We start from the raw sequence: 72,089 nt of genomic DNA, 5'->3' as shown, positions 1-72,089 counted from the left end.
ACACTCATTGCATAAGACATTACTGATGAAAATACCATTGTTTCAAAGAATCTGTACCACGAACAACATACTAGATCTCACACACAGTTAACTCTTTGCTCGATTCCCATGAGTTTTAGTTAAGCCAACTCTTCATTACAAAATTATACATATAAACATGGGAACAAGCAGATGAAAAAAAGAAGTTAAAATCACTAAATGCAAACGAACATGTAGAATGACAGATGTGCAACAAATATTAATCGTTTTCATTAAACGATTTCAATTCATTTATCAACCAAGGCAATCAAGTCATCTCACAAACACCTATTAAAAATCGCAATCGACCAACTTTATAATCACACAACCAAAACTCTCCATAAACATCTCACAGCAGTAACATGGACTCTTCTCCAAGAAGAAAATATAGTATGAAAAAAATAACTGAAAATGGCAAAAGAACCCCTTGAGTCAATAAACTATACAAAAAAAAATTCCTTCATAAATTCCTTGCAAAGAGTTCCCGATCTAATTGCAAGATAAATAAAATTACAAGATAAATAAAATCTGCACATTCATGAAACAAAAATAAAATTGCAAGATAAATAAAATATGTACATTCGTGAAACAAAAATACAATTGCAAGATAAATAAAATCTGCACATTCATGAAACAAAAATAAAATTGCAAGATAAATACAAAGAAAATAAGATCGTGAGAAAACTTACTAAGTTCTTGATCAAAGATCCAGTGATCCCAAACTCAGAATTGAAATCTGCTGATAAATGCCCCAAAAACCCTAGGGAGAGAATAAAAACTCGGAATACTCTTCCACGGATGGCTGTCAATCTGTAAAATCTAGAGAAATAAAGTGTGAGAGGTTTTAAAAAACGAGGCTTGAGAGAAGAAGAAGCAGACATTGAGAGAAGAACAAACAACTAGCCTTTGAGCAGAGAAGAAGAATGACAAATTGAGCGAGAAGAAGAAATAGGTTTTGAGAGAAGAAGAAACGACAATCCTTCGAGCAGAGAAGAAGAAACGGAGAGAAGAAGAAATGGCAAACCTGAGCAAGAAGAAGAAATCGGCGTTGGCGTTGTGAGAAACGGTAAACCTTGGAGAGAGAGAAAAAGAAACGACGAGAATAAATTGCAAACCTTGGAGAGACAGAAAAAGAAAAGAATAATATTTTAATATTTAGGGTAGCGTTCTCATTCCCTAAATTTAGGGAGTTACTGTTCATAAAATCTAAATTTAGGGAACCAGTAAAGTATCTGATGCAAGAGATTTTTTTATCTAAAATGTAAAATTTAAGGTAAAATGTATATTTAGAGTATCTGATGTAGATGCTCTAAGGCTAGGGTGACATTTGAAAATCCTAGCAACAAGTTACTGTAACAGAGTATCTCTTATAAAAAATTAATTTAATATTATACTTGATCTTAGTCAAAAAATTGAGAAAAGTATACTTTCTAACATTAGCTAGGCCCCTTATACAAGGTGGAGCAATGCAAGGAGAGATCTGAGAAAAAAGTATTGACCTATAAAAAATAGTTAGTGGAGTTGGTTTGAGCAAGCTTAGTCCGCTGACAATAAAGTTTTAGCAGCTACAAGAAGCGCCTGAATGTTACCATGACCCAACATTTGAGAGAAATTGCGAATATGATTCGAGAGCTAAGAATTGCTAGTCACGAGTTGACTCATGAACAACAGATTTATGCAGTAATTTGTTTCCTTCTTGATTCTCATAAAACAATGAAAAAAAATCTCACATACAATGAAGTATAGAAAGAAACCTAAAAGCAACCTAACTTACTATAACTATGACAAGAAAGGTCACTTTACTGGGGATTGTACTAAGTCAAAAAAACTAGATCCTATTAGGACACTCCGAATAGCTAGAGGGAGGGGGTGATTAGCTCCAATTGCTTCATTAAAGATTTGTTGCAGTGAAAAACTTGAATCAAATGCTAACACCCTTGATTTTATTTGGTATCCATCTCCTTGAGGTAATTAATCTAGGGGTCTACTCTCCTTACTCATAGTACATTATGAAAACGTTCTTCTAGAAGGCGAAGAAGCCTCATACAAGCCAATATGAGAAACATAACAAAAAATAGAACAGGAATAAGGAAATAAATACAACAATGAAGAACCTTTGCTCTTGATCTCTTGTTGCTATGGATTGCCTCTTGATGTTTAAAACCAGAGATGAAGTGAGGAGGAGAAGTGTTGATGGTTAGAATCTTTGAACACCTTTATATCTCATGGATTATGGTTGTCAATCAATTGACCTTACCCCCAATCGATTGCTACATCAAATTCGAGCATATCTAGTCATCCAATTCTTGCAACGGGTCTTTTCTGTTTCTCCCAATCAATTACCCAATCGATTATGAAGCCCACTGTTCACTCACAAGCTTCTCCTAATCGATTACCCAACTAATCATGCTCTCACAAGCAAGCTATTGTGCTTTGCAAAAAACTCCTCTTAATCAATCAACTAATTAATTAAGAAGCTCTTGTTTATCACGAAGAAACATGCCCAATAGATGCAGATCTTGATCCATTGCCCAATCGATCTAGCCGCCCTCTGTTTAGCGAGTTTTTTCTCCCAATCGATCACCTAATTAATTGGGTTTGGCCTTGATCGATTATGCAATTGATTCGAGGCCTTTTTGCTTCGCGAAGACAAACTCCCAATCGATCCACTGATCGATTGTATTTGGCACAATCGATTATCTAATTGATTTCTCAACCCTAACCTGCTCAATCCAAGTCTAGGATTCCCTTTCCCAACGTCCTGTCAATTCTACAAAAAATAGTTTCTGATAATGGAATACAATTTCAGGGCAAGAAAATTAAAAAATGATGTTCTGATTATGGCATCACACAAGCTTTTACTTCTATGGCATGCCCACAGAGTAATGGACAAGCCGAAGTAACCAACAGGGAAATTATCAGAGGACTCAAAACCAAATTAGATCATGTTGGTGGTAGCAAGGTAGATGAATTACCCAGTATATTATGGGCATATCATACCACTCCTAGAGAAGCCACAGGAATTACTCCATTTCACCTGGTTTATGGGGGTGAAGCAGTGATTTCGATTGAAGTTGTAGTGGAATCTGATCGAAAAAGACTTTATGATGATAGCAATGCGGATCGACGCCTCATGGAACTTGATTTAATAGAGGAAGCACGGGACAAAGCGGCAACCCGGCTCATTTCATATCGTCAAAGAATGAGACAAAATTATAACAAAAGAGTTATTCCAAGGTTTTTCAGGTAGGTGATCTTGTATGGAAGCGCATCAAGTCTGTTGGAGATGTTAACAAGTTGGAACCCCAATGGGGAGGACCTTATAAAATCATACAGAAACTTGTATTGGACTCCTATTACCTCCAAGATGCAGAAGGGAGAAAACTCGAACGGCCTTGGAGTGCTAATCATTTGCAACCATATAGAATTTAGCAAACATGCATGTAAGTCATTCATATATTTTGTACAAACATTGTTGATATGAGTAACAGAAAAGGTACATGCAATATTATTTGGATGGGTCATATACTTCTCTTTAAACCATCATCCAGTCGATCGGAAACCTTAAGAAGTGACCAGACATACTTCCTTAAGGAGAACCAGAGACTTTAAACCATCATCCAGTCGATCGAGAACCTTAAGGAGTGGCCGAACAGGCTTCCTTAAGGGGAACCAGAGACTTTAAACCTTCATCCAATCGATCGGGAACCTTAAGGAGTGACCGGATAGGCTTCCTTAAGGGGAACTGGAGACTTTAAACCTTCATCTAGTTGATTAGGGACCTTAAAGAGTGACCGGACAGGCTTCCTTAAGGGGAACCGGAGACTTTAAACCTTCATCTAGTTAATTAGTGACCTTAAGGAGTGACCAGACAGGCTTCCTTAAGGGGAACCAGAGACTTTAAACCTTCATCCAGTCGATCAGGAACCTTAAGGAGTGATTGGACAGGCTTCCTTAAGGGGGACCCGAGACTTTAAACCTTCATACAGTCTATCAAGGACCTTAAGGAGTGACCGGACATACTTTCTTAAGAGTGAACCGGAGACTTTAAACTTTCATCCAGTCAATCAGGGACCTTAAGGAGTGACCGGACAGGCTTTCTTAAGGGGAATCGGAGACTTTAAACCTTCATATAGTAGATCGGAGACCTTAAGGAGTGATCGGGCAGGCTTCCTTAAGGGGAATCAGATACTTTAAACCTTCATATAGTCGATCGGGGACTTTAAGGAGTGACCAGACATACTTCCTTAGGGGGAACCGGAGACTTTAAACACTCTTTGAGAATAACCATAAGCTTTAGCATCAACATTATTTATTCTGCAGGAATTTACTTTCGCTCAGGCATACAAATCCGACCAGTCCATTATACAGTCGGGGAAAGCCCAAATGAGCATTTATATGGCAGATGTTTAATTTCGCTCGGGCATACAAATCCAATTAGTCTATTATACAATCGGGGAAAGCCCAAAGGAGTATTTATATTGCAGATGTTTAATCTCGCCTAGGCATACAAATCCGACCGATCTATTGTACAGTAGGGAATAGTCCAAAGGAACATTTATATTGTATGGTTATTTCATCTAGAAATATAAGTCCGATCGGCCTATTAGACAGGTCAAGGATTCTTTATATATATATATATATATATATATATATATATATATATATATATATATATATATATATATATAGGCATCTAGCTTGTCATAAAAACCTGGAGATTATCAGAAAAAATTCATTCAATATTATATATCACTCAAAAGATAACTATGAGATCTACTTCCTTCGAGTATAATTTTTCTATGGGATTTCTCTACATGTGGCGAATATATTGAAAAAATTCATTTATATAAATACTTGGGTGGTTCTGAAGACAGAGGAGGCTACACAAGAAAATACAAGTAATTGTAAATTTTCATTAATAGTTGATAAATAACAAGTAGTATACAATATTGATGAAATGATAAGAAAATGTAGATTCAAGATCCCGAGTTCACTCAAATTTACTTAGAGAGTCCTTTGGAAGCTCCTGATTAAGTCGTCGACGATCTACAAACAAGGGAGGAGATTCTCTTGATAGATAACCCCTTCTCTTAACTGTTGAATTACCCCTTCAACAGAATGGGTAAGGGTTCCGATGATGCGCCGAGCTTACTCAAATATAAGCTTAAAGCATAGAGTTGAATAGAATAACAATATGGTTATATTTTATAGTTACCAAGTAAGAAAGTTTAATTAGAAACTTACCGCAGTAGCTTGACGACTATGATCATCAGCACGCTCAGATATTGTATTTCTTTTCATATGTGCTTACGACTTTAACCAGGACTCAGCTAGTGATCCTTCCAGTTGAATAGCCCATTTGAAATGGAAATAGAGGTTTGACCAAGTTGGGATGGTAGCCCATGAGATTGTTTGAAAAGAATAGAGGAACTGGCAGAAGTAGTAAATGGTGAAGTAGAAGAAGGAGGAAGTTCAAAAGCATGTGGAGATGGATCAGGAGATGAAAGGTTAGCTAATGAAGGATCTTATTCAATAGATGTTCTAATAGGCCCGGAGGTAATTGATCTCCTGCAAGAAGTTCTTTTGGCACGAGGCTTGGTGGAAGAAGAAGGTAGAGCCGGAAGAAGGGGCAATAGAGCCACAGGAATAGTTGATGCTTCCTTAAGTGAAGGAACAACTGGAGGAATATCAAGAGGCATAGGAATAAGAAGTCCTGGCATCATCATATTCAGAGCAAAATTAGAATGAGTATGTGTAGGAAGGGCAGGTTCCTTACCTCTACTGTGGGAAATTTTGGAAGAAGTAATAGGAATCTGTTCAAAAGTAGCTATAGTGGAAGCATGGACACGAGGAGGAAGCACGAGGCTTTTACGTTCACAACAAAGGGAGCTTCTTGATCTGATGTGCTAGATGATTCCTAAGGTTGCTCAGATGGAGTAGTAAACCAAGAGAGGACAAAGGGTGATTGAGACGATGATCCCTTAATAATTCTTCCCCCATTCTAGTCAAGACTACTCTTGTCAGTTGAGTATTCTTGTACATAAAAGCAGGGAGGATAGCATCAGCTAGAAAAAGAGAAAAATTCATGTTAAAAACAATATAAAAATGACCAAAAAACATACATAAGGAGAATAATCTTACCAAAGGAAACATCCAAGGTTGCGCCGGTTGGGCTAAGACCAAAGGCAAACAATAAACCTTCGGCGATTAAGGCAGGCAAGTTAAACTTTGCTCCTTTTAATTTTTCCAGGAAAGAGCAAAGAGTAGGATCTTCAAAAATATCACCCAATTGAGGAATGGAAGGAAGGTTTCGCTGCCAGGCTATTGAATATGGTGGGGGAAAAAGAAGTGCATAAAAAAGAAGTTGTCCCAACATTCTCCTTGAGGGGGAATTATATGGAATAGAGTGGTCTTAGGGGGTGATTGAAACTTAAACATACTATCCTCCACTTGATGAGGAATGAAAAAATGGTGGAATAGTTGAGGAGATAAAGGAAAGTCAAGTAGATGAGAAACAACAACAAACCCAACCATAATAAAGAATGATTGTGGAATAAGTTGATTTAGGGGAAGGTCAAACTATCTACTGACATCAACAAAAAAGGGATGAATAGGAAACCTGAAACCATATAGGGCATGTTCCCAGAAGATGACTAGGTTATCTGGAGGTGGACGATGAGGACGGCCCTTGGAAATAGGGGTGACTAGGTATAGAGGAAGCCATAGTTCCATTGAAGCTCATAGGCCTCCTGTAATGAAAATCGGGAAGAGCATTGAGTATACCACTCGCCGGGGGTCGATATCGAAGGATTAGTGAGAACAAGAAGAACAACTAGTGGAAGGCAGAGAGTAAGAAGTATGCACGCTGGAGGAAGAAGACGAAGTGTTAGGGATTTTTCTCTTTTTTCTCTTTAAAATCCTTAGCAAGGAAGATGTTTTAAGGGGGAATGTTAGATTAAGTTAAGGAGAAAAGCGGAGCCAAAGAAGAACTGTTGGGTGGATCGATGAGGCGGCAGACATAATGAGAGAGGTATAGTTCAGACATCATGGACATATGTGTCAGCAATAGGAAAATAGTGTGGATAACCAATACAAAAGGTCACGTTCCCAAGATATCAAAGCCATTATCAAAGGTTAAACTTAAAAGTTTCAAGATCCCGAGAAAGACTAAATATTTATATAAAATAAAAATTATATGCTTCTTGTATTGTAAACTCGGTCAGCCATTACCGACCGATCAAATCTTAAGGCTAATTCAAAATATGCGTATGTGTGTATAAACTCAGTCGGATAGTATCAACTGATCAGATCTTAAGATTACTGGTTGATCGAGTCCAAAGGTTAGTTAAGGATATACGTACCTATATATCTAAACTTAATCGGTCATTAAAGGTCGGTCGAGTATTAAGTTCAATTGAAATTAAATACAGAAGTGAACTTACTCGGCCAGTCAGTGGCGTAGCTAGGATTTTAGACTAGGAGGGGTGATTTTATAAAAATTCTAAATATTTGTGTAGATCAACTTTTATCCTCCAAAAGTCTAACTTTCAAATTTAAGGAGTTAAAAATGAACTTAAATTTAAAAATTTTTAGTTTAGCCCTTGCTTTTAGTTGAAACAATGATCTATGGATCCTCAGACCTTATCTATGACTTAAAGCCTATGAATCAATTTAGGTGGAAGAGAGAGAGAGAAGGGAGGATGTAGTGAAGGGGGGATGCCCTATTTGAAGTAAGTATATCTCATATTTTTTTAAATACTTCGACATTATTATTTCACCTAATTTATGATTAATATAATATTTTAGACACATAATCACTTAATTTAATGACTATTTTTTTAACCATTCAAAAATAATAATAAAATTGATAGTAAACAAATAAACATGAATATGAAAAATTGACACTACATATTTTTTTGACACTTATATCCGTAATGAAAAAGAAAAAATAAAAAAACTTTACTTCAATCAAAAGATGTTTGTTGTGGAGAATTGGTGTAGTGACAACGATGACACTGGTAGTAAACAATGGCGTCACTAGTAATAATATCGTGCGGTGATAATAATGTGTATGGTAGTGGTAACGACATGAGATGAAGAATTTTGAGGATAAAATTAAGGTTAGGAAAAAAAATAAGAAGGGGATTAGAGGAGAGAAAAAGAAAATATGGTGAGAGAGGAAAAAAATAAGAAAAATTAAGGAAAAAAAAATACAATATTGAAGAAAAATAAAAAAAAAATGGGAGAGATGGAGGGGGAATCATGGGAGAGAAAAAAAATATGATAGGTTTTCATTGGATTTTTTTATAAAAGTCTATAAAATTTAAAAATTTATAATTAAGTGTTTTTTTTATTTTTCTTCCTAATGTATATTTTTTTTTCCTCAAATTTCAGGGGGTGAGTCGCACCCCCAAAGCTTCACCTAGTTACACCCTTGCGGCCAGTAAAGGTTTAACAAAAAAATTGTTATCAAGAAATAATGTAGAGATTAAAATAAAGATAATCTGCTTATAAGAAGATTAATAAATGATAACCCCAAATGCAATAAAAGAAATCTGAGTGAATATTAAAACATACCAATTCTAATAAAAAGATAATAACTTAACCCTTAAATAATAAAACCAAACCAACTCAAATCAACATAACTTCATCCAAGTATGTAAATTTCTAGGTACTCAAGGGATCAGGATAGAGGCAAATTGTACTAAATCAAAATTAATTATTTAACAAACTAAATCAAAATTAAGATATAGTAATTATTAGAATAAATCAATTAATTATTTTCCGTTATTACTCTATCAATTGTTAAGTATATAATACCTCACTCTATATATATATATATATATATATATATATATATATATATATATATATATATATATATATTTTTTTTTTTTTTTTTTTTTTTTTTTGTATATCTCTGGGACAAACAAGAATCAAGAAGTTTATTTCTTATCACTTTTCTTTTTTCTTGTTCGGATGTTTTGTCTTACAACGGCAACTTCAAGTGACCTAGATGCCTATGCCTTACAAGCGCCAGGTGTCCGGAGCTCGGTCAAACTTATCCTTTGTCAATCTTTATTCGATCGCTTAGATCTGAACTTCGGATCACCATAAAGTAATTCGATCACCCAAATCGTTGTAGCTCAGATCATCAAATTGCTCAGAAGTCCGATCAGATTGGATCTCATGCTCGACTTGATCTGATCAACCTAATCACAACTTCAGGTCACCTGGATCTCTTTCGGTCATATATATATATACACACAATTGTTGTCCATCTTGGCTTCGAAATCTAAAGTGGTTTCTCCATCATGTTTGTGCCTAGCTATTAAGACTATCTTCGAATTGAAGCACTTCTCACTATCTTCTATGTTAAAAGTCTCTCATAGCTTACTTGTTGAGTATCTCTAGGACTTACCTTGTCAAGTGGAAGGTCCAACTACGTACTAACCTATCGGGCTTCCATTTCGTAAGACGATTGAGACATGCAGTTGAGTGAGTGAAAGCTTCTTCTCACCAGCTTTCACCTCTCTGATTACGTATACTCTCTTCTTTATACCAACACCTTCCTCTCTTACTTTTGCTTATTACACACGTCCCCCTTTGCTTTCCTCTTATCCTTGCCTTTCTCTTTTCTTTACTCCTTTTTTCTTGGGTCCAAATGCTTAGGTGGTTGTTTGTTCTCCCACCCTCCCTAATTGCCTCCCATACTTGACTCCCAAGTGATCACTTCCCCTGTCCCTTTCTTTCTCCTTGGCCTCACTCTGCATCACCCTCGTGCATCTCCTTTTTACTCCTTCCTCTCTCTCCAAGCCTTCGACCCGCTGCAGCTTTCTGAGCCAAAGTGGATGCCTCCTGCTCTTGCAATCTCAGGTGCGTGGGCCTTCCACATGATTGTCTTCTCTTGCGTTGCTAGTTACAGTACTCTCAGTTACTTGAGCATTGGCCTTTAATTAATTTGTTTATCTTTTCTGGATGCATCTCCATTGCTAAATTATTTTCATCCCTTTGTAACCTTTGCAAGCATTTTGATATATTCAGCTAATTCGACGGGTAACTATGCTTTTCAAGATTGTTTCAGCATGGAACAAAAGAAGAAGAAGAGGCAAATCTCAGGATCATTGTATGTGATCTAGTTCATATCTCATGCAACAGCAATGACTTTTTTGATAAGGAACTGTTTTGCAGGGATATACAAGCCTCTAGATCATTGGCAGCTTAAAGGACCAACACCCTCTTTCAAAATCCGCAACTGCTCATCTGTGTTCACTCTGAAGGAGATGGAGGATGCGACATGTATGTTTAGCGAAGAGAACTTGCTCGGCAAGGGAGGATTCGGCAGGGTATACAAAGGTACTCTCAAGAATGGGGAGGTTAGTGTTTTTCAGAAAAGATTGGGCATATAATTGTTTGCCATTCTGCTATTGCATTTGTTTGTCTCTCACGAAGATTGTAGCTATCAAGAAGATGGACTTACCTGCCTGTAAGGAAGCAGACGGCGAACGTGAGTTTCGCGTAGAAGTCGACATCTTGAGCAGGCTTGAACATCCAAACTTAGTTACACTGATTGGGTATTGTGCTGATGGAAGGGATAGGTTTCTGGTATATGAGTATATGCCAAATGGAAATCTTCAAGACTATTTAAATGGTTGGTAAGGTATATCAGTGAATTTCTTATAAACATAACTTCATGTGCCATGTTTATTGTGATTGATAATCCAGGAATTAGGGAAGCAAAGATGGATTGGCCTTTGAGGCTAAAAGTAGCACTTGGAGCAGCAAGGGCTCTGGCATACCTTCATTCCAGCTCTGCTGTTGGTACTCCTGTTTTACACAGAGACTTCAAATCTACCAATATTCTCTTGACTCAACACTTTGAGGCCAAGGTAATGAAAGAAACTGAACATCTGAGAATAAAGTTTCCATACACTGACTGGTGAATTGGTGATATAACTGGATACAGATTTCTGATTTTGGCCTGGCTAAACTAATGCCAAATGGTGAGGACATATATGCAACTACAAAGCTCCTTGGCACTTTCGGTTACTTCGATCCTGAGTATGCATTGGTAGGCATTGGTTCCAATATCTTAAAACTTCAGTCTCTTGATGGAGTAGGCTGCAAGTTTGAACTAGCCTTTTTCCCTTCTTTTATGGAATTTGCTCTCTAATTTTGGCAGACAGGAAAACTCACCCTTCAAAGTGATGTCTATGCATACGGTGTGGTTTTACTTGAGCTATTAACAGGTCGAAGAGCAATAGAATTGAACCAGGGCCCTGGAGATCAAAATCTTTTATTGCAGGTTAAAGACTTCACATTCATTCAAATAAATATCTTTTTTTGTTTTGCTGAAGTGCAGAGCCTTGAGCGAATCAAAGTTTCTATTTCAGGTTCGACATCTACTAAATGACCGTAAAAAGCTTCGTAAAGTTGTAGATCCTGATGTGGCTAAAGGCTCATGTACCATGGTTTCTGTTTCCATGTTTGCAAATCTTGCTTCACGCTGTGTTAGATTGGAAAGCAGTGGAAGGCCGTCAATGGCAGAGTGCGTGAAGGAACTTCAACTCATTATTTGTGCCAATATGAGAGTATAAAGTAATTGTCAAAGAACCCAGAGGAATTATTTGTATGATAAGCATCCGATGAAGCATTTCAAGTTTTTTCCCCAGTTACTACAAACAATAAAAAAGCCTATGCGAGCTTAATGTTTTGGATGCATGTCAATAATATCCTTCTGTGATTATGTAGATCCACAATATCAAAGTAGGCAAAATTCTTACAAATCTAAATAACAATGATGAGGTTTCATGCATTTGTTATACTCTCCTACGGAATGATATCTGTAGCATTTTTCACAATATGATAATTAACAATGGATATGGATGAATAAATAAATGGAAGGATTAAATTAGCTAGAAGTTTATTGTGAAGTGGTTTGGATTTTACCCTAAGAGATTATGTCGATAGTAAAAGCAACTAAGAAGGATTTGTTGTAACAACAAGAACAAGAACATAGTAATGAACGCAATATAGATGCATCAAAAATGAACTAAAGGATGCATCTATGGATCTAGTTATCATCATCCATAAGACTATATTTGATAGAAACCGAAACAACAGCAAATCAATGGTCTAACTTGAGTCCATCGTATTAGTCATTGATCTTTTTTGTCACGGAAGTTCTTGCAAGCGCACAATGATTTTCTATAGGAATAGGCGACAATCCGAATCTTGGTCTCAATGGGGAAAGAGTCAAGGAAGAAGAAGCTCTCAAAGCCTCTTGATTCAAGAAGATGCCCTAATTGGAAAAGTTTCTTTCCTTATATATCAAATCCATCCTATAGGAACCATCCACATAAAGTTCATACATCAGTGACGGTCCATTAATCTTAATGAACTGAGTTATTGAATCCATATCTAATAATCTAAACCCCCTTCATGTTACAAGTATTAGATCACTTAATTAAGGTTTAGTTCCTAATGACAATTAATTGTATGTGTTAATCAAGTAGGATTATTAATCTTTTGATATTTTTTTATTTTAGTTCGTCATTAAAATAGAAATTATCCCATCATACTCTATTAGATACATTAAAACTCAAATATTTAAAATCTTAATTGATCATCTTTAATTAGGTTTAACCGAACATGACAACCCATAATACATAATTATTTCACATATAAATCCAATGTTGGATTAATGATCCAACAGGCTTCTTTTGCCACTGTTGCCTTTCAAATTTGATATGCATGGCTCAAGTTTAAGAGTTGGCAAAACAATTCTGTGGGCATCCCTGAGCGTTTAACACAAAAATGATCGATAAAGAATTCAATGATCAGGATAAAGAATTCTTCATGAGAGTTGCTAGCAACACATCACTCCACATGTCAACAGGCCCCGGCAAGCACCAATGCAAGCAGTCATTCGCTCTTCCCTCAGCTCTCTTCGTCCAATGTCCCTCAGGATGACCATCAGCCCTCATCATGATAGCTTTTGTGATATCAAGCACCCCAAACTTGACCTTGCCTCCCCTGTGATTCTCTCTCACTCTTGCAATTTCTTCCCTTTGTATGTTCCTAATCTCCCATGCAACATCAGTCAGCCTTATCTGGCTCTCATCCAAGGGACTAGTCCTGTTGCAGTACCCTCCGTCGAACCATGACCCGTTCTGAAAGTGTGAAGGTGTGTAGGTCCTCAAGAAGGTGGTCAGCCCTTCACACTCCTTGCATGTGCTTATGAAGTGGAGCCCTGTTCTGACCACCCTTCTGATGGCATAAGTAACTTCATAACGAGTTAAGTTTTGCTCCCAGCAGTTTATACAGCCAATGAGCTTCCCTCCTTCATACAAGTGGACTGCTCTGAAGAACCAGTTGCCACCCGAGAGAATAGCATAGTCCACGCCAGGAAGCTTCTCTGTCCAATTCCTGCTCGCCTTGTCCAAGTGGATTTCATATGAAGCTACTGTTCCATTTTCGATCCTGGGTATCGTCTCCACAATGTACTCCGTCCACAACACCATGAGGGTGAAATTGTGCTCCGGGAAGTTCCACGTCACGCATTTGTCGATTTCATCCCTGAAAGCGATGCTTGGAATCTCTGCCTGCAATGGATTTGGATGAATTAGAATATGTTTGGAAATTCCGGAGATTAATTGCTCATTACCTGGGACAAGAGACACAGCAGAGATTCAACGTGATCTCGAGCCAGCGAATCGCCGATGACGGCCATCTTCTTCCCCCTGACCATGCCCAAAAATGTCTCCGGCTCGAACCGCGGTATGACGCAGCCCTTGGGTTGCCATCTCCAGTAGACGTAGCTCTGATCCTTGCCATACTTGCCGCAGTTTTTTATATCCGGCATCGTTGGGCATGTGGTGTTGGTGTATATTGAGCCTCGGGGCTCTTCCACCCACTTACCTTCCGATATGTCACACACCTCTCCGATGTCACCTTCACAGAGTAAACAGAGAACATCATCATCCATTATAATTCTGCAACATTCAATTCGATCACAAAGCGCCGTAAATCGGTTAATTAATTACCAGAAGAGAGCTCAGGGGAGGTGGCATCGGTGTCATTAGCAGGCAGAGATCTAGCACTGCCTTGTTTTAGGCCTCCGCTATGACTGACCGCAACACTACTGCTGAATCTAGTTGAGGAATCCATGACGAAGAGGACGAGGATGGTGGAGATCACCATGAGCCACAAGAAAGGGCCGACCTTCTTCTGGATCACACCCCATTCGAGGTTGCTGTAGGGGAGCTTCGGCATGTAGGAGGAGATCAGAGCAGGAACCATGCTAGGAAAATGTCACGAGAGCTAGCTAGCTAGCCAAGTTTTGCAGGGTGTCTATATAAAAAGAGAGGCCATGCACTGATCCACAACCACTCTTACCTCAGTTGCTTGATCGACGAGTTATCTTCCCTTGGTAGGTCAACAGATGTGGGAATTGCAGAAATTTGATTGACTTTGGGTTCGTGTCGAATCTTGGACAAAACAATTTACTACTTTGGTGGTAGGTAGTCTGGTTGTGGACTAGGCATTCGGCCACTAATGTCCCGGGCTATTGGCCATTATACAAAATACAGCAGTTCTTGCACCAGTTCACCAACCAACCGAGAGGTTTGTTTTAGTGCCTTTTGTATGGACTAAACAAAAAGAGTTGTTTCTGCATATGTTTCTTGATGTTGGAGTGTACTGTTATTATTAACTTAAAGAAAGGAAAATTGTTCATTACTTGTGACCAAACCTCATAGTCAGCTGCTCTACACAACCAAATTAAACCTTTGGTTCAACAAGATATTAGTGTATGAAAATACACTGATTAGTTGTTGCATAGCGTATGTAAATGCATCAAATAGTTGGGATATCTTTGACAGATCTGACAGAGAATAGAAAAGCATCAAGTTGTTATTGGTAGACATGAAATTGGAAAAATGACATAATAAATTCTAAGGACTATATATAGTTTACTTCATTTAATCATGAAAAAATAAATTACTTTGTCTTTATTGAATATAGCTTTGATTAATGAATTATCGTAAAAAAGTTGAATAAAATGTCCACCTAAAATTAAAAACTTTTCAATTCATTGGACCATTTTAAATTTTATGCATAAGAAGGCGCTTAAGATGATTTAATTCGAACCACTTTGATGTATCAAAACATATTAAAATATAAGCGAATCGTATATGATAGTTAGCTGATGTAGATTTTTATTATTATTATTTTTGGTAATTTTTACTTTTTTATATTTAAGGTATTTGTGGTATTTTCTATTTTATATTTTTTTATTTTTATTCGTTTAAAAATTTTAGGATTATGGGTCTATTAATATTTTTTTTAGTTTTTTTTTTAAATTTATTTTCCTTTCTTTACCAATAAGAATTATAGTCTATATATTTAAATTTATTTCCTTTATGTATTTAGCTATTTGAGGAAATAATCCTCTATTCTAAATGAAGTTTTTTTTATAATTATATTCTTGTCTTCTCCTCCAATCTTCCTTCTCATTAGCCTGCGGAATAATCGACGTCAATTAGTATCAGAGCGGATCAGAACCAATGGAAGGTTGTTGTGGTCGCGGTATGTAGATTCCGATGGAGGAAATCGAATACCGTGAAAGATGATTGAAGAATGAGGATTTACAGAGGTGAGTTATAGATTTATCCCAACACCTAGTGGAAATGGTGTGAATTCATAAAAATTGTGAGGCACATGATCAAGTTGATTTATATGGAGACCTCATACTTTGAGCTGGTCTACTCGAATTTTTTAATACATCATAGACAAAGAATTTTATTGATTGGATCAAAAAGTAGAACAGATCTTCAACTATAAGTAAGTTCTGGATCGGATAAAGGTGAAGCTGGTTATCTTCAAACTTAGAAGTCTAGCATTAGCATAGTGGGAGCACTTGTAATGTTTATGAGACTGACAAGACAAGGCCAAGATCAAAGATTGAGAGAAGATGAAGAAGAAAATGAAATGTCACTTTCTTCCCTTTGACTACACTCAAAATTTGTTCCAAGGACGATTTAGTTTTATCATGGAGGATGATAGCTTCCACAATCGAGATGACTTGGACGAATTTAAAGATGATTTAGAGCTTGTCGCCAGTTGGGAGCAGCCGAAATCAGTACAGGAGATCCACAGTTTTCTGGGACTAGCTGGATATTACAGACGATTCGTCGAGGGTTTCTCCCGGATTGCTATGCCGCTGACATGCCTGACCAGGAAAGGCATGAAGTTCACTTGGATAGAAGATTGTGAGACCAGCTTCCAGGAGCTGAAGCGGAGATTAGTGTCGGCTGGGTTTTGGTTTTACCCTCCAGAGAGGACGGATTTGTGCTCTACACCGACGCATCTCTTCAGGGTTTAGGCGCTGTCCTGATGCAGCACGGCAGGATATTTGCTCTCGTTAATTGAAGGAGCATGAGAAGAACTACCCAGTACATGATCTAGAGTTAGCCGCCATTGTATTTGCTCTGAAGATTTGGCGGCATCACTTGTACGGTATTACATTTGATATTCTCACTAATCATAAGAGTCTCAAATACCTGTTTACTCAGAAGGAACTCAATCTCCGACAGAGGAGATGGATGAAGTTCCTGAAGGATTATGACTGTACTATTAGCTACCATCCGAGGAAAGCTAATGTGGTTGCCGATGCACTCAGTAGGAAGTCCAGAGGGACTTTGGCTTGCCACCGAGCTTCAGTCACGGACTTTATTCAGGGTTTCTCTGTGTTGGGCCTTCAGGAGCAGGGACAAATAGAGCAGGGTATTCTTGTTACCATGGTTGCTTAGTCGTCGATCAGGACGAGGATCCGAGAGACCCAGGCTGGTGATCAGCATTTCCAGTTCATTGGCAGCCAGATAGCTTCTGAGCAGCAGACCGAGTTCACCCGAGATGAGGAGGGTATTATATATTTCCGAGACCGATTATGCGTACCTCAGTCTCACCCGGTCTTATAGGAGCTACTTCAGGAGGCTCATCGCTCTCGATTTGTTATCCACCCAGGCGGAACCCGCATGTATAAAGATTTGAGGCGTTTCTACTGGTGGAACAGTATGAAAAAAGACATCACGGAATTCATAGCTAGATGTCTTGTCTGTCGGCAGGTAAAGGCGGAGCACCAAAGACCTTCCGGATTACTACAGAGGATTCCGATTCCAGAGTGGAAATGGGATCACATTACTATGGATTTTGTGGTGAGTTTACCTAGGACACGATGAGGCCATGATGCGATTTGGGTAATCATTGATCGATTAACCAAATCGACGTACTTCTTAGCGATCCAGAAGACTGAATCCTGGATTGATTGACAGATCTGTGTTGTCGAGAGATCATCAGATTACATGGTGTTCCTTTGAGTATTATTTCGGATAGAGACCCTCGGTTCATGTCCCGATTCTGGCAGAGTCTGCAGCAGGCTTTGGGTACTCAGCTCCGTTTCAGTACAGCTTTCCATCTGCAGATGGATGGACAGTCAGAGCGGACATTCGAACTCTAGAGGACTTGCTGAGATCTTGTGTATTGGATTTCGGAGACAGTTGGGAGGACCATTTGCCATTGGTAGAGTTTGCCTACAACAATAGCTTTCATTCAGCTATCCAGATGGCACCGTTTGAAGCGTTGTATGGTAGGCCTTGTCGGACACCCACCCTCTGGGATGAGGTTGGGGAGGCCCAGTTGCTAGGGCCTCATAGAGCTCAGCAGGAGGCAGAGTTGGTTCGTACTATCAGACGGAGGATGTCAGAGGCGCAGGACCGCCAGAAGAGTTATACTGATCGAAGACGGAGACCCCTGGAGTTCTCTACTGGCAACCATGTTTTTCTATGAGTCTCACCCACGAAAGGGGTGAAGAGATTTGGCCTCAGAGGTAAGCTAGCTCCGCGCTACATTAGACCTTTCCAGATCTTGGAGAGGATTGGAGCGGTAACTTATCATCTGGCACTACCATCGTCCCTGGTAAGCGTTCATAACATATTCCACGTGTCTATGCTGAGGAGATACATAGCCAACCTAGCATATGTACTATCTGATATACCAGTTCCCCTTCAGCCTGACGCTACCTACGAGGAGGTTCCGATACGGATTTAGAACCAGAAAGAGCGTCGGCTGCGAAACAAGACTATCCGACTGGTTAAAGTCGGATGGCAACATCATTCAGACGAGGAGGCCACCTGGGAGCTTAAGGATACGATCAAAGCTCGATACCCCCACCTTTTCACTTGAGGTATGTGGGTTAAATTTATCGTTCAGCATTTATATTCTTTATCTGTTGTTAGTACTTGCTGATGGTAGATAACGAAAATTCGAGGACCAAATTTTTATTAGTGGAGAAGAATGTAAAATACCGAAAAAGAGCAAATAAGCATAAGGGATTTTTCTGAAATTTTTAGAAATTTTTTTAGAATTTTCAGAGACCGTATAACTTCGATTACGGGGATAAAAACTGGACCCCGGGAAAGCCTATTTAGGCTACCCCGTTTTAACAAGGAAAAGTCAAATTTTTCCTTTTCTTTTATTTCTTTTTCTTTTTCTATTTCTTTTTCTTTCCTCCGTTTTCTCCTCCCGCGTGCTCGTGCCCCAACCTCCTCACCGAGCTGTTTCTCCTCTCACGCCCTTACCACTCCTCCCAAACCAGCGCTGCCCTCCCTCGCGTCACTTCCTCTCCTTCTCCCGACACTGAGCAGCGCTGATCTTCCTTCTCTCCTGATTTCTCTACATCGCCCGACGCCGAGTTCCTTGCCCAAGCGCCGATGACGCTCGAACCTCTCCCTAGATTCCGATCACGCCGTCTCCTCCTTGCGCTGATCGGCATCCACACTGCGCTACCCCTCGCCGGAGCAGTGGTGTTGCCGGTCTTGTTGTGCCCTAGTCATAGTCGCCCGAGCGCCGCACCGTGGCCCAGTTTCCACTGCCGCAGTCACCTGCTTTCCTTGATCCTTCGTTGCCACCACCACGATCGTCGACGCCTCCTCTCTTCACTGCACTAGATCCTGTTAGCCCTAGCCTCTCTTCACTGTACCAATTTTTGCCAGAGAGGGAAACTGCCGGTTGGGTAAGTTTGTTTACCTTTGGGTTCTAGATTCACAGAGGCTTGTGTTTTGATATCATTATAGGTATGGTCTAATGGTGAAGGATGCCTAGCAGTGGGTTCTGGATAGTGTCGTCTACAAGTTAGGCAGCAACTTGACCTAGTGCCACCATCAACATCTGATTGGATCTGCTGCCATCACCGAGGAAGAGGAAAGTTAGGTAAAGATCTTTGCTAACTTCAACAGCGATGTGAATTTAGGTAAGTGTAGGAAATGAATTACATAATTAGTTGTTTATATGTAAATGAAATTAGGGTTGGATTCTTAAGGATTTTTATTTAGCTATTGATTTGAGTTGTAGCTAAATAAAAATGTATATATATTGGTGACACGGGACTTTGACGCGAGACGAACATCTCGACGTCGGATTTGGACCAGATTGGACCTTTCTATTGGAGGCGGGTACCTTGACTCATCTTTTTAGATATGTCATTTGATATGCATAGTAGTTTTTAACAAGTAGTAATAATTATGTTTCTTATCTGCATTGGTTTGTCACTACGGGATACCTGTTACATGCTTGCTTTTGCTTACTTGTTATGCATTCCATGTTAGAACCCACCTGATTTTATATGCTTATATAGGTAGTGATATAACCATGCCTTATTATGTTCAAGATCTAGGTTTTTATACCTTATTTGACCTGTGTACCTAGACCATATTATTTGATCCATATGTCTTTTGGTACACATTTTGGTAGAGATGGATAGGATCAGGATATTCCCATGCTTAGTGTCATACATCATCTCGTATGATTTCATGTTGTGCGATTGTTTGCTCCATTATTATTGAGCACATCGTCAGTTACATGGATCTGTACACACAATCACTCATGAGTTAGTGGTTTCTATCAGGCAGGGTGTGTTGCAGCTCTGTCAAGGGCTCCGTTGGTCCACTCATGGGTAGTGTGACGTAGCATTGTAACAGGACAGGGACCCCTCCTCTGGACTGGCTCAGGGAGATGAGAGCATTGTGCTCCCCCACTTATGATTTGGGGAAGGAGGATAGGTGTACTCCGACAGCATCTCGTCCACTCGGTCACTCATTAGGAGCAGTGATGGCAGAATGCACGGTTGTCACAGCCCTACCCACTCGGTCTCACCATCGTGTGTGAGATGGCTGACTGGCAGTAGGGGTGACCAGGATATGTCATTGGCATCATACACATTGATGCATTTATTGCTTGTGTTTGTTGCACTTATATGATGCATATTTGGTGGATGCATATGTTTGACATGCATACAGGATTTATGATACTCTGGGTCTGACGCCCTTGTTATCCTTATACCAGGTCCTAGTTAGTACAGTTTTTCTTCTATATATTTCAGTTTGCATTTATCATTCCTATATCAGGAGACTGTACGCATAATTATTGCTATTGGTTATTTTCTTACTATGCATGTTAGTAGTTACCCGCTGAGGAGTTGACTCACCCCGTTGTTATTTCTATTTTTAGGTTGAGGCTGTCCGGAGAGTTCCAATCGCTAGTTCCCCTGCAGATCGCGAGGATATTTATTTGGACTTTTGGTTTTCTTATTAGATCATGTTTTAGACTTGTTCTGGTTTTGGCACTTGGATCTTTTATGCTCCTTTATTATCATTGGGTTTTATTTGGATATGTTCTGCTACATGCCTGTCTGGACGGCAGAAGAAGTAAGTTGATTTGATTTGTGTTTTATGAGTGTAGTTGAGTAGGATATAAGTTTTGAGCTTTATGGGTGTAGTTGAGTAGGAATATTGAGATGATTTTCGTATCGTTGTTTTAGTTTGGTTTGTTTACTATCATACTATGCGGTTGTTGCTTATTATTTATACATATGTTCCGGTCGTGTTAGCCGAGGTATCTGGATTGTTGTAGGAAGTTTCAGATTGTCACCTGTACAGGGGAGATGCTGCCGAAATTTCTTTGGACAGGGACTACCCCCGGGGCGTGACAGCTTTAGTCCAAAATTGTCCAGGTATATTCTTGTCATGAAGCATACTCGATAAATTTCTACAAGATGTTGATTTTTTCTTTCCGTTACACCATTCTGTTGTAGTGTGTTGGCACATTTGTATTGATGGTATATTCGACTTTCTCCTAAGTATTGAGAGAACTCTCTTGAGCTATATTTTCCCCCGTTGTCTATGCACAAATAACATACCTTCTTTCCCAATTCTTCTTCAACTGACTACTTGAACTCTTTAAACTTTGAGAATGTATCAGATTTTTTTTTCATAAATAAAATCCATACATACCTTGAGAAGTTATCAATGACTGTCATCATGTGTTACATACCACCAAATGATGGTTGTTTAATAGGCCTGAATACATCAAAGTGGACTAACTCTAATGGTTCCTTTTCTTTAAAATTTGACTCCTAATATGATTAATAGGTGTGCTTTACCATACTAGCATCCTGTATATATCGTGCATGTTTGCATGTCTAGTTGAGGAAGCCCCTTAAGCATCAACTTTCCATCGTCATGTTTAACTTGGAATAGTTAACATGATCTTAACCACATATGTCAGGCATATGTTGTTTCACTTTTCTTTATCTTGTCTATATATGCAAACTCTGCTGAGATCATGTAAATCGACTCTAATTGTTACCCCTCCATTGTCAGTGTTTCTAAGATTTTAAGGTTTCGATAAGTTTTTACATTATGAGGATCAAATAGAACATAGTGATCTGATAATATTAATTGAGCCACAGATAGCAAATTCTTCTTCATTCCTGGGACATGATAGACATCTTGAAGTAACACCTAGTTAGAATTATATTAAGACGTAATTATTGTATTACGAATGTGAGTTATTGGTAATCTTGAGTTGTCAATTGTCACCACTATATGAGCTCCCTTGTATTCAAGCAAGTTTTACAACTTTTCTTTGTCACGTGTCATGTGATTTGAGCAGCCTAAATCTATGATCCGATCATTTTTGTTGTAAAAGCTAATTATTTTTCCTCCATAACAATCAAAGCTTCGGTATCCCAATCATCTTTGCTATTCTTCTTAAAACTGGAAGTAGCAGTATTACTTTGAATAAGCTTTTTCTTGGTCCAACAATATTTTACCATGTGGTCCACCTTCCCATAGTTGTAAGATTTGCCAACAAACTTTCTACTATCATTGTGATTCTTTGGGGCACCACCTAGACAAGGGCCTCAATTCTCTTGATAACTTTTCACCTTGTCACCATCTTTTTTAGATCCACCGCCAATGTGTCGCTTGAAGTTGCCCTTACTTTTGCTGGTGTAGAGCGCTCCTCCCCACCCTTTCTGAGACTCCTCCCATTTGCTTAGTCATAGCTTCTTGACCTACAATTAAATTTTGAAACTCAAGAAGCGATTGTTGCGTTGGCCATCCCTATATAACCGCAACAAACCCTTGATATTCTGGTCTCAAATTATAGATAATTATTCTCTTTATCATATTTTCCCTAATAGGAGTTGTTGAATCTAACTCTGAGCTTCTTGATTCCTCCTACTACTTGAAGGTCGCCCATTGTGCCGGAAAGACTTTGATTGTACCAAACAAGTTTGATTAAAGTATAAAACTCCTCATGATTCAAGATAACTCCACTAAGAACAATCCCTGATTATTCCACTCTAATACCAATTGTTGAGAATTGGACCTAAAATAAGTAAATAAATTACTTGTATTATATCGACAATAAAAAACACTACAACACTTTTGAGGATTACTCATAATTTTTAAAAAAAAAAAGATAAAGAATAATTCACACTTTATATTGAAAATTATACACTAATTTGGTTTTGATGGATGCATTAACCTAAATAGATGAGAGAGTATTTATAGTACTCACCATGCAATCTACACTGTTGAATAGAAAAATAAATCCTAATCACAAAAGTGTCTCATTCCTATCCATTGAATCAGAGAAATACTCCCAACCACGCATTCTTATTTCTATTATTAATAGATAGATTGGGGTTGAAGACTATTGAATAATAAGGAAAATACTCCCAACCATATATTCTTATTCTTATCCGTTAACGGATTCGGGTGGATCTTCAACATGATGTAGGAGCATTCATAGATTTTTATTATTATTTTTGGTAATTTTTACTTTTTGGGTATTTAAGGTATCTTTTATATTTTCTATCTTTTGTATTTATTTTTTTTGGATTTTACTATATTTCAAATTTTAGGATGGTGAATTTGTTAATAATTTATTTATTCTTTTAAAAAAAATCCTTTCTTTACAAGATAGAAATTGCAATTTATATAACATTAGGATTTATTTTCATTTTTTTATCTAAGGTCTGGAGTTATATAAGTAATGTATTTAGTTATTTGAGGAAATAATCCTCTATTATGAATATTTTTTTTTTGGGTAATTCTCTTCTTACCTTCTACTTCAATATTTTCATTAGCTCGTAGGATAATTGCTATCCTACTCGACGTCATTAAACCTATTGGGTTAGACAAGGAAGTTAAGCTAAGCAAACCATGCAGATCGACAAATCAAGCAATTAGATGTGTCAATCAACAGGCAAATAAGGTGGATTTAGTTTGATAATTTTAGTTATTTTTCACTTCATTCAATATTTATGTTAAACTAGTTTGATTAATATAATTATTATCTAAATTTTGATCAGTTTGATTAATTTTTAAAATAAAATGAACTATTTTTTTCATCTTTGATTCAATTGGTAACTAAATTTATCTTCTATGCAAAATGTATTATCAAAGTTACGGACTAATGTATATTTTTCAGTCTGTAATCTTTTATCATTATAGTATTAACCCTAATATCAATTATGAGATGATTGTAAATGGCTTCTTTTATATCATATTTCATTATTAAGAAAGGCAAAGTTTGTTATTACATTTACTTCAATTCAGTGTCAAATGAATAAGTATAATAATACCCTAGTGTAGGAGGTTCTAATATACAATATATCAATTGGACGAATTGATAGTAAGATATTGTAGATATACAAAGAACACTACTCTTAACTATTCCTAGTCAAGCATTAATATGAAAGGACAATATTAATGTATTGAGACTAGCATGTAAGTCAAAGGATGACTTAATCTCATAAGTCATGGTATGAGATATTAAGTTGGTACATGAGTATATATTAGAGAATATATATTGAATGGTCCGCCATGAGAATGTTTCATTGATCGTTATGTGAGTGTCATAAATATTCTCATGTGACTATTAGCATGAATAGTCCTTAAACCTGAAGTCACTACGGTTCCCTATATAAGGAGTTGTGTAATTTGGTATTGACAAACGTCACCCATAACAAGATGGATCATAAAGTCGATCACTGGGTATGGAATAAGTTATGTGGAGGGATGTGAGTGATGTAGATGGGATATATTCCTTCCATATAATGGAAGTGATATCTATGAGCCCCTTGATTAGTAGGACACAAGAATGTATAGTCATGTTTAAATGAGTTAATATGTGATATTGAGCTAATTTGATTGAGCGTATCTACTTAGAGATCAAGAAACACAAAGATTGATAAGAGAATAACACGGTCTATGCCTCATTGATCAATCTAAATATTAAGGATAGAAGGATTGAGTCATACAAGATAATAGCCATGAAAAGGTTAAGTCGGATCTCGACATTCTCGTCACTTGGGTAGCAATGATGCCTTATTAGATGTCATTTATTGCTTATGTATCTAAATGTTGATTTGGATACATTGTCAATGTTACGAGAACCTATTGGGTCACACATAAAAAATAAGTCAATGAAGATGGATTCATATGATGGAACATTGGATTAAATCTAATTCAAATTAGACTCATTGAGGTAGACTCAATTGGATCCAACTATTGGATTGAGTGCAATTTGAATTAGACTCATTAAGTTAATTAGATTGATGATTAATGAGTTGAACTCATTAAGTGATTTTATGAATTTGAATTTATGAAGAAAAAGGAGTGTACAACTTGAAGTGCTCATGCACTGGATGCATTGGATGAAGAATGAATAATTTGAATTGCTCATGCATTGGATTCATTGGATGAAGACAAATATTAATATCAATTAAGGAAATTGATATTAAGGCGTGAGTCAATTTCATGAATATATAAAAAGGGATTTTTGGATTCATTTTCATGATGAATTTTTGGTATTCTTGCTCTTCTTCCTCCTCCTCTCTTCCACTTGGCCGAAACTTCCAAGAATGGTTGCTACCACAACCTTTGGTTGTTTCATTCTCTACTTTGTGAGTTTGTGAGACAAACGAGACTTGTTCGTGTGGATACCATAAAGGTGTGACCACTTGATCACGCTAAGATCCGCATCTAAAGAAACATTACTGTCAGGATTGCGAAGGGCACGCAACAAAGATATAACTCCCTTCTTATGTAAATTTTAGTTTATGATTTCCTTTCGTATGAATCTTTCAGAAGAACTAGATGTTTTCCTTGCGCTTTCACGTATTTAACATCCTAAATTCCTTACATATTATGCATTATCTTTTGTGTCACGTATGTGTTTAGATTGTGATTCAAAGTAGGGTACATAACTAACAAATTAATTATTGTACAAGTGGCGTATCCCTTATCTATTTATTCCCATTTGGTTAAAAAATATTGTTACTATGAACTTAAAAGAGAAAATTGAATAATAAATTTTTTTAACTTTTCGGCATTTATGGTTGACATATTTCGGATGCAATCACCTAAGTATTTTGTGTCGTGCATTCAATCGTCGCTACTTCATTATTTTGCATGTGTTTGTTTCTATTTGTTGTTGTTTCTGTTTTGAAAATATTTTGTGTTTCTGTGTGTTTGACTAAGCTTATAAACTCTCTAAAATAACTTATAAATTATTTTGGAGCTTATAAATTCTTCAAATTTGTTTGATAAATTTTTTTTCAAACAACTTATAAACTGTCAAAATAAGCTGTTTTGAAGTTTATAAGTTATTTTTTAAAAAAGTATGGAAGACTCTACTTTTTAAAAAAGATCTTATTTTAATAATTTGTTTTTCTAAAATATCCTTATATAATTTTATAAATCTCCATCTTATCCTCCATAAATTTTTATAAGTCTAATATCTTTTTATTTCCGCCGACTTTTCTTCCAACGTTGTGTCATCTTCTCCGCCAACGCCTCTTTCTAATTTTCTCTCCCCCAGTGCAGAAATTCACCCAAAACTCTCTATTAATAAAAATCTCAAAATCCTCTATTAATAGTATTATACCCTTTTTGATAATTTTATTAATAAAAAGATCTTATAATACCAAACACATCAATATCTTTAAGTTGATTGTAATAAGTTCACTCAAACACTTTAACAACTTATTTTTAAAATAAGACCTAACAACTTATAAGTTCCTAAAATAACTTATAAGTTGTACGAGCTTATAAGCTGTTTTTAATAAGTTTAGCCAAACACCCTCTCATTAGAGCGTTGAAATCCACCTTTTAGTCTAATAAGTTAATATAGTAAGAATTAAGAAATATTTATCTAAGATTGAGTTATGTTGCAAATCTGAATTGCATTAGAATTAAATAAAGGTATGATCATAAACTATTTTTTCCTTAGAATAAATAGATGCTATTAAGGCCTCTAAAGTAATTTAGCCAAACCATTATTTAAAGTAAATTATTTTAACTAAAAAAAATTAAATAGATATTTTTGCCTTTAAAAAATTTAACATTCACAACAATAAGGTATTTTGAATATTAAAAAGGAATATGGAAAAAAAATATCTCATTATTTCAAAACTCAAATTAAATAAATAAAAATAAGGGAATCAGATGTGATAATAAGTGAATCAGGCGGGCCAGTTAGAGTTGATGGGCTATGCGGGTCGATAGAACCGGTGGGTCAATCCGGCCTACTGATTGGTTAGAATGTCAAGTTGCTCACTTGCATCCTCAACAGTGTTCGATCAATTGCCCAAATGTTGCCTGCAGCTAGCAGCATCAATTCACCATTCCTCCTTATTGAGTTATATCTTCCTGAAGGGAGCATATGCTTTGAGCACTGATGAGCCTTGGCCGATCCCAAGCCACAGGGTTATTTCTGTGTAATCCCAATTCAGACAAATCAGCTTCACTTTCTGCAGAAGGTTGTCAGAGGCACTTGATCTTAGCTGTTGTTGATCAGCACATCTGCTAAAGTATATGCACATTCCAGGACAGTTTTTCATGTGTATCAACTTCATTTCGGCTTGCAGCCACAAAATGCCTTCCATGGGACAAACTTTTCTCTGTATGCTTACACACCAACCTGATAGTATTAGCTGATTATGCCCTGCTAAGTGGAGCAATTTCAACATATATATATATCAGAGGAGTTGCTTTTAGATGGCTTTGTATCCTCAAACTATGTGGTTAATTATAGGGTATTGCTGACCCGCCTTCAAAGTTCCTTTTGCGTTTGTAGATAATGATGGCAGAAACTAAAAGATCAGAAAAGTGTAATGAAACGGAAGATCATGCGCTACGACTAGATGGTGGCCTCTGATGATTGAACAACGGACTTTGTCAGAATCCATTTAATACAGCAGCAGTAGGTAGAAGAATTTTTTGAAGCAAAGGTTGATAGATAAGACTGCAGCTTTCCAGCTTAAGCCCCAGAAGCTTTGAGCAAAACATTTCAAATGGGCAGCTCCACGCACATAGCTCTCGATCAATGTGGATCCTGAAGAAGAATTTATTGTACTCGGTTTTATTTCAGCAATTCAAATTCGTGACCATCAATCAATTGTAAAGGCAACTTCCTCTTTGCGAACAGCACCCCTAAAGCAGACACCACGTCTCCGAAGCATGATGCAAGAATGACACCACTAAAGAACACTCGGCATCCGCAAGACTTTTTATGATGTGTGTGGGATCGAAGTGAAGGGCGGTCGTGGACTGATGAGCTGATTCATAGGATTCCTCACTCGGAGAAAGGTGAGTGTGGTGGGAAATGGTGCATGATAGGAAAGCAATCTCTGGCTTTGCACTTTGAGCAAAAGGAAACGGATTGGATGCTTCATTATGTCAACCACAATATCAAGTGCGTGCAAGTTTGGAGCTGCTGCAGACGAGGCACTTGGCTGGAAATACATTCTGTGTGGATGTGCTTCGAATAGCCATATTGGGACAAGTTTAAAATAGACCCCTTAAATGATAACATGAGCAGCTAGAGAGGTCCTGGACCTCATCCTTAACCTTTTTAAAGTGGGTGCAGGGACCCTCTTAATTCTTGGTAGATGCATGCTCTCTCACTCTCTCTCTCTCTCTTTCAAGAAGCAATGGTCCCAGCTTGATTTGCAGCATTAGACAGGGTTCTTGTTCTTGATCAGCAAAAGCTGCGCGGGAAACAAAGCCGGGATTGGGATTGGGATTGCTCTCTTCTTTCTCGATGAGCTGTACGATTGGTTGGATGTATTGGAGTTTAGTCTGAGTTGGAAGCCATGTCCTTGTCTGTTTTGTTGGTTCTATACCTAGCTTCCTTTCTCGTGAGTGAGCATTCACTGTACATTGATGTGGTTTATCGTACATCCATGGAACAACAACTACTCGGTCTTGCCTTGGGTCGAGGCCAAAGCAGAGAGCGGAGTAAAGCTGCTCTGTGCTTTTATGATACGTCCCTTTGTCTCTTATCTTTTAAATCTTTTAATTATACCAAAGTGTGTCATAGGTTATTACTAAACCGTTGTATTTGTTGGAATCTGAAGAGGATACGGAAGACAGACTCCTACGTATGAATTGCCTGCTAGAACAGGCTCATTTCATGTGGGCTCACAAGCTTTTGCCATCACTCACCAATCTCGAACACTGCTGGAAATTATTGAGCCACGACTCTCATGTCGCGTCCTGTCCTGTCCCTACGGTAGAAGAGTGGTTAATGCTGCTCATGCTGAAGCTGTGCATTGATCTTTGAATTCAAGTTTTGCTCCAGTAAATGGATGGAATTTGCCACCTAACTCCTTCTCAGTCAATTGATTCTTGATTACGCTGCTCACTGAAAGCTTCGTTTACCCAACAGAAAGTGAATGGCGAGCCATCGTGTCCATAAGAGAAGCATCCTTTTTTATTGAATAAGATTAACTCGACATTGAAAAGGCCTTATTAACCTATGTACAAGACAAATAGTGGCCTTGGCCATAGACCTCAGTCTGAAGTTGGATGAATAGGCATCTTTCTCCAGGTGGACATGCATGCTTCAATAATTCATGCATGATGCTTACAATCACACAGTTTTATGTATATCGAAGGAAAACAGAATCGATCATGTTGCCAGCCAGCTTTGTTAATGGCATCCCCTCTTTACTGTGGCTGTAAAAGGAGACCCACCAGTTGCTCGCCTCCCTTCGACAATTAACTCAGACTTGACTTTAATAATTCCCACAAACAACACAAGCAAGAACAACTACTTTACCACAATGGCAGATCCCCCTCCATTGAGGATCTCAAACACTTTGCTATTGCATTCTGAATCAATAGCAAGGTGCCATAAATTAAAGAACTTCAAGAACAGGAAAAAAAAAAATGTCCTCCCACTCTAGCTGCTGATTAGGCACATTGTTGATTAGGCACATTGTTGCAGACCAGTATCCTAATCACTTGGCTAACATCCCCTCACTTTGAAAAATGATGAGGAATCTGCAACTCCCAAAGAAGCATCTGGTCTTACTTCCTAAAGCCTTAACCAAAAAAGGGGCAGTATATATAGATATATATGGTTTCTATAAGCCCTCCTTCCCACTATCCACTGATGAGCAATTGTTGTTCAGTTTCCTTCTTTTGTTAGGTGAAGAAGAAGAGGAAGGGATCCTTTGTCCCATGTCAATTGAAGTGGCTACTCTAAGGTTTGAGAGTATCATAGAAGGTCTCTTTGAGATATTGGTGATAACATTCTCCATTGACCGATAGCAATTGGCAATCCCCTCCTACAAATAAGAGAAATGCAACACGACACGCTTTGTAAGTTAGATAACATCCTTCGGCATCTTCAACGCAAGAACTTACCTCTGTCAATCCAGCGCACCAAGAAGCTGCAGCTTCAGGGTTAATAGAATCCAGACCCACAATCTCATCAGTTGAGCGGATTATGGCTGCAGCGGCAAGTGATGATGGGCAGTGACTCAGGAACCTTACATCTGTTATGCCACAAGTTTCTGATTAGTAATAAAAAAGGGTTCCTTATCATACATACTTAATAAGATCCTAACTCTGTAACCTTTCATCGTTGCAAGTGTAATTTCAGTGGCCAGCGCAACCAAATATTGCGCATATTTTCCTACTGAGTCGATCTTGTGAACAAAGAAGCTAATGAAAGTGAAAGGTGTGACAGATCGGAGCCTCCAATTCAATGCAGTCAGCACAAGAAGCTCCATTCTGATAATTGTTCGAGGCTCAAAAATAAACTTCGCACGCTCAACCTGAGCTCATTTAAAGAAGAGCAGATCAAGTATTTATAAAGGTAAATACATAGCAAAGAATTAGAGTTTGAATCCGATTACCTGCAAGTCTAACAAAGATGGAAGAATTGTTTCATCCATCTTGGCAGCCAGAGAGAGGCATGCCACAGATAAAAGTTGCAATGCCCATTCATTTTGCTGCACATGTAGAATCATCATAGACGAGGTTATGCACATTTATCTCCAAAAGAAACTAACAACACACAGTTCCATGATACTAGTACTTTCTGAAATCTAAATCTTCATCTTCTTGTATTGTCTTTATATATTTCCTTCACCTCATGTCTCATGTCTCATGTCTTAGATAAAGTAGACCCCTTAACCAAATGATCACTTTCAATAATCAACCAAATCTTAGCAGTACACAAAAAAGGGAAAAGAACAACATACAAATTGAAGCCAAGAGGATCTTCTTTGATTTGCCTCTATATAAGAGAACCATCAAATTTTCTCTTTTTATGTATAGGACAAACAAAGTCCTCTATATCCCCAAAATAGTGGCATTTCAGTTCATGGTTCACTCCTTTAATCATATTAAATCATCAAACACACCGTGTTCGTTGTTAAATCTATGTAAACTGCGAAGCCCTAAACTTCAATCTTAAAACTCAACTCACCGGTAAACGATGAGAAGAGAGGACACGATCCATGTAGTTTACGGCAAGATACGCCGTCAGCGGACGGAAGCAGTAGTATGCCTGCACCTGAAACAGAAAACGCAGGCTCAATCTAGCAAGTCACCGCCCGAGAAATCCATCACGCACCAGAGGGAAACAGAGGGGGGAACCCTGAGGATCCAGGCGACGGCTTCTTCGCGCGCGGCGGAGTCGAGCGAGTTGGACCGGAATCGGTCAGGGTAGTCGCGGCCGGGCGAGTAGTCAGCGGCGCACTCGATGAACCCGGCGATGGACTCGTCCGAGTCGTCGGGGAACTCTACCGGAGGCGAAGCAGCGGCCACGGCGCCGCCCTCACACAGCGTGCCCTCGGCGAGCTGGCTGGCGTCCTCGCTGCACAGAAGGTCGCAGCAAGCGGCAGCGGTGTGGTCCGGAAGAGTGAGCGGCATGGGCAACTCATGGCTCCCCCACCATCATGGAGCGCCGCCCAACCCCACCGAGGAAGAAGAAGATGATGATTGTAGGAGGCGATTCTGTTTGTTGGTATATAAAATGGCGGGGAGGGTTGGGGAGGGAATGGAAAGGGAGGGAGGGAATGGAAATTGATGGGGTGGGTGACTCTTGATTCTTTGTTATGATTTTGGTATGCTAGCAAATGCTTTCCCAATTAATATGATTTTTTTTTTTGCTTTTTTTTATAAATAAAGAAAATTATATTTTGATTAAATAAATAAATAAAATTTTATTTATTTAAAAATACACATAAATTATTAGAGAATTTAAGTAAACAGTGGTTTTATATTTGACGAACTGTGATGATTAGGGAAGGAATTTATTGAAAATTATAGGGTGACTTTGATTTGATTTGATTTGATTTTCTAGCTTTGATATAGACATTTTTTACTACCACTATTGAGGTAAAGAAAACGTTCATGAATACATTTAAAACGTAAAAGTTTTAAATAATTAAAAAATTTTAAATTGAGAGATAGATAATATCTAAATAAATTAAACTGAAGATAAATTTAAATCAATCTCAATAATTATTTCAATAGCTTAATTTATTTTAAACTCGGCTTAATTTATTATCTTATCAAATAAACTTAAATACCATAAATTTTAGATCAGTTTGACTCGTTTGCACTCCTACAATTAATTATTAATACAAGTCTCTTTGGAATGATGGGAGAAATAAAAATAGTGTAATAAATAACTAAATTTAAGGCTCCTAAATATAAATAAATATTGAGATGATAAAAAAGCATTGACTTAACTATAAAGTTATTATCGTGTCACATTGTGATTATGAATCTAAGTCGCGAAACAGTCTCTTGTAATTAAAGATAAGACTACATATAATAGACTTAATGTGATTTAATCATGCCCCGGAGCACGGTTGAGTTGACTATTAGAAAATAATTATTATTAGTAAATACTTATTTATTTCTTAATTATTAGAGAATAATTATTATTATGAAATACTTATTTGTTTTTAGTATTTTATATGTTTTTTTTATTTCTCACTTATTATAAAGTACATGAATTCTATCATCAATATTGACTACTATGGGACGGATATTACTACAATAGGTCAAGGAGTTGAATCTCAGCGAAATCGAGAAAAATGTCCTCCCTATGGTGACCAACTGTGACTTTCTAATTTATCACTCCTTACAAATGGTCGTACGATTGGCCGTGTGAGGTCGCTAGGGTGGCAAATTCCACCTTTATATTATAATATATTTTGATCTTTTCTCGAAATTCTGTATTGATGGTGTAGAAATTAAGAGAAGAAAAAAAATTAACCATATTATTGGATCTTAAAATTGATGCAGAGTATAAGGTCTTATATAGTTGAGTTAAGAAACTCTAAATTCTATAAAAAAAAAAAGAAAAAGAAAAAGTCCAAATTGTCCTAAAAGTTATAAACAAATAAATATATAATCTAACATCCCCTTCAAACTCACGATGCTACAGCTAGAAGCATTGAGAGTTTGTCAGATAAGAAATGAAAATGTGAAGCGGAATATGTCTTGGTAAATATATCAGCAATATGTAGTTTTGAAAGAACAAAAGGTAATGTGATGGTGTTAATCTAAAGATGGTGACGAGTAATGTGGCAATCAATTTCAATATATTTTGTCCGCTCATGAAAAATTGAATTATGTGTAATTTGAATAACACTCTGATTATCACAATATAACGAAGTAGGTTGATGAAAAGAGATACTTATATCCGCAAGCAACCAACACAACCAAACTATTTTACAAGTAGTTTAGGTCATGGCATGATACTTAGCTTCTGTGAAAGATCTAGAAATAACATCTTGCTTTTACTTTTCCAAGAAATGAGGGAATCACCCAAAAATACAGAAGTCAGTGGTAGATTTGTGATCCGTAGGATCACCAGCCCAATCTGCATCAGAGTATGCACGCAGCTCAAGAGATGAAGTAGAAGGAAATAAAAGCTTTGAAATTGAGTGCCCCGAAGATACCTGAGAATACGAAGAACAACAGCCTAATGAACTGCAGTTGGTGCAACGATAAATTGACTAACCACATGAACAGCATATGCAATATCTGGACGAGTCACAGTGAGATAAACCAAGCTTCCAACAATAGTTCTGTACAAACTAAGATCCGACAAAGGTGAGCCATCAGATGGAGAATATCGAGCATTAGTCTCAATAGGAGTATTAACAGCTCTATTATCAATAAGACGAGCATGCTCAAACAGATTAGATATATACTTTGACTGAGATAAAAGAAAATCTTTCGGAGAATAAGCAACCTTAATGCCCAGAAAGTAACGTAATATACTCAAGTCTTTCATAGCAAAACAATGAGCCAACTCATACTTCAAGGAAGCAATTCCATCAGAATCATCACCAGTAATAGTCATGTCATCAACATATAATGATAAAAAAATACGACCTGCACTCGTACATCTGACAAATAATGATGAATCATGATTACTAGGATGAAAATCAAATGAAGTAATCATTGTAAAGAACTTCTCAAACCAAGCACAAGGTGCTTGTTTGAGACCATAAAGCGCTTTACGAAGCCTGCAAACTTCACCAGGTTTGTGTGAAATACCAAAAGGAGGTATCATATAAACTTCTTCATGAAGATCACCATTTAGAAATGTATTCTTGACATCTATCTGAGATATTCTCCATTAACAAACATAAGCAACAGCAATCAAAGTACGAACAGTTGTCGTTTTTGCAACAAGAGCAAATGTTTCTTCATAATTCATGTCATACTCTTGAGAATAACTTTTAGCAATAAGACGAGCTTTGTATCGTTCGATAGATCCATCAGATTTAGTTTTGATCTTATATACCCAACGAGAACCAATAGTATATTTTCCTAGTGGCAATGGAACCAAATTTCATGTATGACTCTGATGCAAAGCAATTAGTTCCTCAGTCATAGCACTCTGCCAAAGTGAGTTACAAACAACTTCTCTATAGGATTCAGGCTCAGAAAGACAATGAATAAATGAACAAGTAAAGCAAAAGAATGAGAATAACAAGAGTGAGTACTTTAGTAGACTTACGAACACGAATGGATTGACGACGGTGGAGAAAATGATCATTTGTAACCTCAAGAGATAATTGGGTAGTGGCAGAAGGAGGAACATGTGGAGCGGATATCTCGGGAACTAAAGTACCAGATTCAGTTGAACTACCAGTAGGATTTGTGGGTGAATCTTCCTCAGTATCAGTATTGAAAAGATCAATACAAAATAGATCTAACTTTGTCATATTATGCGAACTAGCCGCAATAGAAAAGAATGAAATATACTCAAGAAACACAACATGACGAAAGACATACAATTTTTGACTAACGGGATCAAAGTAACGATATCCTTTTTGACTAACACCATAACCCAGAAAGACACAAAGAGCATTCCGAGAGGCTAACTTATTACACTTTACATGTGGACGAAGGACAAAGTAAGTACAACCAAAAACACGCAAAGAGGAATAGACAGGAGCATACTCATACAATTTTTTCAAAAGATGACAAGCCTGAATTATGTGAGGTTGGAATTCTATTAATGACATGAGCAGTAGTAAGAATTGCTTCCCCTCAAAAAGCACTAGGAACACTGACAGACAATAAAAATGAACAGGTTGTTTCAACAAGATGTCTATGTTTCCGTTCAGCCATGCCATTTTGTTCAGGAGTATCTGTACATGAGGTTTGATGAATAGTACCATCAAAAGTAAATGTGAAAATTGATTCGAAGTATATTCACCCCCAAATCATAACGAAAATACTTTATGACACTAGAATGTTGAGTCTTCACAAGAACTCTAAATTTATTGAAAATTGTAAGATAATCAGACATGTGTTTCATAAGGTAGGCCCAAGAGTAACAAGTGCAATCATCAATAAACGAAACATAATACCTTGACCCCCTCCCCTTTTGTAGGAATAGAAGAGGGTCCCCACACATCAGAATAGATAAGATCAAATGGAGTAGAAGAAAAATACGGACTTTTAGAAAATGGTAAGGTAAAAAATTTTGCCAGTTTACAACCACTACAATCAGAAATATTAGAACTTTTTAAAAGTCCTAATGCTCCTATAGAGACTAAAAACTACAAACGATGCGCTGAAACATGACCTAAGCAAGAGTGCCACAAATAAAAATCAGAAGATGAACGACTCAGATGAAAAGACGATAAATCCACACTCGAAACTACAATAGGAGTACCATCAGCATTCACAATAGATATAGATGAACTAGGAGAAAAAGAAATAAAAGATGATAAATTGGATGACATATGATGGGAGACACCAGAGTCCAAAATCCACAAGGATAAACATATACCTGAAATACCAGACGACGACAAACCTATATGAGAGGAAGCTGACATGGCAGAGGGATGTGAAGCAAGGAACTGTTGAAACTGCTCAAACATATATGAATCAAATTTTCATGAAGCATCTGCACAACCAAGTATGATGACAGAATGAATAATTCTTAGAATAACCAAACTGTAAAGATACACATTTGTATGATCCGTAAAAATTGATATCAGGATGACTCATGGTCACACAAAGAATCTGAGACAGAAAAGGATGTCAAATGTAGAAATCAGTAGCACAGGGCATCGGTGTCAAAATTAGTAAAAAAGGACGTTAGTGCGGAAATCGACAACATAGAGCTTCGACACCGAAATCGGTAGAAAAGAGTGTCGGCGTCGAAATTAACAGCACAAGACGTCGGTACCGAAATCGGCAGAAAATAGTGTCAGTGCCGAAATCAGTAGGACAGGACGTCGGCGCCGCAATCGATAAAAAAATAGATGTCGGCGCCGAAATCAATAGCAGCAATAGGAGATAACAGCGACAACAGAAAGGAATAACAGGGGGCGGTAGAAAAAAATTAGGTTAGAGAAGGAGAACCGCTCTGATACCATGTAGAAATTAAGAGAAGGAAAAAAAACTAACCATATTATTGGATATCTTAAAATTGATACAGAGTATAAGGTGTTATATAGTTAAGTTAAGAAACCCTAAACTCTATTAAAAAAGGTCCAAATTGTCCTAAAAATTATAAACAAATAAATATATAATCTAACAGATGGAAGCATTGCGTTAACATACTCTTATAATGAAAGATAAAACTACATATAATAGATTCAGTATAGTCCACTCCCACCCTTCCTCGAAACTCTATATTAATGGGAGTTTTATATAGTGGCCTACTCTTTGATTATAAGATGATAAAAAAAAAAAATTAGGTCAAATCATCTTAATACATCCTTGTTAATTGAAAATCATCAATAGACAACTTAATATTTTTTACATCGAGAACATTGTAAATATTTAATTATAAATATATAAAAATAATTTATAAAATAAATTAAAAACATATAAATTACTTTATAATTAAAATTAATTAGGTATAAAAACATTATTGTTTTATTTATGTTATCTAGAATCTTATGATTGTTAAAAAAAACAATTAATTTTGAAAGACACGTACGAGTTGATATTTAGTAAATATATAACTTAAAAATAAAAAATCAAGCATTTTAAAATTTTAGGATATAAGAGAATCTATAAATCATAAGTAAAGGGTCAAAATGTTAATACTAATCAAAATCTATACGTATAATTAATCAGTTGGCATCTATTTTCAACCTCTAAAATTAAAATTTTCAATTATTATCATTTTTCAAACATTTAAATATAGCATATTAAATTTTGTAAGCTACAAAAAGTTATTTCGATAAATCAATTTGTACTTTATTTTATACTAATTTTTAAAGTGCAATTTGATTTTCAATTGAATTCAATTCTTAAATTATTTCATTCCTTTAAAATTAAGGAGTATTTAATTCGAGTAGTTTGTAATGAAAAAAAAATTGGTAAAGTGTCGATGACTTTCAATTAATAAACTCAATGTATCACTTTACCCCTCCATATCCAAATATTAGGCAATATAATACACTTAACATACTTGATAATAATATATGGTGTTATTATAATAGATCATGAAATCGATTCTCAACATATGCTAAATGCATCGTAGATCATCGCCTCCCATGCAAAAGGCCACTATATTAAATGAAGTCCTTATGATTTACTTTTCTTTCCGATCGCAAGAGATAATACCCCAGGGATCTCGGGTGAGGTTCATCACCTTATGTGGTGCAGAGCAAAAAGCTTGGTGACTTCTCGAGTCTCCACCATGTGAAACTGAAGCCTCTTTGAATTTAGTCAGTAAATTGTATCGAAGATCAACCCGATCGATCAAGTTGGTGGTTACCTAACCTTTAGCTGTGCCCATTCATGATTCATGCATTCAGCATAGCCCATGAACAGCAGCAGAAATATTAATTCACTGATGAGGTTGGTTAAATCAGTTACGGTTATATTCTTGGAGTCATATTATATTATATATATATATATATGTGCAGTTTTGACTCTTGGTCAAACTGACAAACCTATAAAAGAATTCTGACAATGCTTCCTCTGATCAGGAAATTAAAGAAACGTGGAAGGAGAATAAACAATTTACAATTGCTACATAAATAAATACTGCATTGATGGTCACCTTGCAGTATATATGAAGGAGAAAAAGAACAGATGAAATATAATTACAAGATCAAGACCTCTGTGTCTTTTAAAATAAGTCAGCAAATGAATTCAAATATATATATATATATATATATTAAACTGCACATATAATTAATCATACCAATACTGTGTCTGCCAAGTTAATAAGTGAATACTCAATTTACTTTTTATTGCATGAAATTGTACTAGTAAATTGAATAGCCTTTTAGATGCTCTGAGATGGCACTTAATGAAATCACATCAAGTAAAGCTTTGGTGCAGTGCAGCCTTGCAAACTTGAGTAACTTTTGAAAAGCTTACAAGTTTCACCAGTGAGCTTAGAGCTACACACTGATGTAAACTTGCAGAGTCAAAAGATGCATGCTACCTGCCACTGACATTGATTTTTGCAACTCGCAAGACTCCATAGAAAAAGTTTCCAATTCTAAAAGATCTGATAAGTTGCAAGCCCAAAAGCCTGGATGTTCAGTAATCTTAGTGCAGTAGTCACTTCACTAAGATTAGTCGAAAGGCCTGAGACCAGGATATATAGCAAGTAATTTAGAGTAATAATGTTCATATAGAAAACAGGTAAGTATTGCCAAAATTTTCAGTATGATTTCATAATAATTCGTTCTAAAAATAGTTTCTAGTCAATTCAAAGAATCTTTTGATCAGGCTTTAGGGCCCTTTCTTCCTTTCCCACAAACGGTAAGAAAAGAGAGAAGCAGGTCACTTCTCCTCTGTGAGCAGGACAAATCAGATCAGAGGACGTCCCTATTTGCACTATTTACCTTGAGATGTACACTTGTCGAGACATCTTAGGATCCTCGGTATTATTAAAACCATTACGGTTAATGAAAATTTGTTATTCAAATGTACAACGATCGTTAGAAAGTCGAGAATAAAAAAGAAGAATAAACTAATTTATATTAAATTTATCAACAATTATTATCATTTTTCAATAATTCAATCTTTAAATAATTAAAATGAGGTAAAAAATATTATGAATTCGTATCGATATTTTAATTTTATATATGTAAAAAAAATAAATGTAAACCTACATATAAAGATAATGCCTTTTATTTTCTTAATTTTTTCAGTCACTTAAATTGTTTAATCTAAAGAGCGTGATTAAAAAGTTATTTTGAAGATTGAGTATTTTAATATAAAAAAATAAATAAGGTAATACCAAATCTAAAATCATCGATTCAATCTTATAGAAATTTTATACTGACTGTTAGGTAAGTATTCACATTGAAAGACCTAAAAGTCTAGCATTTTATAGTTGTGAGTTTAATTTAGAAGAAAAATTTGTATAAATATATATATTGTAATCGGAGATGACATATTTTGGATATTGTAACGGGAGTTCACATATTTTGATATAGAACAATAAGTAGGATTTATTTAAACATTTTGAAATATAATAGTCATATCAATATTTAACTTTTAGTACAAGATGATAATACTTATTTTAGATGGCCCAGTATTATTAGCCCCGAACTAGATATAAATAAATAGATCATAGGAGCTTCACCCAATAATAATAGCATAGGTAGGAGATAAGATAACCATCCGGTAGTAATGGACTCCAACCTTATATGTGACAACACCAATATAAAAACCATCCGTATCAACCCACGAGGACACGTGTCTTTCAAAAATACTTTCAAAAATAGAGCTCAAGTTGAACATTTATTTTGGTTCAAAAGATTCTAACCAATTGAGGAGTTTTTTAATCCATCTATAGATATTTTTATTCGTTAAAAATGAAGGTTCAAAATATCTAATTGGAATGAATGTTGGATATTAGGGTATTAATTGAATTTAAATTATATTGTATTAAAATTATTTATATGTTGAAATAACATAATTGATAATTTTAGATTATCAGTAAGGACTAGTTTCTGCTAATTGTTAAGTGTAGACCGAGCTCAAAGTCTGAGCAGTAAAATCTAAGCAGACTGAAGGGTCGGACGGGGAAGTAATAGACTGGTCGTCCGGTCAGATAGGTCGAGTCGACAGTTAACCTTACAATGGAAGGCAAGGCGACCTAAAGGCAGAAAAATTGAGTGGTATTGGGAGAGTAAAGTGAGCAAGTTGTGGCCAGACGGGCGTGTAACCGAGCAGATTGAGTGAGAGGTCGGGCGAGCTTACTGCCGAGCAGACCGATCGAGCTAAGCGAGCGACCGAGCAAACTAACCGAGCGGGTGAGCGTAGTGACCAAGCTGCGGAGCGAACCACCGAGCGAGTGAAGAGGTCAGGCGGGTGTGCAGCCGACTAGACGAAGAGGCCGACCAAGTTAGAGGCTGAGTGGTTGAACAGTCGAGCGAGTGAATGAGTGGCCGAGCGAATTGGGCGAGCGACCGAGCAAGCTAGTAGCCCGAGCAAATGATGTGGTCGGCTGGGCGATGAGGCCGGACGGGCGAAGTGAACGTCCGGGCACGAGACCTTCCCGGCGAGCAAGTGTTCAGCGGAGCGAACTAAGGCATGTGATGAATGTTGTTTCCTTGAAACAGATTCGCCCCATCTTCAGCTATGCTTCGAGGTTTTATTGGGTCGTCTATTTTCTAAGATACAACGATGAACCATGATTCCCACCAAGCACTCACAACCTCCTTATATAGGAGCTTAGATCAACGGCAACATTAATGATCATTACTCGTCGAACTGTGAAACGCTTGTTTCACTTGGCAGTTTCGATTCTACATTAATCTTACTTTAATGCATCCGTTACACAAAAAAACAAAAAGGTTTATATGACAAAATATTGGTTATTCCACTTGGATAAATTTTGTCCTGATCGATCTAGTATTCGGCGCACAGGTCGTGCTCACACATGAGTCAACTTAGTTCAATGCAATCCGGACCCTATATTTGCACCCCCCACATATAAAAGAGAACCTCTTCCTATGTATTTATTCACATCATCAATATATATGATTCAATATAAACCAACTAATATACCTTAAAACTTCTAATGTGAGACTAATGCCCTATTTATAATAAAGCCTTTCTCCTCTTTCATCTCTTCTATATTCGCATTACTTATATCCAACACTGAACAGATAACAATTCCCAATTTAAACATTCTTCATTTCATTCCCGAAGTCTCAAGAGTACTATTTAGATAATCATTATTTGCTATATCTCCATATTTGCCTATTTGGAGTCTGGATTCACTTTCTCTACAATAAATCGATGTAATGAGAGAAAAAGAGAGCCCAGAAGATATTATTATTTGAGTTTGATTTTTAAGAATTAATTTAGAGTATTAGGATGAGTGTTTATATAGGAATAGAGAGGCATGATCATAATTTATATAATCATGATTTGGATCATGAGGTCGCACAATCTTACAATTCGGAAACACCAAATTCATGTAATTAATTTTTTCGGTGCAATCAGAGCAAAATCAATGGGATTGATAGAATCAGAGCAAGATCAATACAATCAATACGATCCTTCGTTACAAATGATTCTATATAATTTTTATTGGAGATAACTTTGGTAGCCTTTAAACTAGGTCATTTTGTGAACAATTTAAAAAAATGATAATCTTAGTTAATCTCATTGACTATCCCTGAAAGTCATCAGCCTGGTCCCATAGAAATTTTCCATTGACCATCAGAGTAAATCGGGAAGTGCACACGACGACCAGCTCAGAAGCTCAACATCCTTTGATTACGCCCTCCATTTGGAGGAAACATTCTTACAAATACGCTGAGTTAGGATTCAAACTGCGGGTGTCTGGGTGATAACTTGAATATCATACCGCGGCACTATGATCCCGAGGACACATATCTTATTTAAGTTGAATGTGATCATGGTTTATAATATTTTGTGATATGAAAATATAAATATTGAGTGTTACTGTATTAGAATGATAGTTAAATTATTAATTAATTTAAGTTTTATGATTAATATTATCATTTGATGTTAGGATAGTTGTATATGTAAAATTATTAATTTATTTATATGTATTTTTTCAGATATTTTTTAATTATTATTCATGTATTATAAAACTTTAAGATTTTTTATATCATATTTATATGATCCAAACCCCGATATTATCCTAACTCTAAATCTATCTTACATAGAATATCATTATGATCCTGATCTCTTGGAATAGACTGTTGACTAATATATAATATTATTGTTATCATAAAGTTTGAAGTCAAATCTTGATTAATAATCGGAAGATTGTCCTTTCCCATGTACTATTCAATTGCCCAAAGTTAATAATTATTCGTGATTTACTTCTTTTGTGTTGGTATGAAAATAAAAAAAATGTTAGAGGCAAGTGAATTGCCTTTGCCACCCAGATCCACCATGTTCCAGTGAAATATGGGCATGATGACATGATCCAATTAAAGGATGCAACAGGGAAGCACTCCTCTCCTCTGTTTTAATTATTTGGGCCAGACTCCCAATTAACCAGCTGCCAGCCCATTAATGTTGTGCTGTACGACCAGTCCAAATTAGGCTGGGCACTGGGCCCATTTCACTCTGACCAATCAGCTAATTTAGACATCCTTTAGCCATAAAATAATTACTGTGCCCAGTGCCCGGTGTTAATATATCATCCATATTTAATTTCATCTCTCTTTTTTTAAAAAATTTTCTTTTTAGAAAGTGCATTGCCAAACCTGAGGCCCATTTCAGAAATGACCCGACTTAGCTGGCAGGAAGAAACATGAGATTATCTACCGAATATATCATCATTGTTCCCAATATGACCACAAACTCGCCATGCGAATCCAGATACAGTTCTTAATAGATATATATCAATCCAACTCAGTCTGGACAACGGAGTTGGTACGTGCAGCAGCTACGCTACGCTGCCCACTTTAGTCCCGGTCCAACCACTCTCACAGAAATCGATCAACACGCTCATTAATATAATTAACCCTCCTTAAATGAAGGACGTACAGACACCAACCATGTGCTCTGCTCACTGCTCTGCTCTGCTGCCCGCGCGGCGAGTGCCCCTCCCTCCCTTTGCCTCCATCTCTCTCGCGTCGCCCGACGCCAAATCCAAGCTAATTGAGCTGCGTACACGCGTCGGTGACAGCCAGAACTCTACGCACATTTACTCGCAGTAATTAAAAAGCTGAACTGCGATCGCCAGTCCTGTCTGTCTGCAGACGAGATGGGGAGCAGCTCCCGGTGCCCACCAGCTGCTCTCCTTGCGCCAGCCTGTGCTTTGACGACACTGCTTCCCTTTTCGCCCCCTATATAAACCACCGCTCGCCACCGCCTTCTCCTCACTACTCCACCGAGTGTCGACGAGTGTAGCCGCACCATGGCCCTCAGGCTCGCAGTCTTTCTCTCCGCATCTCTTCTTATAATTGTCAGCGCTAAAGTAAGTCGAAATCATAGCGTTAATTAAGCTAGCGAACGATTTTAAGGAGGAATCAATCTCTGTCTGTTGGTGTGACAGGTCGCGTCGGATGGCGAGGAGCGGCATTTTGTGGATGACGCTTATGCGAAGCCCCCGGCGGCAGCCGTGGCGCCGCCGGCGGGGGTGCCTCCGGCGCCGGCGCCTCCTGCTCCCCGCTTAATCAAGGACGTCCGAGGTATGTATGAGTGTAAATGGAACCGTGCAGGCATGCGGGTGAACTGAGGTGTTTGATGAAATGACAGAGTGCGGCCCGGCGTGCGACGAGCGGTGCGCGCTGCACTCGCGGAAGAACGTGTGCGGGAGGGCGTGCGTGACCTGCTGCAAAGAGTGCAAGTGCGTGCCGCCGGGGACGTACGGCCACACCGAGCTGTGCGGTGTGTGCTACACCGAATGGAAGACCCACGGCAACCGCACCAAGTGCCCTTGACCCGGACGCTAGCTACCTGCTGGCTGCTGCTTTTGAGATCTTCTTGCTATATGTGGCGTCGAGTGCTTAGAAACTGTGTTTCCCATCCTCTTGTCTCTTGTGCTGGGCCTCTGGGAGCTCCATGGGGGGCCATGGATCTGTGGGTTAATGGATACGTCTGCCTGCATCAATTGCTGTCACAAAAAAAAAAAAAAAAAAAACACTCGTTGGGTCGTCAATAATTTATTGTAGCTTCTGTGAGTCAGTGAGTGAGTCAGTGAGCGAGAGAGTGAGAGAAGCTCCTCGGTGTAATTTAAAAGGTGAAAGAAATAGATGGGGCATCAGGTTCAGCGGTGGATATGATAAAGAATCCAAAGCGCATATCTATGAACAGTCGACACTGTGAATTAATGAAGGAACATCCTCGATAGTTGGGAACCGATCGCGTTTTTTTTTTTTAATTCAGTATTTAATTATTCGAATCCGTTAATTATATTAATTCGCTCCCACACAAATTTCTCATCGTCCAGGATAATTCAAGAAGGTTCATCCAAATAACCAGTCATCATGATTTATGGATAGAGCTGCGTTACATCAAGACTCTCTTTTAATCAATTTCAATCAGATTATTGAAATATATTGATAAATGTTGGAATTAAAAAGTATCAGATAAATCTCGACAATTTTCCTCAAACAAGACTTCGAATTCTTCTAGCTGCTAAGCAAAAGTGGTGATACATTATAGCGACTAGTTATAGTCCCAACAACAGCACTGAGCAAAAGTGGAGAGCCTTTTAAATTTTTTGTTTAAAGGAGCATTCATATGATAATTTGCTAAAAAAAATATCTCGGTGTCTTCGTCGAGTGCTCTAGCCGATCGGACTAGAGGTTTGATCGGACATACTGGACACACATCCCAACTGGACCGAGCTCTCTATCCAAATGTAGAGGCCGAGCGCAGGCTAAATCCTTAAGAATGACGAACCAAAGCGCACCTGTAAACAAGAGTCGATCGGACTAAAAAGGGATTTCGATCGATTTGCTACTTCATCAACACAATGCGTAATAACTTAATTTTTTCTTTTGACGTTTTGTGTGACAGTTATCAAAAGAATAAAGGAATATCACTGTGCAATCTTTAGGAGAGAAACTTCTCTTTTGCAAATCACAAAGATGATAAATTATTATTCTTTTTTATAATACTTCAAGATTCATAGAGAGAATAAAATTAACACTATAAAAGGATGTATATCTACAAGTACAAGTATGCAATGCAAACACTACACAACTTAATCTAAGGAACTGAGATTCCACTGTTCATTGTGTTTCTTCTCGATCATCTGTTTGACTTGAACGTCGGAATGGTTGTGTCGGGACTTCTCCCTAGTCCAGGTGTTGACATTTTTTTATTTACTCTCTATTTTTGACATGCAAGATCGCTCGACGCACCTTCAAGTTCCTATCTCAAAAGTCTTTTAATGATCAACACTAGAATCATCTACTCAGTGCATAATTTTTTTCGATTTCACACCGAATCAAATATTATAAATACGCATATATAAAAGTAATGCATCTGATAATAGTTATGTGAATCTTTAGTGTAATTTTTAAGAATTTGAAAATATATTTGATAGTTAATTAGTTTTAACTAAAATTTAATCAAATGTTAAAATAAAATCAAAACGTGGTTAAGTTGGACTAGTCGTATTATGAAAAATCAAATATTTTTGCTGGAATAGTTATAGCTTATAAACATCTTTGTTTGACGTTAAGCACGTTAATTAGAATTTAATTTATATCACTTTATCATGTTTGATATGGAATGTTTGAGATGTAACCACGTGATGACCTAGAGAATATCAATTATAATTATTCGTGATCTCTCTTATAATTAACATCCTTGAATATATATACAATATTGAAGTGTAATCTAATTATAAGTTTTGGACGAAGGCTCCATTTGGTGGGAGGTAGCCCTAGTAATATAATCAAGATTATATTATAAAATTAATTATTTTATTTAGTAGAATTTTAAACCTATAATATAATATAATCTGAATTACAAAAATTACATTTCAACCCGACTCTAATATTTAATGTGTCAAATATACCTCTAATTCATTTCATGTACCAATCATTCATTGTCGTCGCCGCCACATGAAGCCGTTGATCGTCGGCAGCACCAACCATGACTACTGACCGTCGGTAAAAGTCACATGATATTTTCATTATTTTTATAATAATATGAATTACATTTCTTATAAAAAATAATAGACATCAAATCAAAAAACTTAATTTTTATCTAACTTTTTTACCAAATATTGTAATGCAATATTAATTACATTATATTAAATTATAAATTTGATTAAGTTACAAACTTAATTACATTACGTCCAATCAAACACAATCAAAGTGTTTATTAAAATAAACTTTTTATCATAAGAAATCTGAAAACTTTAATACTTAATTGTAGAGTGATACTAACACAACAAAGAGGCCAACTTGATCGGGCGATTTGAAAACATTTTCACTTTGCTCGTAGGTTTTATGAGAATATCTCCGATCGAAAACAAAAACAAACAACTCCGTTCTATTCGTACATTTTACAAGAATATCTTCGCTTTATTCATAAGTTTTATGAGAAAATGCATCTCCAACTGAGAACATCGACACAAAATCTTTTCTTAGGGATTTTTACTTAGCGAACACTCCTTTCACATCCAAAGCGTAATCCACCTCTTTAAGTTCAAGCGTAATCCCTAATTAATGGAGCTCACATCCACTACCACCCACCAATGTGGAATTGCACCCAACATGTCCTCACATGGGCAACCAAAGGTGTGACCACCACCAACAAAATATGGAACAACAATCAACTTTATCGATCAGGCCAGAACCCATAAGAGGAAAACCCAATAGGACAGTTTATTATTATTATTATTATTGTTATTATTATTAGATAGTTAAATTTTTATTAATGATCTTCAAATTGAAAATATGATTGGCACATGTATGAAATATCGATAGGTATTATGGCAAAAAAATGATAATCCTCCTTGGTCCCTTCAAGGTCATCTGAAGTGAGTGTCAATTTAGATGGATCAGATGAATTTAGATTAGATTGAAGTAAGGATATTATAAAATCATTCAACTCGAACCATCTAAACTAGCTGAACACAATCAATAAATTCTAATCCCGAATAATCTGACCAACCTGAATAACCAAACCAATCAAACTAAAAAAGATTTTTTTTGGCTATTTTTTTTATAATTTTTACTTTTATTTTAATAATTTATTATTATCATCGTATTAAATGTACATAAAATATCTTAATTTTTAAAATAAAATTTAATTTTATCTTTTAAAAATTTTAAATCCTAAATTCAAATCAATCCGATCCTAACACTGACTCAAAAATCTCCAATCTGAATCCAACTCGAATATGAAAATCTCAATTCTAATTTGATATGTTTTAAATCGACTGGGTCAAATTCATTTTAATACTCTTACTTTCAAACACATTAGAAGGAAGGAAAGTATGGAGGATCATTTGTTGGATATTGGGGCCTAAATGGACCAATACGATTTTGAGGAGGAAAAATCGGAAGCCATCAATTGTTGAAAGTCGTAATTGACTTCAAAATTGAAATCTACGTTTCGCGTAGATAGATTTAGACTATTAATTTGCTCAAAACCGATTAAGGGTGAATGAGAAATTAATGTTCAAAGTCGGCCCAAAATAACGTTGGTTATTCATTAAGGAAATGCAAGGGAGAATAGTCCCACATCGGAAATTTCCGATGTGCATTCCTTACTTATTAATGATGTTGAGTTATTGGAGTTAACTCAGAAAAGTACCAGGTACTCTCTGCTCAGGGGCGAGCAGGTGCTCGCACCTGTGAGCCCGCCACCCGCCACGTGCGCAATGGGCGCTTTGTAGGCGCACTTTGCACTTGCTAGTACCTGACATGGCAGTGCCTATGTGGCATCCTCGTGGGCAAAGGGAGATGACTGGACAGTTGGTTGGGCGAACGGATGGCAGCCGTTGATCAAAGAAGTATGGTGGATCGCTTGTGATGCGATCTAGAGCGTTGGATCACAATGAGTCACGATCTGACGGCTTGGGATGAGACATGATCTGAAGCATCGGATCAATGGATCCAGATCCGATGGCTGATAGATTTGAGGGTCACAACTCTTAGATCTGATGGATGAGATTAAAGGGGCTATGTGAAGGGTTATAACTCTTCAGTCCGGACGGCCCAGATTAATCCACCCAAAGGTCACACCCCTCCCTAAAGCCTCTTCCTTCTGTATAAATAGAACCCTCCAGATTGGAATCAAATCACTCAACTTAATCTTCTCTTCCTCAAGTATTCACTCACTCATCTTGTGCATTCAAGAGTCCAAGAAGCCTACGAGAAGGTTCGCTGGTCTCGGAAGTCGGAGTGCTACGATTCCGAGACGATTGTCGTCGTTGTATCTTGGGAACGAATTGCAACAATCCGTTAAGCACCGTAGCGGAGCAATATCGTTTACGGAGATAGTGTCGAACACTAGCCTCGACGATCAGTTTGCATACTCCGGAATTTACCGGAATCAACAGTCGTAAACGATATTCCGTACAAACTGATATGGATACCAACGACGTTCCAACCTTCATTCCGACCGCCGTTCCGACATCCATTCCGCACGGAGAAAAGCCGGAGAAATTCACCGGAGCCGACTTCAAAAGATGGCAGCAGAAGATGCTGTTCTACTTAACAACGCTAAACCTTGTACGGTTTTTGCGTGAAGACCCGCCAGTCGCTACGGACGGTAGCAAGGCTGCTTGCGATACGTGGACGCACGGAGATTTTCTGTGTCGCAACTACATTCTCAACGCCTTGGACAACACGTTGTATAACGTGTATTGTTCATTGGAGACAGCGAAATCTTTGTGGGAATCGCTTGAGAAGAAATACAAGACCGAAAATGCCGGACTGAAGAAATTCATCGTCGGCCGGTTTCTGGATTTCAAGATGGTGGACTCAAAGAGCGTCTCATCTCAAGTCCAAGATATGCAATTAATACTGCATGATCTGGACGCCGAAGGAATGAAGCTGAACGAGTCATTCGCAGTTGCTGCGGTAATTGAGAAGCTCCCTCCGTCATGGAAGGATTTCAAGAATTACCTAAAGCACAAGCAAAAGGAGATAGGGCTGCAAGACCTGATCCTGAGGCTACGAATAGAGGAGGATAATCGAAAGTTATCCGACTGCAGAGGAACCAAGCGGACTATAGACGATATGTCCAACCTGGTCGAGCCGAACGCTAAAAAGCCGAAACAGTTCAAGAAGAAGGCACAAGCGAAGAAGTTCAAGGGATCCTGCTACAACTGTGGAAAGGCAGGACACCTGTCCAAGGACTGCAGACGCCCGAAGAAGCCAACCAAGGGGCCAAAGGATGCTGCGAACCACGTCGCAACCTCTCTTGAGGACTTGGATCTCACTGCGGTTGTATTTGAAGCCAACTTGGTGGATACCAACCCGAAGCAGTGGTTCATTGATACTGGAGCAACTCGTCATATCTGTTCCGATAAGGCGATGTTCTCCAAGTATACTCCGATAAATGGCAGGAAGCTCTATATGGGTAATTCCACGACGTCGCCAATTGTCGGACTCGGAAAAGTTGTTCTGAAGATGACGTCCGGAAAGGAGCTAACACTCATTGATGTACTCCATGTTCCCGACATCAGTAAGAACCTAGTTTCTGGAGCGGCACGAGTTAAGGCCGGATTTAGGCTAGTGTTCCAGTCAGACAACTTTGTACTTACGAAGAATAATATCTTCGTAGGAAAGGGGTACCTAGAAAAGGGTCTATTCAAAATGGTTGTAATGCCTGTACTCCGAAATATTGATGGTAATAAAATAAATGCTTCCAGCTATGTTGTTGAGTGTTTTAATTTGTGGCATGATCGACTCGGACATGTGCATAATAATACTCTTAAACGTCTCGTCAAATTAAATTTATTACCAAACGTCAATGTTGACGGAACACACAAATGTGAAGTGTGCGTGGAAGCAAAATGACGAAACTACCTTTTCATTCGGTGGAAAGGTCAACGACTCCTCTAGAGTTAATACATAGTGATCTATGCGACTTGAAATTTGTGCAAACTAGAGGAGGTAAAAAGTATTTTATTACTTTTATCGATGACTGCACAAAGTTCTGTTATGTCTTTCTTTTAAAGGTAAAGACGAAGCCCTAGAGGCATTTAGAACTTATAAAATGGAGTTGAAAATCAACTTGACAAACGAATTAAAATAATTTGTAGCGATAGAGGTGGAGAATATGGTGCACCGTTTAATGAATTTTGTTCAGAATCTGGCATTATTCATCAAACAACGGCACCTTACTCACCTCAATCGAACGGTGTTGCCGAACGTAAAAATCGGACACTAAAAGAGATGATGAATGCCTTGTTGATAAATTCAGGCTTACCTCAAAACTTGTGGGGGGAAGCAATATTATCGGCAAATCACATTCTCAACAAATCCCTCATAAGAAAAGTGATAAAACTCCTTATGAACTATGGAAAGGCCGCGAGCCATCGTACAAATACCTGAAAGTGTGGGGGTGCTTGGCAAAGGTCGAAGTACCTAAACCAAAGCAAGTAAAGATCGGACCTAAAACGTTCGATGCGGTATTTGTCGGATATGCCCATAATAGTAGTGCATATCGTTTCCTAGTTTACAAATCAGACATTCCTGATATTCATGTGGGAACAACCATAGAATCTCGGAATGCAATATTCTTTGAAAACGTATTCCCAAATAAGAAGGGAAATGTTGAAAATGATAACAACGGAAGTTCAAACGAGAATGTCGTTACCGAACTTAGCTGTTATAAAAGAACTATTGACGATCAAAACAAAGAGCCACGTCGTAGCAAACGGGCTAGAGTTGAGAAATCGTTCGGGCCAGATTACATGACTTTCATGTCAGAAATGGAACCAAGAACATTAAGTGAGGCTCTCTCTAGTCCCGATGCTCCAATGTGGAAAGAAGCTGTCAATAGTGAGATTGAGTCTATCATGAATAATCATACTTGGGAATTAGTAGACCTTCCTTCTGGTAATAAACCATTAGGTTGTAAGTGGATACTAAAACGTAAGTATAAAGCTGATGGATCAATTGACAAGTATAAGGCCAGACTTGTAGCCAAAGGGTACAAGCAAGAGGAAGGCCTTAATTACTTCGACACCTACTCACCAGTGACAAGGATTACGTCCATACGAGTGCTAATAGTCATTGCAGCACTGTATGACCTTGAAATACATCAAATGGATGTTAAGACTGCGTTCTTAAATGGTGAGTTGGAAGAAGAAATTTATATGGAGCAACCCGAAGGGTTCATAGCTCCAAGAAATGAGAAAAAGGTGTGTCGACTTGTTAAGTCGTTATACGGACTTAAGCAAGCGCCTAAACAATGGCACGAAAAATTTGACAAAGTAATGCTGTCAAACGAATTCAGAATAAATGAATGTGACAAATGCATTTATGTCAAAGACACACCCAAAGGCTATATAATCGTCTGTCTGTACGTAGACGACATGCTAATAATGGGCAGTAATCATGATGTAATCATGACTACAAAGAAAATGTTGACCAAAAATTTCGATATGAAAGATATGGGTCAAGCAGATGTTATATTGGGAATTAAAATTCTCAGGACATCAGAGGGGATAGTTCTAACACAATCCCATTATGTAGAATCAGTATTGAAAAGATTCAATGCGTACGATCTTTCTACTGTAAAAACACCTATGGATCTAAGTCAACACTTAGCGAAAAACCATGGTGAGACCATATCGCAGTTGGAATACTCTCGGATAATAGGCAGTTTGATGTATCTTACAAACTGCACACGTCCGGATATTGCCTGTACGGTCAACAAGCTGAGTCGTTTCACCAGTAATCCAAACGACGCCCATTGGAAGGCATTGATGCGAGTTCTTAGATATTTGAAATATACTATGAACTATGGATTACATTATGGAAAATATCCCGCTGTGTTGGAGGGATATTGTGATGCTAATTGGATATCAGATACAAAAGACTCCAAATCCACTAGTGGATATGTATTCACGATCGGTGGGGGAGCAGTATCTTGGAAATCCACTAAGCAGACGTGCATTGCTCGGTCAACTATGGAATCCGAGTTTATAGCACTAGACAAAGCAGCTGAGGAAGCTGAATGGCTGCGGAACTTCTTGGAAGATATTCCGAGCTGGGAAAAACCTGTACCTGCCGTACTGATCCACTGTGATAGTCAATCGGCGATTGGAAGGGCACAGAGTAGTATGTATAATGGGAAGTCAAGACATATACGTCGTAGACATAATACCATTAGGCAGTTGATCTCGAATGGAGTGATTGCAATCGACTATGTTAAGTCCAAAGATAATTTGACAGATCCTCTTACGAAAAGGTTGAGTCGAGATCAAGTATACTGCTCATCAAGAGGAATGGGATTAAAAAATCTACAACTGAAAACGACTGAAGTGGAAAACCCAACCTTGTTAACTGGAGATCCCAAGATCTTGGTTCAATGGGACAACAAAGTTTCAGAAGTTGTGGTTCAGCACAGGAGATAGTTTATCTCTATCCCAATCCTAGGATGAATTTGTGCTGTCCTACCTCATGTAGTGAGGTTAAGCTTATGCTTTTAGTGACTTCTATACCTTATAAGGTGGAGTATGGTAGGATACTCTTGATAGAAGTGTCACCTATATGAGTGTGAAGACAGGCCGCTTCAATGAAACACTCATGAATCCAAGATGGTGTCCATGGCCAAAACGGAACCAACCATGAGAACCTAAAGTAGGTGAGATAGGTCTCTGTGTGGGTGTTATTGTCTTAGTATACACAAACAGCTGAGCAGTTCAAGACATCACGTTCACTGCGCAGCCTAGTATACTCGATAGCATTCCACTACGGAAGGTTCAAAGCCACAAGCTACCTCTCCCGATGCAGTGACTTATCGATTGGACTCTTGTAAAGTGTCAGCATGCATACACGCATTACATTAATTTCCATTCATGTGGGGGATTGTTGGATATTGGGGCCTAAATGGACCAATACGATTTTGAGGAGGAAAAATCAGAAGCCATCAATTGTTGAAAGTCGTAATTGACTTCAAAATTGAAATCTACGTTTCGCGTAGATAGATTTAGACTATTAATTTGCTCAAAACCGATTAAGGGTGAATGAGAAATTAATGTTCAAAGTCGGCCCAAAATAACGTTAGTTATTCATTAAGGAAATGCAAGGGAGAATAGTCCCACATCGAAAATTTCCGATGTGCATTCCTTACTTATTAATGATGTTGAGTTATTGGAGTTAACTCAGAAAAGTACCAGGTACTCTCTGCTCAGGGGCGAGCAGGTGCTCGCACCTGTGAGCCCGCCACCCGCCACGTGCGCACGTGCGCAATGGGCGCAATGGGCGCTTTGTAGGCGCACTTTGCACGAGCATTGAGGAGCTTAAATTTATGCTCCAGGTGACATTGCAGTGCCTACATGGCACTCGGGTGACGTGTCAGGCTAGTACCTGACATGGCAGTGCCTATGTGGCATCCTCGTGGGCAAAGGGAGATGACTGGACAGTTGGTTGGGCGAACGGATGGCAGTCGTTGATCAACGTTGATCAAAGAAGTATGGTGGATCGCTTGTGATGCGATCTAGAGCGTTGGATCACAATGAGTCACGATCTGACGGCTTGGGATGAGACATGATCTGAAGCATCGGATCAATGGATCCAGATTCGATGGCTGATAGATCTGAGGGTCACAATTCTTAGATCTGATGGATGAGATTAAAGGGGCTATGTGAAGGGTTATAACTCTTCAGTCCGGACGGCCTAGATTAATCCACCCAAAGGTCACACCCCTCCCTAAAGCCTCTTCCTTCTGTATAAATAGAACCCTCCAGATTGGAATCAAATCACTCAACTTAATCTTCTCTTCCTCAAGTATTCACTCACTCATCTTGTGCATTCAAGAGTCCAAGAAGCCTACGAGAAGGTTCGCTGGTCTCGGAAGTCGGAGTGCTACGATTCCGAGACGATTGTCGTCGTTGTATCTTGGGAACGAATTGCAACAATCCGTTAAGCACCGTAGCGGAGCAATATCGTTTACGGAGATAGTGTCGAACACTAGCCTCGACGATCAGTTTGCATACTCCGGTATTTACCGGAATCGACATCATTCCGCCAGTTGAGCTGCCTCCTAGACAAGAGGATCTAGCACAGGATAAATCTCTATAACTTCTCACTTAGTATCAACTCAGTTGTATCTGTAGGGTAATATATGGATAGGTATTGTACGACGGTGATAATGTCAATCAATCAATGAAGAGAAATTAATCTTGAAAATTAAGATACCTAAAAAAAATAAAATTAAAATATAGTATTAGTCCCTTATAGTTTGCAAGCCTAATTAATTTTGATAATTAATTAATTAGATTGAGTATTTGTTTGTATCCTCTGAAATATCACTTCTTGTCGTTGTCTAGTGGATGAGACTTTTAACAGTGCAATCACTGCAGTACCAAGAGAGAGTGGCGGTGGGCAGTGTCAGTGTCCTCCCCTTCATCATTAAACCAGCTGTGAGAATAAAATAGCTGGCGATGTTACCACATATCAATGCAGTGAAAGAACGTGCATGATTGATAAAATAATGATCTTAGTCATTCGAATTGATATATGGTAAAATACTTATCACATGATATTATGGGATCAAAATTCAAAATAATCAGGGTATAAATTTCTGATTCCTGTGTAACTCATTTCACCTGTCACATATTCACTCAGGATGTTATAATTTACCTCCTTCGTGATGACCTTGAGTCGGATGCGACATGATTACTGGGGACGAGTAATTTCATCTTTTTTGCCATTGATAAAATAATAATTGAAAAATAAATATACATTTATTTTTATCATCATTAAAAATATATATTTTTTAACTTCTAAACTAAAATTATTTTTCGACTTGGATAAAATTATTCTAACTTAATAAAATTCATTTTAATATTATTATAATAACTTTATTCAAAATTGTTATAATATCTATATATATTGTCAAAGCTATTCCACTTTATATATTTTAATTACATATAATAGTTTTGATTAAGAATATTAATATATTTTAATAGTCTTAATTAAAATTCTATGCTACTGTTGGAATATAAATAAATAAAATGCTATTTTAATATTTTTTGGTACAAAAAGGACCCTTTCAATTTTCCCTCAAAAATAAATAAATGTCCAAATGATTCTAATACAACTGGCTGCTCTCATGGAAGACAGCAAGGCATTAATTAGGAGGTACGATGACAGCTTCTGCATTGTTTCTTGCATCAATATCCATGATTTTGTTTATTGGTTGGAGATGGTGAACTCAAAAAGAAGACAAACTCTGAGGACCAGTGATGTAATTTTCCAAGAAACATGAGATCGTAGCAAATATATAATGGTCAAAGAAGACCAACCTGCACCAATTTCAAGTCCTATACATAATCTATTGTAATTCAAAGTTTTGATAGGAGAGTCGATTGGAGAGCATATGCCAATTCTTTGTATATCTTACTAATGAGGGGAGCATAAAGAGGTTCCAAGATGTGCACATGTGCAATAGCATTAGCAATGAGATCTCTAATGGTAGTGACAAAACTGACAAAACTTCAGTTTGATATGACCAACCATGGCAATGAACAACACAAAATTGATCGAGTATGAGATCGAAGTTAGCATTGCTGATGACATTTTGTGTGAGATAAAACTGCAAGCAAAATTTTCTTCCTTGGACCCTACATGCACAAATAGATAACATTAGAATCGGTAGTAACAAATATCGAAAAACAATTGCAATATTGAGGGAAAAAATAAATATAAATGTAGGCCGTTTATGGAAAATCAAAGAACATGTGCTCGTACTAAGTTCAATGAGCTAATCTGTAACGATTCAAGAGGACTTCCTCGTCAATGTGTGACATCAATTATTTTCCAAAATAACTGCTTCTGGCATAGGAAATATGAAAAGTATGCAGATATGGTTCGCTGTCTGATGTTATTTCTTTTTTTATGATTAACAATATACAAGAGCAAGAGGCATTCAAGGACCTTTGGAAGAAAAAAAAATAGTAATCATACATTTCAGATTAAATCATCAGGCATGAAAGTAAGCAACTAGTTAAAGAATCTCAGGTTCAGATTTCACAGATTTTGTAAACCAGAACTAGTTAACCACACAAATGAATTCATAAATAGAACAAGTAGATTTTTTACACTGTTGAAGAAAAAAATGTTAAAAGGAAACCATATTTGATCAATTTTTATTCAAGCAAATGGAAATTAATGTTCAAATGAAGCAAATAATTCAAGTATATGATTACTTAGGCTGGAAAAATACTAGCTATCTCATGAAGAAGTTCAGTTTTAAGAGACACTAACAGAACCCAATCAAGAGAACAGACTAATGAATCAGCCTAGGATTCCCTTATCAAATGTAAATACACAGTAGTAGATGTGCTACTGAAAACCTAGCCCTTCAAGAAAGTAGAAAATTAAGTATATAAAATCTGTGCAACAATGCAAACAAAATACCATCAAAGAAAATGGACATAAAAATTAATTACCATTGGAATTCCCATTTCTTTTAGGTCATTGTCTCCCATCTGCCTTAACGCAATCATATCCACCTGAAACCAGATGCAGTATTGAAGAATATAGGCTTGACATTCTATTATTTAATTCTTAAGCATCACCCCTGTTGAATGTTATATAGAATTTAAGGAACTCTTAATAAGAAATTTAGCTCCTATTTAATTTACCAGAATGCCAAAAATAATGAGAAAGTGTTTGTTCCTTTTGGTAGTAATATGAGTGCAAGCATTAGTCAGTAAGTTGAGAGAGAAAAATATGGTAATTATTAACACAGAACTATTACTATGTATATAAAACATAATACAATATAACTATATCTCATGTGGTACTACACCTTGTTGGGACCGAAAATGGAGCTAGAGGGGGGGGGTGAATAGCTCGGCGCGATCTCGTGCTCGTCGTTGCCTGTTTCTTCAAAGATATGCAGCGGAAAATACAAAGAAACAACATTCAACGCTAACACTAAGGATTTACTTGGTATCCACCTCAAGAAGAGGTGACTAATCCAAGGATCCACACACTCACGCACCCTCCACTATGAGAAACACTCCTTCTCGGTAACTACCAAAGGCGGAGAAGCCCTACAATACTCTCAATATAACAAGAAAGCAAGGGAAGACAAATACAAGAAATATCTTACAAGATATGCAATGAAAACCCTAACCCTAGCTTCTTCTTCTTATTGTAGTCGCGCCTCTTGACTTGGATGTCTCTCCAAGATCCTTCAAGAACTGACGGTGAGAGTGGAAAACACTGTGGAGAAGCTGCTGTGAAGATCGGAGTTGAACAGTGCAAGCCTTAGCGAAGGAAGAGCTCGACAACGGCTATATCCTGCGCCAACGGTCAAATCCCAATCGATTGAGGAGGCTTTGGATCGATCGGCCGATCGATCCGAAGCGCCTCTGTGCTCCTGGGAATTGCCTAGATCGATCGGCCGATCAATCCACGGCTTATCGCGCAGAATCGCAGCTCCCAATCGATCGGCCAATCGATTGGAGGCTCCCAATCGATCGGCCGATCGATTGGGAGGCTTTCTGTGCGATCGGCGATTCTCCCCAATCGATCCACTAATCGATTGGGGAAACCTTTGTCGCGGGGACTCACCCAATCGATCGGCTGGGCATGAGCCAATCGATCGGCTGATCGATCCAGCTCAGGTTTTTGCCCAAAACCAAGTCCAAAGTCTCCTAAACCAACATCCGGTCAACCATGACCTGTTGGTACATTATGCCTAGCATCTGGTCACCCTCGACTTGCTAGGACTCCCTCACCAAGTGTTCGGTCAATCCCTTTGACCCACTTGTACTTTTCTCCTTGTGCCAAGTGTCCGGTCATCTTTGACCCACTTGGACTTATCTCCACCAGATTTCCGATCAACCTTGATCCACCAGGATTTCCCGTGTCTGGCTTCACTCACCAGGACTTCCCTTTTGCCTAGCTTCACTCACCAGGACTTCCCTTTTGCCTAGCTTCACTCACCAGGACTTTCACCTGGCTTCACTCACCAGGATTTTCCATACTGTCTAGCTTCACTCACTAGGTCTTTCACCTGGCTTCACTCACCAGGATTTCTCAACTGCCCGGCTTCACTCACCGGGACTTTCCTTCTGCCTAGCTTCACTCACTAGGACTTTCCACAACTGCCTGGCTTCACTCACCAGGACTTTCTAGTCTGCCTAACCTCCCAGTTAAGACTTTCACCTGGCTTCACTCACCAGGATTTTCCAGTCAACCTTGACCTACTTGACTCTCCTTCACAATCTTACCACATGAACAATTGCACTTGTAATCTCCATGCCTTGTCTCCATGTATTGTCAAACATCGAAACTCAAACATCAAGACTCGAGCTTGACCCAATTCAAGCTCAGTCAATCAGGTCAACCTTGACCTGGGGAATATTGCACCAACACACCTATCAACATGTAATTATGACTAGTAATTCTTAATAATTCTGGCACTTCTCGAGCCAGAGCATGGATATTAATATTATCTATGTCTAGTCTGTTACATGAAATAGAAAAAAAAATACAAAAAAAGAAAATAAGATTGACTAAAGACTCTTGAAGATGATGAAACTGAAGGAAAAATAAAATAGTAGTGCCGTGGAAATGAAAAGTTTGATGTTGTGACAATCTGATCTATCTTTAAAGATATGAGAACTGGACTAAAGTTGATGGCATCTTTAATAAACAAATTCGCAAAAGACCAAGTTAGCAATGATCTTTAACAGATGTGGTATAACCTTCTTCCTTAATTTTTCCCATTATATGTGCTCTAGCTTGTTACACAAACAAGAAAAAGAACCCCATAAAAAAAAGAAAACCTAAGAAACTTGAAGATGATGGAAATGAAGACACAATACTAATGTAATGATTGAAAAGTGGCTCTAGATTATAAGAGATTGCACAGTGAATGATAGATAAAGAGGCACTGTATGAGGACAAAGAGTAAGCTCCTTTTCTAAGTCGTAAATAATTGAAACAAAAGTGTTGCAAAAAGGGTGAGAAGATAAAATTGTTAGATACATAAATGGTATAGGGATCAAGATATAAACACTCCAATAGTCAGGACCTATTTGTAATATTATTTTGTAATCATTCTCCACGTGAGTATTTGTCCATGCTCACACACGATCTCATTGTCTTTTGCTTGAGTCTAACATTTTAGACTATCTATGAGTGGATCCTTGCATCGCCCCAACGCATGCATCCTCCACAAGCGGATTCTTGCATTGCCCTGTTGCATGCATCCTCCATAACCAACTTCTCGCGTCACCATAGTGCCCACATGAGTTTTAGTGCATCCTCCTCCACCACCTCCTCTCCGATAGATCCTCCAACCAATGCCACAGTTGTTACCCTTGCAACAACATCGATCATCCACAGCAACAGCCCATCACTCTCCAGCGGTTGTCTGTTGCAATTATTATCACATTCACCCATGACCCACTTCCGTAAACACTATAAGTTTGAGGACTTTAACCTATCTCCTCATCTCCAACAGCAGCTGCATTTCACAGCATGACCAGAGGAAGAACAACCCCAGGCTTAGTCTATGGCCTCAGAAATCCAACAACATTTGTGACTATCATTCCTACCAATGCTACCACATTACCATCCATTCATCGAGGTATATCAATTGTTTATTTTTTCACACAATTGAATCCTCTTCGTGGATTTTAGATTCAAGAACCATTGAACACATTTGAGGTAGCATACCATTTTTCTCTACACCTGTACCACCAACTAGTCCTATTAATGTTTAGCCAATTGGTCTCATTTATCACTTATCAGTTAAAGGCATGACCCATAAGCTCTTTCAAATTCCAACTAGCATTAAGCAATGATCAAAGAGGTGAACACCTTTTACTCAAATTACACTTGGGAACTGATTACTCACTATAATAGGTTGGAAGTGGCTCTTCACAATCAAATATTCTCCTAATGGCACTATAAAGTACCCAAAGGCTCATTTGGTGGCTAAAAAATCCCTCAACTTTATGAAATGAACAATTTGGACACTTTTCCTCCAATGGCCAGAATTAGTTCGGATTTTTCATCACACTAACAGCTATTTTTCACAAATCCTTCATCAACTAGATATTAAGAATTTTTCCTTCATGGCAATCTCTGAAAAGAATTTTATATGGAGCAAATTCCACATTTATTGCTCAAAGCAATCTCACTACGGCTAAAGCAATAGTCATGTACATTTATGAAATCCTAATATTATGTAAGCTATTGGAGAACTCAAACTGTACTTTTAATTCAACTTTGCTAAAAAATGCAAATAATTTAATTTTGTTACAAAATACTTTTAGCCATTGTTATTTGTGTTCAATTTTTCTTTTATTAGAACTGACTGAAAAATTAATTGTATTCATACAAATAATTAAATGTTTAGATGTACAACTTAGTACAACTAGGCATGAAAGAAGTATTGAGTTTGAGCAAAATTTATTGGTTGTTAATTTCCAACCAAAAATGTCTTTGAAATTATTCATACCTAAACATTAATATACATTCACGGATATACATCTTTACATATTTGCATGTTAACAGAATTTGGACACATAATAGAATTTGCATGCACCTATGGCATTTAAGAGTACGCTAGAAAGAATTAGATAATGTTGCAAAAATAGGTGTCATGCAACTATAGCATGAGACAAGACATAAAATGGCCTGGTACAATATAAAAGTGTTATCATATATACTTCCAAAAGCAATCAAGAAAAAATAGCATCAAAATCCTAAAGAACTGTTATTGTACTATTAAGTACTGTCACTGCAGACAATATAAAGTAAAGGAAAACTACAGTAAAATCATATGAACAAATTACAAATTCTTATTATTCATAGAAATATACAAATAAAATACCAGGCATATAACATAATGAAGAAAATTGGACAAAGAACTTTAACAGATGATAATACCTCTTCTGATTGGAAAAGTATGGTATACTTATCCAGACCAAGTGATTTTAGCAGGTCACCAACTGTAAGAGGTTCCCCGAGCTGTAGAAAGCAAGTAGCAATTTGTAAATGGTTGTTTGCCAATAATAATATATTTAGGCAATGAACATAATGAACATTGTTGTAGAAATAGTAAGCACCAACTGCAGGTTATTATAACTACCCTTGCAAGTTCTAACATGTAAAATTTTCAATCAGTCAACAAATACACCATTATATGCATGAGGTGCTATCAGATGCAAAGCACAGAAACGACCAAATCTTATCTCATCTTTATTGGAGCTAGGTAGCTTGAATAAAAGATAAATAAAATATAAAAAATAATTGACAAAAAAGGGCAAACTGAAAAATATTTGGAAACAATAAACACTTTGTTTTCATAACTAAAAATGTTAAGAGGGAAAAAAATATTTTAGCAGCAGTTGTAGAATTACACCATGATTGTCAAATTGGTATCATATAGGATAATAAAAAAAAAAATCAAAGAATCAGTAGTATCAGAATGGTAGTAGGATTGATGAAACAGGAATAGTTAGGAAAATTCAAGAGAGAGAGAGAGAGATGTAATAGAATTATTTTATAGATGGGATTATAAAAGATGTTCTAAAATCTTTAAGAAATGCTTATTATGTGCCACTACACATCAAATTATTACTCATACAATGTACAGATAATGTTATATTTAGTAACATAAAATTAGTGGATAATAAAAATAGTTATAGCTAATAATAGAATCATATTTTTGGTGAATTAAGTTGTGCCAAAACTAAGCAATTCATGTGGCAACGAAGTCAATCTCCTTCCCGTGCAAGTTCCCTATGAATTAAATTGGAAATTCAGTGGGAGGCAAGATCGGCAGAGTTTTTCAAAGACATCCCAATATGAACAAATTTAATTCAATTCCATCCATTTTCAATCTTAATTTGAGTGATTTCCAATTAATTCAAATAAATCTCCAATGAAGTCTAACAAATTTATAGCTTATATTTTTGAGTCTCTAGTTTTTCCTGTAATTCTCATGAATCTACGAGATGTCGATTAAAAGAATTGATCAACAGTTGGTGATACGGATTCAACTAAGGTGATCCACATCAACATTAACCAATTTTGCCAACTATGATTATGCACATAAAGGCATGGCAATAGACCTATCCTATTGAAAATTTTAAACATAATTTAGATGGCACAGTTAAGATATCGACAAGTGCTGACACCCCTAGTGGCAAAACAATTCTCGTCAACATGAAAATCTTAAATAAATTTTGTACGCCACATCCACAGAAATTACAGAATGGCACTGAAACTCCAATAAGAACTACCTCCACCAGGAAATTTTACTTCTTCCGCCATCAATGACATGATGAACCATCCTTGGAATTGCATATCAGTCTCTTCATCCAACCTTTGGATGCTAAGATCGATCCTATAAAGACCTACATTGATTTTGTGCTTAAAAAAATGTTTCAAATTTTGGATGTAAAGTAGGATATTTTAAGCTTAAATTAAATTTTAAATTTAGTAATTAAATTTATTTAATTGTATGTATAAAATTTATTTAAAATGATAAAATATGAAAATTGACTGAAATTAATCAAATTTGAAAATTTTGAATTCAAAATTTTATCAATAAAATCAAATTCGAATTTGAAAACTCTTTATGCCTTCAAATTGAACTAAATAGATCTTTTTAGAAAAATATATAATTTGATTCATTCAGTGTACACCTATTGTAATAAGTAATTATCCTCAATAATATTATGATGAAATAAATGAAAAATAGTTTTAAAAAATATTTTTTTAGTTTGATTAAATAAAATTTTCATTTAATTAAAGCATCAAATCAAGCTATGCATGATTCTTGATACTCAAAACAAAGCCAAAAGAAGAGACAAAAGAGGAGAACTCAAAATGATATCATCAATTTTTCCGTTGTTTGTTCTCATGATCTTTTGAGGTTATAAAATTCAAAATAGCAAAAAAAACAATTTTTTCTAATATTAAATACCAAATTTTACCCTACATATTTTTTTTTATTTTTAAAATTTAAAATGTTTACATGACTAATTATCCTAAATCAAATGTTTTGTAATTGAGTAGAAAGGTATGATGGAGCCCATCAAGTAACCATGATGATAGGATAATGTAGGTTTAAACCAGGCTTGATTTTAATTTATTTTGGTCTATGTATGCCTCAATCAAGTTTATATATATGGGATTCTGTAATTCTATTTAATTAAACCAGTAATATCATTAAAAGAGTAGAAATTATTAAATTATCTCCCTTTTTCTCTTGAAACATTTTCCCCCTCTCCCAGATTCATCTTACCCGCAATAGCGTCCATCATCCACTCGTTGTCCGCTATCACTCATCCACCATCGGCCGCTTGTCTCTATGGTACTCTTCTCCTTCTCTCTCCTTTCTCTCCCTCGATCACTCTTGTCTCTCTCTCTCCAATTCCTATTATTGCTCACCTGTAGTACTCCTCTCCTCCCTTCTCTCCCTTGGTATCTCTTTTCTCTATTTTTGTTTCTATCATTCTACCTCGTGTCATGCCAAAGTCATCTCGCATGTCACTTGGTGAATGGAATGATAAATTCCACGTGTGCCAATTGCACAACTCAACACTCCAATCCTTGGAAGGGGCTCTAGATATTTTCTCTCAACTCTATTAATGAGACAAATAACAATTAAAGGTTATATTTAACTCATAACACTTGCATGCATACAAGAAACTTGATAGGAAGGCCAGAGAAAGTAATGCAAAAAGTTGTTTGATACAGGAACCATTTGTGCTTCTCTACTATAAACATTGTAATAGTGTGTTCTTAAGTTAATCCTAAGCTTCTTCCCTCAAACAGTTGGAAGAATCCAGGTAGGTTTATGTAATTTTTAGTTAGAAACTCAAGCAATTCACAACCCAGTTCTTGAACATCCTCCTTAGAATCTAAGATTGCCAATATTTTCCGACAAATGTTTCATCCAAAAAGAGAATTTCAATTTTTTGTTAATTCGCCATAAAGAAATGCATTTTGAAATTTGAAAGCATAAAGAAACCAACATAGAAGGAGAGACATTCCTTGTATAACTTAATTGATACTCGTTCAAAACTATAGCAGACCGTTAACTGTTAAGTATAACTATTCATCAGATTTAGATGCTTAGAGTTTCTTCTGCAGTTGTAAGTTCAAAAATAATCAAAATAATGAGAGAGAATTAATTAAGACCAAAGATTTACCGAATATATACTTCTCTGCACAATAGCTCCTGGTGGAGGAGCTCGAACTAATAGCCTTGCTGCATCTACAGAAATAGTTTTGGTCATAGTAAGAGCTCTAGAAGTGTTACCTACTGCATCATTTGTCGGATAACTAGGCATAGAAGCATCTAGAGATCTTATCCCAGATACATGCTGTCGTTCCTTGTATCTTCTAGAAGGAGAAATATGCCTTGGAATACAGATGAGCCTATCTGGAGAACTATGCCTTGGCTGATCCAAAGTCACTGAACATGTCTTTCTATGTGAATCAAATTCAAGCAAATTATCTGCACTTCTTGCAGGAGGTATTCTTCTCCCAAGGCTCGGGACACTTGATTCTTTTGGCTGTTGTTTGTCATTAGAACTGCTAGAAGCATGTACATTCCGAGATAGTTTTTCACGCAGATCAACATCATGTTGTCCTTCAGCCACAAGATGCTTTCTTCGAGATAAGCTTTTCCTTATAAGCTTCCATCTAAGATCATCTTTACCAACCTCACGATCTTTGTGCATTAAGGCAGCAACATGTCAAAGCAGATAAAAGTTGAGATAAAAAAAGATGTTTCCTAGTATATTTTAGTGGATACTAGATTTTATCTGCTTGTCCCTGGGATTCTTATTCATGAATCTTGAATAATGACCTTCTGTTCTCCGACTGTAAAATGTAAACAATATAACCAGCCTAATGAAATTTAAAACAGAAATTGAATACAGGATAAAAGGAAGTTTAAAAAATAACATATAAAAATATCAAAATTTGTTTCTCATAAGCTCAGAACAATAAGCCAGTAATTTATTCCTTGAAGCTTTCCGGGTAAAATTTAGAGAAGCATAAGACAAATCCAGACTTTTAAGTGCCACAACCTCCAAGATCTTAGAACTTTTCAAGAAAGGGTCATATTTGTTTTATAATAATCTAGATATTAACTTTCTTATAGTGTTTGATGTCAACATTAGGACAATAAAACCAGAATAAACCACAAAAAAAAAGAATTAAGACTTCCTATATAAAGAAGCAGCATAGATATAAATGAAATCACACAACAATGTTACTTTTATTTCTATTTCCAGCAAATTATTGTTACAATCTTAAAAATCACTAACATTGATAGCTAAAAGAATTATGGGTGTGTTTGAATTTAGATATATATTTCTACAAGGGCAAAGACCATAAATCTTATATAGGTCTTTGAAAAGAGCATGCAGGACATACATTTGAGGCAACCAGTCTTTGTTGAAGCTAACTTTATAGTTTTACAGCCAGAGGTAACAGTCATGCAAGGTTGGTAATAGAAAACTATCTATAAAATGTAGAAAGTAGGAAAAAGTTGAACAAAAGAAAATGTTAAAGCACGAAAGCGATAATAGTACAAATAACATGAGATAAGCAATGCTCAGTATCTCTTGAATTTTCTAGCGAGGAACATATATGTATACAAGAATTATTTCAATATCTTTCCCTCAAGAGGGCATTTTTATCCAAGTGGATATATTCCTTCTCCCAACATCATTTTCACAAAATATTCATAGAATCACACACCATTTCCTTTCATAATGGTTTCTATAAGAATTGGAATTGTTGCATTGCTCTTCAACCTTTTTCTCACTGATGGTTTGCCGCATAAGGAAGGCATATAGTCATCAGACTCTGGGCCATCAGAAATAGGTCTTGCTCTCTTGTCAATCTACAGATGAAAGAAAAGCACCAAGCTTAGCCAATCATAAACTCCACTGAAAAGATTCATCAAATAGATTTTGAAATATCAATTTCTATCCCAAATAAGTAAAAATCTTTGCAATACACGCAAGCGATGAAATTTGCATAAAAGACAAGTGACAACAGTACATTTTGTTCCAATATAAAAGATTCATCAAACAAATATTTTGAAACATCAATTCCTTGTCCCAAATGAGTAAATGTCTTCACTGTAAATGCAGGCAAGGAAATTTGCAAAAAAGACAAATTAAGGGAATTGATGTTACAAGCTAAGAAACAGAAATAATATTACAATGCAAGTTATTTGAAAAGGTTGAATATGGTTCACTAAATTTCGAATCAATCATGACTAATTCTAGTTTAATCAAGCTAGTTCTATATTATAAAATATTTAATTTCTTATTTTCATTTTATATAAGCATTATTTTACCTCTCAGATTTAACTGAGAGCGCCAAATGATTTTAACAAATAATTCAAAGTACGTTGAATTGTACATATTATGCCAAAGTAATTAACCTAAGATTTAGGTGAAGAATGACAATGATAATTTTGAATGGAAAATTTTGAATATTAAAAAACAAGTGGGAAAGCAGTGAATAGCCCGGCTTATTTATAGAGAAAAAGCGGGAAAGCGATTGAATGGAAGGTTGTAACGTGCAGAAAGGATATGGGTGTTCTACTGTCTGAATAGCCAGCTGACTTATTTATAGATAGAGAAAAGCGGAGCGCCTCAACACATCCCTTAGCGGGAAAGCGGTGTATGTGTACGCCTCCAAATATCGCCTCATCAATTAATGTATGTGTATGCCTCCAAATATCGCCTCATCAATTAATGTTTGGTTGTCTGCACATACTGTATGCTGCGGCAAAGTAAAATAATGTTCGGTCTGTATAGCATCACAACATATCTTTTGGGACGTAACCTTTCGCCTAGAAGTTTTTGTGCATTGGGCATGGAGCGCCTTAGTCGCTTGCAGCTCGCCCTAGATGAGACAATTTAATCACACCCGCTGCCTCGGAAAGGTAAAATACTTTTTAGCAGCATAATTAATATTATCTGTCTCATAATTTAATTTATACTACCCTGACTTAATTATTGTTGCCCTGTTTTCACTAAATTTCGATCCATATGATGAACTGTAAACCAACATGAGATGCCATCATCCACTTACTGCATCCATCAAAGCCTTTCTACCTCATCATAACATCAATATTAATATCCTGTGCATAATTGTCAAAAACGATATCAGAATAATCCAAGTATTAATTGTGTCAAATAAATAGGATCAATGAAATTAGAATCTCCAGACAAAACAATTAGAAAGATATCATATATGAGATTAGAATAATCCTACAATCTTAAAATTATTTCATACATGAGATTAGAATAACAATATCAATGTTTCTATTTGAGAGGAGACATTACTTGTAATCAATGCAAGAGGTTTGTCCCATTACTTCTTGTAAAGGGATGCTTTTTAGTAGACATGATGGCATCGTCTATACTTGACACCAACCATCGAGCACACACAAACATATGCTTAGTCGTCCTTGTCTTGCAAGGGAGAGAAATTTTTTATTTATAGGTATCAACTATTCACCCTTCCTCTCTAGCCAAATTAGCTCTTAAGTGGACCAACTATCGATCTTGCCCTGAGATCATAATATCATAATGAAGCTTGAAGTAACCCAGTATTCAAGGTGAGTCCTAATCATTAACCAATAATCACAATCATGGTCATTTTTTCCTAAAAACAACTAAGAGTAAAAAATCAAGTGTTATTGATGCAAAAGAGCAAATTGAGAAAACAATTTTAATTATGCAGACAGAAGAGCAAATCGAGAAAGAAGTTTTAATGATGCAGATAGAAGAGTAAATCAAGAAAGAATTTTAATCTTTTTAATTATTTTTGTCGAGTTTGGTATTTAGGATATTTTGTATTTTTAGTATGTTTAGAAGTTTTCCTTTCTGTCAGTATTTCTTTCCTTTGCAAATTTAGGATTAAAGTCTATATAAACGTCTTGTTTAGTTGTAAAAGACAGTTTTTTATTAATGTTATTTTCAGCCGTAGTCTTCTTCTTGAAACATGGTGTTTTCCCTATTGTTGGTATTCCCCTTCGAATCAACAGGTTATAGAAGGTCGTTTCTGGTATTTGTACGCAAATCAACGGATTCGATAGTCATTTTCGGTATTCATGCACGAATCAATGAAACTGATAATTATCCGCTACGTCAATTTAGTATCAGAGCGAGGTTGATCTTGTGGAGTTAGTCGTCACCGCCTTCTTTAGGAACAACGAGTTTTGCTTTTCTATTTCCTAGTATTCATGTGCGAATCAACAGGCTGAAGAAGGTCGCTTCCGGTATTCATGCGCGAATCAACGGATTCGATAGTCGCTTCCGGTATTCATGCGCGAATCAACATAACCGATGCTTATCCGCTACGGCACTAACACTACCAAACAGCCATCAGAACCATAGTATCAGTTATTATGTCATAAGTTAATAGGATAAAATAAAGGCTTCCCAACTATGTGATTGCTGCTAATGCTACACATTACCATGACAGTAGCCTTCTTGGAAAGAAATCTTCGATAACTGTTTTAAGAACAGAACTAAAGGACACACATTCAAACATTTACTTGTAAAACATTTGACACGCATGAAAATGGAATGTCTAAAGAAGAAGAATAAGAGAAGCTCAAAATATTCAGGACGATACAAAAATGTCTATCAATGTGTCTTAAGATCAAAATACCATGAAATTTGTCCTTATTACTTCATTAATACAATAACCAAATTGGCCAAAAGCGTAACAAATACTTGATAAAAAGTATAAGGAAGCCACTTTCATTTCCTGAGAGAAGAATGCTCCGAAGGTTCATTTAAGTAACCGAAGAAAACAATAAAGTAGCAAACACTCAAAAACAAGATAAGCATTTATTAAACACTCATGATTCAAAATGAAGACGAATCCTCTTTTACTCGAACCAAGGGGGTCAGGTCATTATCAGAACCTTCGCTATTTCTCACACACAGATGCAAGACACGATACTACGAAAGGCAAGCAGAACTAATGCCAGAAGATTTAACAGTAGCATCCATCACTCATTCACTATTATCGCCCGAAACTACAATATGTTCTTTACCTGACGCCTTCGTCCCAGCGCACTTGCGAACTGGGAACGAGAAGACATCCTTCTGTTCTGCTCTTTCCAGTTTCTCCTTCGTTGTCAGGGTTTACTTTCGTATACGCAGCGACACAAGACGGAACCCTAGGGAATCGAAATGACAGATTAAAAAAGCTCAGTCTCTTGATCACGTCGGAGGATTTCAGAAGGAAGCAGAGATTGGGAGTTTGAATTGAGCCCATGCCTCGAGTCGAATCGATTCAGGAAAATAGGAAATTACTATTATTAATATTTTTAGAAATAGTTATTTATTTCCTAATTATTAAAAAATAATTATTATCAGAAAATAATTATTTATTTCTAATTATTAGAGAATAATTATTATTAAGAAATATTTATTATTTTTTTAATTTATATATTTTCATATTTTCACTTGTAATGATATTTATATATATCATATGCTATTATTAATAATTTGTGTGAATTCTATCGTTAATAGTATGAACATTATGGAAAAGTAAAAATCATAATCCTCTCTTTAGGTTTACATTCGTATCTATTACAGATCTTTGATCTAACGTTGATTTTGTTTGTCTTTTCACTATTGTGGTCGTGACTGGGAGATTTGAATGGATCAGTTGTTAAGTTTAGGTAGGTTTTACTTATCGATTTGTTTTCTTCGTAAACTTGTGCTCGTAGATCAATTTGGTTCCTATCTTTTAGTGACTTTCCTCTAGATTATAGCTAGAGCACCTCCAAAGCAATAAATTATCATTTATTGTTTACAATATTTTAAATATTACATAACTCTATATAAATCCTCCAGAACTATTTCATATGATCTAGAAGAGAAACAAATTACTAAAGACATTCCCAATATGTACATGGACTCTTTACTTGAGAGATAGAATCTGGGATACATTTCACACGTGCTAGGAATCAATCACATAACCTAGTGTAGTAACATTAACTACAAACTGTGGGGCTATAATATTTTATATATTGATGATATAAACATGACGATGAATATACCACATACAAATTATGTCTGATATTTTTGTTTAACTATTAATACTCCTATTATTAGGATTTTTTTAATGTGACATGAACTTTATAATTTTTAATAAATTACATTATCTGTTTAACCATTTCTTGAAAAATATAAGTAATGATTATTTTTATATTGTACCATATGAGTGTAATTAGACCTCTCATATTTCAATTGGGAGTCGCTAGCAATATGAAATCTTAAGAGTTGCAAGTCAATTGAATTATTTTTGTTAGCAAATCAAATGGTAGAGGAGTTGGCAAATCAAATGATTAATTATGAATGACATGGGGAAGACTTTCTCTAACCCTAAAAAAAAGAGAGGGAGTTGACATTTTTTAGTGACACTTAACTAGTAATAAATCAAGTGCTAGAAGAATTCTTATAATTATTTATCTACCATTGGGTATAAACTCTTAAGAAATATTTCTAATATGCAACATAGAACAGATTTTAACAAATAATATATAATATAGTTGTATAAGAAAGAAACTCATGAACGATGTCAAAATAAAAAAAATACCATGGCTAAAGTGGTTGAAGTGAGAAGGAAAGGGAGCGTTTCAATAGTAGATGAATAAGATCATTGATAAATTTTTAAGGGAGTTGTCAAAGGACTAAGTATTAAGCTTATTGTAAATCCTAAAGTTTTCCAGCTGGTTCGAATGACAAAATATACTTTGAATTCCCTCTTCACAGAACATATCATTGATATTAAGTCGCTGTGGCTCACGAATCATGCATTGATACTTTTTGAAGCCTGGCCCACGTCGAGGAGGCAATTCATTAATTTAAAATGATGAAGAAAATAAATACGTTTGGAAATCGAATCATAGATGTCTGAGTGATAATTTAGATATTTTATCATATTATTATAACCCTGAGAACAAATGATAACCCAAGTTAGCCTCATTGATTATCTTTAGGGGTGTCCGATCTAGCCCCATAGAAATTTCCTATCGGCCACCAGGATAAATCGGGAAGTTTATGCGACGACCATCATAGAAGTCAACATCCTTTGATTGTGTCACCCATTTGGAGAAAAAATTTCTATAAATACCATAGGGCCAGAAAGACGCTAGAGGGGGATGAATAACGTTCGTCGAAAAAAATCGAGAGTAAATTAAAAATAAGCACGCAACGGAAGAAAAAAAAATAATACTAACAAACCAAGTATTACTTAGTTCGAAACCTTCGACGACTCATACTCCAAGACCCGTACTTGTCGAGTGTTTTCGTTAGACAGTCACTATCAATTCGCAAAAAGTGTCATAAGAGTTGAGTACAATAACTGGAAATAAAAGTTATCGACAAACAGAAAGGAAACACAATGCAATCTCTCGTTCTACGAACTTCGGAACAGCCTTTCGGTGTTGTCGGAACCTTTTAGGAGCAGCACGCAAGAGAGAAACTTGTAGTATTTTGTTGTTATGAAGCTCCTAGTCGAAGACATTTAAATAGGCTTATTCCAGGCCCCTGGACTACGTGGCTTGGCCAATCGACGCGCTCCATGTTAGCTTGTGGATGAATTTTGCAGTACAGGTACCTGGACCGACTCCGGACTCCCAAATCGCCAGGGCGCCCCAGGCACTCGCCCAAGCGAAACTGGTCCGGGTGCCCGGATCTCTTTTTTCAACTCCTCCTTTTCTTGTAAAAAAAATGTTAGTCCTAGACAATAAAAATATGTTCATCCTGTAAAATAG

General features: G+C 36.9%; 5 protein-coding genes across 11 annotated transcripts; 2 read left to right on the top strand and 3 right to left on the bottom strand.

The window, feature by feature from the left end:
- Nucleotides 1-9,512: 9,512 nt before the first annotated feature.
- On the top strand, nt 9,513-11,807 carry LOC121969158 (probable serine/threonine-protein kinase PBL28). Of its 2 annotated transcripts, none has more exons than XM_042519105.1 (8): nt 9,513-9,897; nt 10,066-10,147; nt 10,199-10,397; nt 10,474-10,672; nt 10,747-10,910; nt 10,988-11,092; nt 11,204-11,326; nt 11,415-11,807. In XM_042519105.1, the coding sequence occupies exons 1-8, from the start codon at nt 9,873-9,875 to the stop codon at nt 11,616-11,618; spliced, it is 1,101 nt and encodes a 366-aa protein (XP_042375039.1). In that variant the 5' UTR covers nt 9,513-9,872; the 3' UTR covers nt 11,619-11,807. The 2 variants fall into 2 exon arrangements, with proteins under 2 accessions (XP_042375039.1, XP_042375040.1); XM_042519106.1 differs by having other exon boundaries at nt 9,522-9,897; nt 10,213-10,397.
- Nucleotides 11,808-12,645: 838 nt separating this feature from the next.
- Nucleotides 12,646-14,339, bottom strand: LOC121973035 (protein ALTERED XYLOGLUCAN 4-like). The gene is made up of 3 exons (XM_042524632.1): nt 14,067-14,339; nt 13,688-13,974; nt 12,646-13,625 (listed from the first exon to the last, which is right to left on the bottom strand). Exons 1-3 carry the CDS (start codon nt 14,320-14,322, stop codon nt 12,861-12,863), a joined length of 1,308 nt encoding a protein of 435 aa, XP_042380566.1. The 5' UTR covers nt 14,323-14,339; the 3' UTR covers nt 12,646-12,860.
- A 14,782-nt stretch (nt 14,340-29,121) lies between these two features.
- LOC121969157 (cyclin-D2-1-like) lies at nt 29,122-31,774 on the bottom strand. Its single transcript, XM_042519103.1, has 6 exons — nt 31,323-31,774; nt 31,153-31,239; nt 30,578-30,673; nt 30,295-30,496; nt 30,084-30,214; nt 29,122-30,004 (listed from the first exon to the last, which is right to left on the bottom strand). Exons 1-6 carry the CDS (start codon nt 31,596-31,598, stop codon nt 29,801-29,803), a joined length of 996 nt encoding a protein of 331 aa, XP_042375037.1. The 5' UTR covers nt 31,599-31,774; the 3' UTR covers nt 29,122-29,800.
- Nucleotides 31,775-43,258: 11,484 nt separating this feature from the next.
- LOC121969156 (gibberellin-regulated protein 14-like) lies at nt 43,259-44,407 on the top strand. Its single transcript, XM_042519102.1, has 3 exons — nt 43,259-43,602; nt 43,681-43,816; nt 43,884-44,407. The coding sequence occupies exons 1-3, from the start codon at nt 43,543-43,545 to the stop codon at nt 44,066-44,068; spliced, it is 381 nt and encodes a 126-aa protein (XP_042375036.1). The 5' UTR covers nt 43,259-43,542; the 3' UTR covers nt 44,069-44,407.
- A 10,958-nt stretch (nt 44,408-55,365) lies between these two features.
- On the bottom strand, nt 55,366-69,589 carry LOC121969155. 6 transcript variants are annotated; one of them, XM_042519096.1, is made up of 9 exons: nt 69,357-69,589; nt 67,379-67,427; nt 67,130-67,189; nt 66,085-66,173; nt 65,076-65,143; nt 64,468-64,991; nt 61,193-61,273; nt 56,728-56,790; nt 55,366-55,899 (listed from the first exon to the last, which is right to left on the bottom strand). In XM_042519096.1, exons 2-9 carry the CDS (start codon nt 67,385-67,387, stop codon nt 55,837-55,839), a joined length of 957 nt encoding a protein of 318 aa, XP_042375030.1. In that variant the 5' UTR covers nt 67,388-67,427; nt 69,357-69,589; the 3' UTR covers nt 55,366-55,836. The 6 variants fall into 6 exon arrangements, with proteins under 6 accessions (XP_042375030.1, XP_042375033.1, XP_042375032.1 ...); XM_042519099.1 differs by lacking the exon at nt 67,130-67,189 and having other exon boundaries at nt 66,029-66,173; XM_042519098.1 differs by lacking the exon at nt 67,130-67,189.
- Nucleotides 69,590-72,089: the final 2,500 nt, after the last annotated feature.

The sequence above is a fragment of the Zingiber officinale genome, chromosome 4A, assembly GCF_018446385.1.
Source record: "Zingiber officinale cultivar Zhangliang chromosome 4A, Zo_v1.1, whole genome shotgun sequence".
Classification (NCBI taxonomy): domain Eukaryota; kingdom Viridiplantae; phylum Streptophyta; class Magnoliopsida; order Zingiberales; family Zingiberaceae; genus Zingiber; species Zingiber officinale.
The sequence above is the reverse complement of the archived record's forward strand: the minus strand, read 5'-3'. Positions and strand labels throughout refer to the sequence as shown.

What these genes read in the sequence shown, in the direction of transcription:
- LOC121969157 (XM_042519103.1), bottom strand. Translation starts at nt 31,598, where the DNA reads ATGCCGCTCACTCTTCCGGACCACACCGCTGCCGCTTGCTGCGACCTT. An exon ending in CCGTCGCCTGGATCCTCAGG is followed by an intron (nt 31,240 to 31,322) that starts GTTCCCCCCTCT and finishes TTTCTGTTTCAG; the next exon opens with GTGCAGGCATACTACTGCTT. An exon ending in GGTGCGCTGGATTGACAGAG is followed by an intron (nt 30,005 to 30,083) that starts GTAAGTTCTTGC and finishes TCTTATTTGTAG; the next exon opens with GAGGGGATTGCCAATTGCTA.
- LOC121969156 (XM_042519102.1), top strand. Translation starts at nt 43,543, where the DNA reads ATGGCCCTCAGGCTCGCAGTCTTTCTCTCCGCATCTCTTCTTATAATT. An exon ending in TTATAATTGTCAGCGCTAAA is followed by an intron (nt 43,603 to 43,680) that starts GTAAGTCGAAAT and finishes TTGGTGTGACAG; the next exon opens with GTCGCGTCGGATGGCGAGGA. An exon ending in CTTAATCAAGGACGTCCGAG is followed by an intron (nt 43,817 to 43,883) that starts GTATGTATGAGT and finishes ATGAAATGACAG; the next exon opens with AGTGCGGCCCGGCGTGCGAC.
- LOC121969158 (XM_042519105.1), top strand. Translation starts at nt 9,873, where the DNA reads ATGCCTCCTGCTCTTGCAATCTCAG. An exon ending in TCCTGCTCTTGCAATCTCAG is followed by an intron (nt 9,898 to 10,065) that starts GTGCGTGGGCCT and finishes TGATATATTCAG; the next exon opens with CTAATTCGACGGGTAACTAT. An exon ending in TCTTCAAGACTATTTAAATG is followed by an intron (nt 10,673 to 10,746) that starts GTTGGTAAGGTA and finishes TTGATAATCCAG; the next exon opens with GAATTAGGGAAGCAAAGATG.
- LOC121969155 (XM_042519096.1), bottom strand. An exon ending in CAAAAACTTCTAGGCGAAAG is followed by an intron (nt 66,174 to 67,129) that starts GTTACGTCCCAA and finishes TTTCATCTGTAG; the next exon opens with ATTGACAAGAGAGCAAGACC. An exon ending in GGACAAGCAGATAAAATCTA is followed by an intron (nt 64,992 to 65,075) that starts GTATCCACTAAA and finishes TAATGCACAAAG; the next exon opens with ATCGTGAGGTTGGTAAAGAT.
- LOC121973035 (XM_042524632.1), bottom strand. Translation starts at nt 14,322, where the DNA reads ATGGTTCCTGCTCTGATCTCCTCCTACATGCCGAAGCTCCCCTACAGC. An exon ending in CTCCCCTGAGCTCTCTTCTG is followed by an intron (nt 13,975 to 14,066) that starts GTAATTAATTAA and finishes TACTCTGTGAAG; the next exon opens with GTGACATCGGAGAGGTGTGT. An exon ending in TGCTGTGTCTCTTGTCCCAG is followed by an intron (nt 13,626 to 13,687) that starts GTAATGAGCAAT and finishes AATCCATTGCAG; the next exon opens with GCAGAGATTCCAAGCATCGC.